Consider the following 72,089-nt stretch of genomic DNA (forward strand, 5'->3'; position numbering starts at 1 on the left):
ACCTGCTGCCTATTTCCAGCACTTTCTGTTTTTATACAGCATGATTAGCATATTAACCCAGTAACACCATGCCACATTATACTACAGGTATGATTTGGCCAATCTGTATCTATAGCTCCATGGTCTCACTCCTGCCCCATCGCCAAAATTGTGGCAAAATAATGACTGCAGTTAGTGGGGTGGGAGGGTGGGACGGTGAGAGATCTGCCATCTTCGGTAGTGATTCTCAAACTGGGATCTGCAGAGACCTTCCATGGGGTCTATAATGCAGAGCCAGCCTTACAGATGGACAACATAAGTGACCGCCCAGGGCACCGTGGGCAAGAGTAAGTGAGCGAGCAGTGGCCGGAGCCATGCTCTGCTTCTCCCTCTGTTCCTGCTCTCTCCATGCTCCTTTTCTCTGTGTGCTCCTTCTCCAAGATCTTCTCTCTCTCTCTCACTGTGGCGGCACAGTGGCGCAGTGGTTAGCACCGCAGCCTCACAGCTCCAGGGACCCGGGTTCGATTCCAGGTACTGCTTGTGTGGAGTTTGCAAGTTCTCCCTGTGTCTGCGTGGGTTTTCTCCGGGTGCTCCGGTTTCCTCCCACAAGCCAAAAAAGACTTGCAGGTTGATAGGTAAATTGGCCATTATAAATTGTCACTCGTGTAGGTAGGTGGTAGGGAAATATAGAGACAGGTGGGGATGTTTGGTAGGAATATGGGATTAGTGTAGGATTAGTATAAATGGGTGGTTGATGTTCGGCACAGACTCGGTGGGCCGAAGGGCCTGTTTCAGTGCTGTATCTCTAATCTAATCTAATCTAATCTAAGTTCCTGCTTCCTCTGGGATCATACACTTTCTGTGCTCCTGCTTTCTCCATGCTTCTGCTCCTTCTGGGCTTCTACTCCATTCAGGCTCCTGCCAAGGTCAACAGACTCTGCAATGAGCAGGCACACCTACATCACTGATATCTGTAATTAAATACCTGTTCCCTTAAATATATTATTAAAACACTCTTAGCACGCAGCACTTTCATATTGTGAGTATTATACAGAAGTATGAATAAGATGATGTGGGCCGGGCGGTGTCTGTGATGACTGATCCATTCGAAAAGGAATCCTACAACCCAAAGGATTGGAGAACCACTGGTCTTTAGCATTGCAGTTCACCTGTATATATGGTCTATGGCCGCACAGGTAAATGGCGCTGTGGCTGGCGGGCAGGCGATGTTGTGACGGGGTTACTCTTTTTCGTCTTTCCTCCTCCAATGGGAAAGCAGGGTTGATCTCGCGGCAAGGAGCAGGCAGCGAATGTTCGGCGCAGGAACGTGACGGTTTTTGCTGAAATCCGTTTTTAAAAGTGGTTGGAGCTGCAGCCATGGTGGAGGTGAGGTTTTGGTTTATGTTCAATAAAAATGAGATAAAATTTGGATTTCTCGCTTTTTCGGTTGCCCTGGACTGTGGGCCTTGCTGTGTAAGTGCAATGTTGGGAGAGTGCCGTTAGTAGAAAGTTTCGGCCTTGTTAATTACTCTATATAGTGAAGCAAGAGGGGCTACTTTCAACATGTTGGACAGGCAAAAGAGGGAGGCAAAGCTTTTACTATTAAAGAAAGTAGGAAGTCTAGGTGTACTTATGCAAACTGTCAATTTAATAATGAAAATAAATGCAGACTGGTTAAATACAATATAAACTTGTTCTACCACCACCCCCCCCCCCCCCTCCTGTCTACTCCAGTTTATTTATTTTATTTCGAGATACAGCCACTGGAACAGGCCCTTGGGCCCACCAAGTCTGTGCTGACCATCGACCACCCATTTATACTGATTCTACACGAATCCCATATTCTTACCACATCCCCACCTTCCCTATATTCCCCTGCCACCTACCTATACTAGGGGCAGTTTATAATGACCAATTTACTTATCAACCTGCAAGTCTTTGGCTGTGGGAGGAAACTGGAGCACCTGGCGAAAACCCACGCGGGAGAGCTTGCAAGCTCTGCACAGGCAGTACCCAGAACTGAGCCCAGGTCGCTGGAGCTGTGAGGCTGCGGTGCTAACCACTGCGCTACTGTTGTGCCCATCCAGTGCCATCATCGGTGGAAGAGGGATGCCCTGGATGCAGTGGGGCTGCTTCAGTGGGCTGATTTCATACTCTACATGCTGCTTAGTTGTGCACCTTTTGGTCCAGAGGCTTTCAGTTGTAAACAAATTTGTAGTTATGGACATTTCCTTGCTACTTTTTCCCCATTCATCTCCTTGTTTTAAGATTCATATGAATGAATATCAGTCATATGACCATGTAAATGTGGTAAGACTTGAAAAGTTGGGGCTTTAAAAAAAAATAGAAGATGTTATGGGGCCATTAATTAGCAGTGTTTAAAATTTATAAAGGGATGGAGCAGGGTAGATGGAAACTTACTGATCATGTTTGAGGGGTGTAGAATGAGGGAGCTGAAAACTTTTTCTTTACAGGAGGATTGTGAAGCGTGTATTGCATTATTGAAGGTAGTGAATGATGCAGAAACCATGAATAAGTTAGTTAAGAATAGGTTAGGTGCTTGCAGGAAAAGTAGATAAAGGGATACGGGATTAGGAATACTCATTGTTTGGAAGATAAACACCAACATGGACCAGTTGGGACAAATGATATGTTCCTATGTAATTTCTCATTTCATAGTTCTATGACTGGGTGAAGTAGGTGAAGATTTACAACACCTCTCCAACACCACTGTCCCCCTGCTCCTGCCAACCTCTGGGATTCATACATTGTTATGACTATCTAATGTCTTAAGATGCTAAAGTGCTGCTACTTGTTCTTGGAGAGAGATCCAGAAGTGTTAATTGGAGGTGGTACTATAACAGTCTCACTCACATTCAGAAATTGGCCTGTTCTAGGTATAAATTGATAAACTTTCCTGTGCTTTGACAGTATATTGTAGAGGTTATAAAATACACTGCCCCATTGTGTTTTCACTAAGGTTAAAAATGCATTTGCATTTTGAATGCTGTCAAGCAGAGCTATGTGCAGCTTGTAATCAGAAGTGTGTAGCACTTTAACTTACCTTCAGCTTCACCTCACTGTGTTATCAGCATTGTAATAATGGCTTTAGAGTTTTAGGAGAAAAGTGCTTTTGAATTTAGCTTGTGGTTTCTAGCAATGAGTTTATTGTTTTACTGTTGAGCTACTGTAGTAAACTTCATGCTATGAACACAGTTTACACTTTCAGTTGAGATGACAACACTTGACATAAATGTGGCCATAAACTGTATACTTAATAGGAAATGAGTAGTCATTAACAAAAAACATGAGGTGACAGCAAATGTGCATTTTACTTTTAGTTTGCTTCGCAAAAGATACTTCTCGCAGTAAGGTCCAACAGCTCCGCTTTTGTTTTTAAAATTATAAGTAACTATTCAAGACAATATGAATACTTTGGATACTGTTGGGGGGAATGGCTTCTCGGGAAAGCAGCAGCAGCCCAATTCGTTGCACCACGGTTCTCTGCGCTGCTCGGGAGGAGTAATAAGTGTGGGAATGCAATAGTTATAGGGGATTCAATTGTAAGGGGAATAGATAGGCATTTCTTTTGCTGCAAATGAGACTCCAGGATGATATGCTGCCTCCCTGGTGCTAGGGTCAAGGATGTCTCGGAGCTGTGACAGGATATTCTGAAGGGGGAGGGTGAACAGCCAGTGGTCGTGGTACACATTGGTGCAAATGACGTAGGTTTAAAAAAATGAGGTCCTAAAAGCAGAATATAGGGAGTTGGGAAGTAAGTTGAAAAGTAGGACCTCAAAGGTAGTGATCTCAGGATTTCTACCAGTGCTACGTGCAAGTCAGAGTAGAAATAGGATATATCGGATGAATACATGGCTGAAGAGATGGTGTGAGGGGGAGGGTTTAAGTTTCGTGGGAAATTGGGACTGGTTCTGGGGGAGGTGGGACCGGTACAAGCTGGACGGTTACACCTGGGCAGGACCAGGACTGATGTCCTAGGGGGAGTATTTGCTAGAGTGGTTGGGGAGGGTTTAAACTAAAATGGCAGGGGGATGGGAAACTTTGCAAGGAGTCAGAGGAGGGGGAATCAAAGACAAGAACAAAAGACAGTAAGGGGAATAAGAAAAGTGATAGGCAGAGAAATCAAGGGTCAGAATCAAACAGGGCCACAGTGAAAAATAGTGGGAAGGGGACAAGTAATGTTCAAAAGACGCGCCTTAAGGCTTTGTGCCTTAACGCGTGGAGCATTCGCAATAAAGTGGATGAATTAATCAGGCAAATAGATGTAAACAGGTATGATGTAGTCGGGATTACAGAGACACGGCTGCAGGGTGACCAGGGATTGGAAATGAACATCCAGGGGTATTCAGTATTTAGAAAGGACAGACGAAAAGTAAAAGGCGGTGGGGTTGCATTGCTGGTTAAAGAGGAAATTAATGCACTAATGAGGCAGGATATTAGCTCTGACAATATGGAATCTGTATGGGAAGAGCTGAAAAATACCAAGGGGCAAAAAACATTAGTGGGGGTTGTATATAGATCCCCAAACTGCAGTGGTGATAATGGGAATGGCATTAAACAGGAAATTAGAGATGCATGTGATGAGGGAACATCTGTAATTATGGGTGACTTTAATCTGTATATAGATTGGGCAAATCAAATTAGTCAGAATACCGTAGAGGAGGAATTCATGGAGTGTATACGGGATGGTTTTCTGGACCAATACGTTGAGGAACCAACTAGAGAACAGGCCATCCTGGACTGGGTATTGTGGAATGAGAGAGGGATAATTGACAATCAAGTTGTCCTTGGGGATGAGCGACCATATGATAGAATTCTTCATCAAGATGGAGAGCGACATAGTTGATTCTGAGACTAGGGTCCTGAATCTTAATAAAGGAAACTACGAAGGTATGAGGCGCATGTTGGCTATGATGGATTGGGAAACATTACTTAAGGGGATGACAGTGGATAGGCAATGGTAAACATTCCAGGAGCACATGGATGAACTGCAATAATTGTTCCTGTCTGACGCAAAAGTAAAATGGGAAAAGTAGCCAAACCATAGCTTACAAGGGAAATTAGAGATAGCATTAGATCCAAGGAAGCGTCATACAAATTTGCCAGAAACAACAATAGACCTGAGGATTGGGAGCAGTTTAGAATTCAGCAAAGGAGGACCAAGGGATTGATTTAAGAAGGGGAAAATAGAGTACGAGAGTAAGCTTGCAGGGAACATAATAACTGACTGTAAAAGTTTCTATAGGTATGTGAAGAGAAAAAGATTGGTGAAGACAAATGTAGGTCCCTTACAGTCAGAAACAGGGGAATTTATTATGGGGAACAAAGAAATGGCTGACCAACTAAATGCATACTTTGGTTCTGTCTTCACAAAGGAGGACACAAATATCATACCAGTAATGTTGGGGAACACAGGGTTTAGTGAGAGGGAGGAACTGAAGGAAATCAGTATTAGTAGAGAAATGGTGTTGGGGAAATTGGTGGGATTGAAGGCTGATAAATCCCCAGGGCCTGATGGTATGCATCCCAGAGTACTTAAGGAAGTGGCCCTAGAAATAGTGGACGCATTGGTGGTCATCTTCCAAGATTCTATAGACTCTGGAACAGTTCCTACAGATTGGAGGGTAGCTAATGTAACCCCACTATTTAAAAAGGGAGGTAGAGAGAAAACAGGGAATTATAGACCAGTCAGCCTGACATCGGTAGTGGGGAAAATTCTAGAGTCCATTATCAAAGATTTTACAGCAGAGCACTTGGAGAACAGTGGTAGAATCGGACAGTCAGCATGGATTTACGAAAGGAAAATCATGCTTGACAAATCTACTAGAATTCTTCAAGGATGTAACTAGTAGAGTTGATGAGGGACAGCCAGTGGATGTGGTTTGTTTGGACTTCCAGAAGGCTTTTGACAAAGTCCCACATAAGAGATTAGCATGTAAAATTAAAGTGCATGGGATCGGGGGTAGTGTATTGTGATGGATAGAAAATTGGTTGGCAGACAGGAAACAAAGAGTAGGAATAAACGGGTCTTTTTCCAAATGGCAGGCAGTGACTAGTGGGGTACTGCAGGGATTGGTGCTCAGACCCCAGCTATTCACAATATAATTAATGATTTAGATGAGGGAACTAAATGTAATATCTCCAGATTTGCAGATGAGAGAAAACTGGGTGGGAGGGTAAGTTGTGAGGAGGATGCAGAGTGGGTTCAGGGTGCTTTGGACAAGTTGGGTGAGTGGGCAAATGCATGGCAGATGCAGTATAATGTGGATAAATGTGAGGTTATATGGGGAATATGCAACGAGACCTGGGTGTTCTCGTACACAAGTCGCTGAAGGTAAGCATGCAGGTCCAACAGGCGGTAAAAAAGGCAAATGGTCTGTTGGCCTTCATACTGAGAGGATTCGAGTACAGGAGCAGGATGTCCTGCTGCAATTATACAGGGCCTTGGCGTGGCCACACCTGGAATATTGTGTGCAGTTTTGGTCTCATCTGAGGAAGGATGTTCTTAATAGAAGGAGTGCAACAAAGGTTTACCAGACTGCTTCCTGGGATGGTGGGACTGATGTATGCGGAGAGATTGAGTCGGTTAGGATTATATTCGCTGGAGTTCAGAGGCGTGAGGGAGGAATCTCAGAAACCTATAAAATTCTAACAGGACTTGACTGGGTAGATGCAGGAAGGATGTTCCTGACGGTGGGGGAGTCCAGAACCAGGGGTCATAGTCTAAGGATATGGGGTAAACCTTTCAGGACTGAGATGAGGAGAAATTTCTTCACCCAGAGAGTGGTGAGCCTGTGGAATTCGCTACCACGGAAAGCAGTTGAGGCCAAAACATTGTATGTTTTCAAGAAGGAGTTACATATAGCTCTTGGGGCGAAAGGGATCAAAGGATATGGGGGGAAAGCGGGAACATGTTACTGAGTTGGATGATCAGTCATGATCATAATGAATGGCGGAGCAGGCTCGAAGGGCCGAATGGCCTCCTATTTTCTATATTTCTATTAATTGGGACATTTTAAGTTTGCTTTTGACTTGCAGAGCATACTGTTACTCATCTACAGTCTACTGCTGCAATAAATGATTGACCTATAGGGGTGTCAAGGGTTATGAGAAACGGGCAGGAAAGTGGAGTTGAGGCCAAGATCAGATCAATCATTGTTATCGAATGGCGGAGCAGGCTCTAAGGGTCGTATAGCCTACACCTCCTTTTTCTTATGTGCAAGAGTGTATTTTGTCGTAGTTCTTTCTTTTGGGCCTCCTTATCTCGAGAGACAATGGATACGCGCCTGGAGGTGGTCAGTGGTTTGTGAAGCAGCGCCTGGAGTGGCTATAAAGGCCAATTCTGGAGTGACAGGCTCTTCCACAGGTGCTGCAGAGAAATTTGTTTGTTGGGGCTGTTGCACAGTTGGCTCTCCCCTTGCGCCTCTGTCTTTTTTCCTGCCAACTACTAAGTCTCTTTGACTCGCCACAATTTAGCCCTGTCTTTATGGCTGCCCGCCAGCTCTGGCGAATGCTGGCAACTGACTCCCACGACTTGTGATCAATGTCACAATTTTGTCGTAGTGCTTCAATCATATATGATGCTTGTTAAAGTTAGGAACGTCCGTGCTGAGGAATGGATTCCCACTCCACTAGAATGACACAGTAATGCTGTTGATCATATCCAGGTTAGCTGGGGCATGATCAGATGCGGAGTAAAACTCTTTGGCTCTACACCAGCAATGTGCCTTAATAACAACTTGGGTTTATATAGCTCATCTCATATAGAATTTTGCCTCCGGACACTTTATAACAAGAAAGAAAGGAGTACAGTGGGCACCAAACATGGGAAAATCGGATGGAAATGCTAAAATTGGGAACTCATGGCATGGCTGAAGCGGAGTGTTTTTTAAATCAAGGGAAGGTGGCAAAGCAGGGACTGTATAGAGAATCTCAGAGTAGGAATGTACTGGTTGGAGGTGTCTCTGCTTTCTAGGAGCACTGCCACACCCACCATTTCTATGACAACCATTTCTAAGGACTCAGCCATCTTGACACTTTTGTGGTGTCGGCCTATTCCCACATATGTCATATGGGAAGCCAGTAACAAGGAGAATTACCGTTTTTTAGTTTGTTTTTGATTATATTTCTAAAGATGAAAGGTCGTTGTACTAATCCATCATTCCACCTAATCTCGATTTATGTGTTGAAGTGTCTGTAAGATATCTTCGATAGTTACATGGCTTCTATAGGTATATTGGAATATCTAATTATATAAAATGAATCAGTACATTTTGTTTAGTGATTTCCCAATTTTTGAATTTGTTTTAAATAAGTGTTTCAAATTTTAATTCTGAAACTGTTAACTGAGTCTTTTTCTCTGTCAGGAGGTGCAGAAACACTCTGTCCACACACTGGTGTTCAGATCTCTGAAACGTACCCATGACATGTTTGTTAGTGATCATGCCAAGCCTATTGCAGTAGATGAGAGAAGGTGAGTGCCTTATTGAAAGCATCTTAATGGACCGTGAATCTGAATGCATTTATACAAGAGGCATCTGACTTCATTACCAATGTCAAAGTCCATTGTGTTTTATGTTTGGTGCATAAGGTATTGTTTCTCTTTACCATGTTTCAGTTTTGTCTGCTGAAACCACTCAGTATGAACAGCCATGTATTAGCCTCCACAGTCTCCTGTCTGTTGTCGAAATCCATGGGACTACCCTTGCATGGTCAGCAACATCAGCTGCAAGCATGGGATCAACTTCCATGTATATACTAACCATACCCAACTGTATCTCTATGCCACTTCTCTGGGCCCCATATCAACTTTGTTACTGTTGCCCAGTGTCAGCCTGATTCAGTTGGTAGCACTCTCGCCTGAGTCAAAAGATCGCAGGAGCAAGTCCCACTCCAGAGAAATGAGCACGGGAATGTTGCACTGTTGGAGATGCAGTCTTTAGGATGAAACGTTAAACCGAGACCTGTCCATTCTCTCAGCTGGACGTAAAAGTTCCTTTGACACTTTCGAACAGGAGCAGGGGAATTATCCTGGTGTCATAGCCAATATTTATGTCTCAGTCAACAGCAGTAATACATTATCTGGTCATTATCCGGGGGCAAGGGGCCAGACCAACAGAGAAACATAGAAAATTTATGGCACAAAAGGAGGTCATTTGGCCCATCGTGTCTCTGCCAGCCAAAAAAGTGTTATCCAGCCTAATCCTGCTTTCCAGTGCTTGGTCTGTAACCTTGTAGGTTATGACACTTCAAGTGCATATCCAAGTATTTTTTAAATGCAGTGAGGGTTTCTGCCTCTGCCACCCTTTGACGCAATGAGTTCCAGACCCTACCATCTTCTGGGTGAAAAAAATTCTCCTTAACACCCCCCTAGTCCTCCTTTCAGTTGCTTTAAATCTATGCTTCCTGGTTATGGACGTATCTGCTAAGGGAAATGGGTCCTTCCTATCCACTTTGATTGGGGCCCCTCATAATTTTGAACACCTCAATTAAATCTCCCCTCAGCCTCCTCTGTTCGAAAAAAAAACAACCCAGCCTATCCAATCTCTCTTCGTAGCTTAATTCTCCAGTTCTGGCAACATCCTTGTAAATCATCTTTTATCCCCTCTAGTGCGATCACATCCTTCATGTAATGCAGTGACTGAATTGGACACAGTACTTTAGTTTTGGCTTAATTACTATTTTATACTGTTCTAGTAAATCTCCCTGCTCTTATTCTATGCGTTGGCTAATAAAGGAAAGTATCCTGTATGCCTTCTCAACCACCTTATCTATCTGTCCTACCTTCAGGGGTTTGTGGACATGCACTCCAAAGAAACAGAAGGACTTTACACTTCTCTGTATCATACCATTTATTGTGTATTATCCCCAAATGCATTACCTCACACTTCTCCATTTTCCAGCCCACCTGACCAGTCCATTGATATTTCATCGCAGCCTATAGCTTTCTCCCTCACTATCAACTGCACAACCAATTTTAAAAAAATATTTGTTTGTGGGATGTGGGTGTTGTTGGCTAGGCCAGCATTTATTGCCCATCCCAAATTGCCGTTGAGAAACAAGCCCCTTGAGTGGCTTGCTAGGCCATTTCAGAGGACATTTAAGAGTTAACAACATTGCTGTGGGTCGGGAGTCACATGTAGGCGAGACCAGGTAAGGATGGCAGATTTCCTTCCCTAGAAGACATTAGTGAACCAGATGGGTTTTTACAACAATCAATGATAGTTTCATGGCACCATTACTGAGATTAATTTTCAATTCCAGATTAAGTAATTGAAGTCAAATTTCACCACCTGCTGGTGTGGGATTTGAATCCATGTTCCCAGAGCATTAGTCTGGGCCTCTAGATTACTGGTAGTGACATTACCACTACGTCATGGCCTCCCCTATTCTACCCGTCCCTCCCGGACCTGTAATCATTCATTCTGTTTCTTCCTCCCTTTTCAAACAACGGTACAATGTTAGCAGTCCTGTAGTCCTCCGGCAGCACATCTGTAGCCAGAGAAGATTGGAAAATAGTTGGATTGTTCACTATTTCCTCCCTTTCTTAATTTCACCCCTGCACTTTTTATAGTCCTCCTGACTTTCTGCAGTATTGAGATCTCAGTATCTGACATAAGCCTTGGGGAGGGGGTGGGGGAGTTAGATTTGGGAGTTACACCCTTTCTGGGAGCATATTTGTTGTGAATTCTCTATCTCCTTGAATGTCTCCCACTGATTTACCTTCAAGTAGCTATTTCCTGTTCACTTTTGCCAAATCACAACTCGGCTTATTAAAATTGGTGTCTCCTCAAATTAAAACTTTCACTCTTAATCTGTCTTTGTCCTTTTCCATAACTATGCTAAATATGACTGAATTATGCTCATGGCCACCAAAATGCTGTTCCACTGATATTCCTTCCACCTGCTCAACTTCGTTTCCTAAAACTAAGCCCAGAACTGCTCCTTGTTGGACTTGTTACGTACTAGCTAAAAAAAAAAGTTCTCCTGAATGAATTAAGAATTTTTGCACGCTCAACACCTTTTATGCTGATTTTATCCTGGTTAATATTAAGGTAGTTGGAATCCCCGACTATTACTGCTCTATTGTTTCAGCACTTCTCAGCAATTTGCCTAGATATTTGCTCTTCTATTTTCCTCTGACTGTTTGGGCTGCATAGTGTAATAGCAGTGTGATTTCCCTTTTTTGATCCACAGTTCAACCCATATAGCTGCATTTGCTGATGTTTCTTGCATATCAACCCTCATAGATGTGATTGTTTCTTTTACTGATATGGTGACCGTCCCTCTTTTAATTCCCTTTTCTATCCTGTCTGAAAAATCCTGTAACCAGGAATGTTGAGCTGCCATTCTTGCCCTTTTCTAAGCCACGTTTCTGTAATAGCTATGCTATCATACATCCAAGTGTCTGTCTGTGCACTCAGCTCATCTGCCTTGTTCGCTAGATTCCTTGCGTAGAAGTAGATAACATAAGAAATAGGAGCAGGAGTAGGCCATTCAACCTTTCGAGCCTGCTCCGTCACTTCATGAGATCATGGCTGATCTACTTCACCATTTTCCTGCATAACCTTCAAGATTTTGATATGTAGAAATCTGTTAATCTGTCTTGAACATACTCAACAACTGAGCCTCCACAGCCCTCCTTTGTTGATTTTCTTGCCTTTGTTTTCTCTGCCTTCCACACTCAATTACTAATTTTCTGCCTTCCATTTCCAGCTTTGCTTCTCTTCCTTCTGAATGTACGCTCAGGTTCCCATTCTCCTGCCAAGCTAGTTTAAGCCTTTCCCAACAACAGCAGCAAACCTCCCCGCGATGATAGGTCCTGGCCCTGTTGAGGTGCAACTCTTATGGCTTGTTGAGATCCTACCTTCCCCAGAAGCAGTCCCAATGCCCCATGAATCTAAAGCCCTCCCTCTTGCACCATTTCTCCAACCATGCATTCATCCGCTCTATATTCCTACTTCTGTACTCACCAGCACATGACACAGGGAGTAATTCAGAGATTACTAATTTCTTTCCTAGCTCCCTAAAATCTGCTGTAGCATCTCATCCTTCTTTCTATCTGTTATTGGTGCCAATGTAGACGATGACCTCTGGCTGTTCACCTTCCCCTCTCAGTATATTCTGCAGCCACTAAGTGACATCCTTGACCTGGCAACCAGGAAGGCAACATGCAATAAAAGCAAAATACTATGGATGCTGGAAATCTGAAATAAAAACAAAGTGCTGGAAATACTCAGCAGGTCTGGCAGCACCAGTGGAGAGAGAAACAGAGTTAATGTTTCAGGTCTGTGACCTTTCATCAGAACTGGCAAAGGTAAGAAATGTAATAGGCTTTGGGCAAGTGAAAGGGAGAAGGGTGAAGCAGAACAAAAGGGAAGTCTTTGATAGAGCAGAAGGAGGAGAGATTAAATGACAAAGATGTCATGGAGCAATGGGAGTGCTAATAGTTGCATGAAAAGACAAAGCATTAGGCCAGAGAGAGTGTTAATGGCAGAATAATGAACAGCTCTGTCCAAAAGCAAAAACACTGAAAAACAAGTTTAAGGCAGGCCCATGGTTTAAAAAATTAAATTAAATTGAACAAAGGCAGTCATCCTGTGAGATTGTTGAACTCAATGTTGAGTCCAGAAGGCTGTAGTGTGCCTAATCGGAAGATGAGGTGCTGTTTCTCGATCTTGCGTTGTGGTTCACTGGAACACTGCAGCAGGCCAAGGACAGAAATGTGGGCATGACAGCAGGGTAGTGAATTAAAATGGCAAGCAACCGGAAGCTCAGGGTCATGCTTTCGGACTGAGCAGAGGTGTTCTGCAAAGCAGTTGCCCAATCTGCATTTAGTCTCCCCATTGTGAGCAGCGAATACAGTATACTAAATTCAAAGAAGTACAAGTAAATTGCTGTGTCACCTGGAAGGAGTGTTTGGGGCCTTGGATGGTGAGGAGAGAGGAGGTAAAAGGGCAGGCATTACAGTTCCTGCAATTGCATGGGAAGGTGCCTTGGGAAGGGGACGAGGTGATGGAGGAATCGACCAGGGTGTTGTGGAGTGAACGATGCCTTCGGATTGCAGACAGGAGGGGAGGGTAAGATGTGTTTAGTGGTGGAAATGGCGGAGGATGATCCTTTGGTTGTGGAGGCTGGTGGGGTGGAAAGTGAGGACGGAACCCTGTCGCAGTTGTGGGAGGGAGGGGAAGGGGTGAGGGCTGAAGTGTGGGAAATGAGGGCCCTGTAAACCACAGTGGGGGGCCAATACTCAGTTGAGGAGAAAGGAAGACATATTAGAAGCGCTGTTGTGGAAGGTAGCATCATCAGAACAGATGCACTGGAGATAGGGAAACTGGCAGAATGGAATGGAGTTCTTATAAGGGGCAGGGTGTGAGGAAATATAGTTGAGGTAGCTGTGTGAGTTGGTTGGCTTATCTTAGTGGACAGCCTATCCCCAGAGATGGGGACAGAGAAGTTAGGGAAGAGTCGGAGATGGACCATGTGAAGGTGAGAGAGGTTGGAAATTGGAAGCAGTGTTGAAGTCATCCAGTTCAGGGTGATAGCAGGAAACAGCACTGATACAGTCATCAACGTACTGGAAAAAGTTGGGGAATGGTGCCTGAGGTAGGACTGGAACAAGGAATGTTCGACATACCCCACAAAAAGATAGGCATAACTGGGGCCCATGCGGGTACCCATATCAACACCTTTTATTTGGAGGAAGTGAGTGGAGTTGAAGGAGAAGTTGTTCAAAGTGAGAACAAGTTCAGCCAGGTGGAGGAGGCTGGTGGTGGATGGGGACTGGTTGGGCTCTGTTCAAGGAAGTAATGGAGAGTCCTCAGACTGCCCTGATGGGGGATGCAGGTATAGAGAGATTGGACATGATAGTGAAGAGGAGGCAGTTTGGGCCAGCGAAGTGGAAATTGTCAAAATGATGTAGGGCGTCAGAAGAGTCACGGATGTAGGTGGGAAGAGACTGGACCAGGGGAGAAAAGATAGTCAAGATAGGAAGAAATAAGTTCAGTAGGGCAGGAACAGGCTGAAACAATGGGTCTACCAGGACAGTCCTGTTTGTGGACTTTGGGAAGGAGGTAAAACAACGGGCTGTCTTGGGTTGCAGGACTATGAGGTGGGAAGCAGTAGAAGGAAGATCTCCAGAGGAGATAAGCTCAGTGACATTCCTAGAGACAGTGGCTTGATGTTTGGTGGTGGGGTCATGGTCCGGGAGAGGTAGGAAGAAGTGTCTGAGAGTTGGCGCTCAGCTTCTGCAAGGTAGAGGTCGGTGTGCCAGATAACAAAGCATCACCCTTGTCAACAAATTTGATCACCATGTGCAATCCTGGAGTCATGTCTGCAGCCACTGAAATGCTGCTCTGCTCATTGAATTCCCTATCACTGTTGCTTTCCTGATCTTCCTCTTTTCCATTGCACAGGTCAGCCACCCATTGCACTGTGACTTTGACTGTACTTTCCGGAGGAACCATCGGCCTCACCAATATTCGGAACTGAATTCCGGTTACAGAGCAAGATGCACTCAGACTCTGCACTGCTTGCTTGGTCCTCCTTGTCTGTCTGACAGTTACCCATTACCCCTCTGCCTGCACACTCTTAGGTTGCAGGGTGACCACCTCCTGGAATGTGCTATCCACATAGCTCTCAGCCTCATGGATGCACTGCAGTCAGGCCAGGTATTGCTCAGGCTCGGAAACCTCCAGGAGGTTTAACCTTAAGCTCCTCCAGCTGATGACACTTCCCGCAAATGTGGTTGTTTAGGACACAAGAAGCATCCTAGAGTTCCCACATGTCACAGGGTGTGTATTTGATAGGACTGAGGTGCCCTGCCAGGCCTCTATTTTAGACTAACTAAATTTTTGTTTAACCCACTGCCCCAACTTTGAGAGAGAGAAAAAAAATGGTAATACTCACCAACCAATCACCTACTTGCTGTCCTGTATCATTGCTTGATTTTATTTTTGGAATATATGCTGTTGGCTCCACTCAAGCCCCCTCTCCTACTCTTTTGTAACTTGCTCATAATTTTTAGTCTTTTAACAAATTACTTGATCTAATTTAAGTTGTGTGTTTACCTGTAACGTGAACCACTACAAGTATTGGAGACAAAAAGCAGCACTCCCTTCCCCATCTGCACTGAATTTCCAACTTCTGTACTCTTTGCAATGCACACTTTGTGATCACTCTGCATCAGCAGGTACTCTATTTTTATGCACCTTTTGAGCCACACCCAAGTTACAACTGCTGACTCAGCTTCCTGCTGATAGTAATTAGCACCTATTCAGGCAATCACTTAGATGATTAACAGGTACCTGCCACCTACAGGCAACTTCTGTTCAGTATTCACTACGTTGCAATTTCTATTAAAGATCTAAATTAAATTCAAGAAGTTAAACTAAATCTAAATTATTTTAAACCAAATTTCAGTTAGACACTGCATACCCATTACTACTTACCAGCGAGTCCCACTGCACAAAATGCCCAACTTCTGTACTCTTGTTTGTGATGCACTCTATTTTGTGCCAACTACTCCAAGATGCAGGTGCTTATCCTGCTGATCCAGTGCACCACCATGTGGTTGTTGGAGCGTGAAGGTGATCTGCTTCCCGATCTCTCTCATTGCGCTGCTGGCCACAAGATGTGTGTGATCAAATCAGGGACACTTGGGCTGAATTTTATCCCGCCCCAGCAGGTCAGATGGTAGCGTGAGAGCAGTGTAAAATTGAGCGGGAAGCCTTCCCGCCCCGCTCCCACCTCCGGCCAACTTTACGGCAATCTTGGGGGCGGCGTGGTTTGGGGGGAGAAACCGCCTGCTTGCCCGAGGCCAATCAAGGCCCTTAAGTGGCCACTTAAGGGCTCTCGCCCGCCTTCACAGGTATTTTACCCATGGCAAGCGGGCGTGCTGAGGACTTGAAAGGCCGCCCAGCGATAGCTGCCGGCCTTTCTGCACGCCATGGGGGTGCCATGGCAGTCAGGCACAGGGTGCCTGATTGAGGGTCGCCCCTGCCTCCTAACCCATCCCCAGGACCCAAACGCCCCCCTTTTTACCCCCCTGCTCCCAAACAACCACCTTTGCCTTGCTGGGGCACGCCCGATTCCCTTGGCGAGGCATCGACAATCTACCTTGGATCCCGGCTCCATGGTATCCTCCTCGGTTGGCTGGGCTACAGTCCCTGCAGTGGCCTGCGCATGGAAGTCCCACTTCAGGACAATTAAAGCCTGTGGACCCATAAAATTCAGGTCGGATTCCCGGGCTAGGTGGAAGCGGGTACGCCGCCAACTCTTACATCGGTGGCGAAGTCCTGTCCGCCTATGGTAAAATCCAGCCTGCTATTTTTCTCTCCATTCTGAGGAAATGCCTGGTCTTCACCTGCCATCTCCTCATTGTCTTGACTGGGATCAGGAACTGTGTGTAGAAATTGTGGATGCATATGTGTCATTTGTTACACCATTGTGCTACCTCATATGGGTAAATTTCATCCAAATATTTCTGTTTTGGGAAGAAAACTCTTCAATTTAACTAGTTTCCATTTGCATATGATGAAAATATGGAAATTCAAGAATAGTTTTAGTGAGGCTTCGAACAAAATTGGTGTAAAATAGAGGTAAATAGAATGAGTTCTGCAGAACAGAAGAAATCTATTCGCCCCATTGTGTCTGCGCTGGCCAACAAAGACTATCTGGCCTAATTCCACGGTGCAGTTCTTGGTCCGTAGCCCCGTAGATTACAGCACATCAAGTGAATATCCAAATATTTTAAGAATACGATGAGGGTTTCTGCCTGTACCACCCTTTCAGGCGCTTAGTTTTAGATTCCCAGCACCCTGGATGAAAATATTTCTCCTCAAACCCCCTCTCATCCTGCTATCAAGTACTTTAAATCTATGCCTCCTGGTTATTGAACTGTCTGCTGAGAGAAGTAGGTCCTTCATATCCAGTCTATCTAGGCCTGTCATAATGCTGGCTTTTCCTTGATTTTATTTGCCAATATTTTTTCATGCCATCTATTTGCATTCCTTATTTCCTTTTTAATTGCGTGACTACACTTTCTATATGCATGTAGGCAAAATAAAAACTGCTAATACAGTAGTAAAAAAGGAGAATTTATTTCTATAATTTATAATTGTCATGAGATTACATTTTGTTCAGTATATCAGCAGTGAATGGCTTGGCCCTGTTATGTGAAAAAGTTTTTTATAATACATAACTGTTTCAGTTAGTTTTCAGGGTTTTCTATTAATTCACTGTTTTTCACTTTGATCAGTTTCAAGCTCAAGATGAATGTGAAGCTTCAGACAGAGTACAGTCCTGTGCTTCATATGCCTATACTTAAAGAAATCAGAGAAAAAAGTTCACAATCTGGTTCCTACAATCATGGACATTATGACTTAAATCATGGTATGCTTTTAATACAATAGACTTTGTTTTATTCTATTATTTATGACCTTCGTACATTAATAAGATATTAAACAATTTTTAAAATTGAGTATGGAGTACTGTTCCATTTCTTAAGTGATGTCTGTGGCTGAGATTCTGGGAGAAAATTCTTGAATTTAAATTGTTTTAATTTGGGAACTGAAGTTATAGATTTTTAAGAACTGTTTTCAATGGGACTTGGAACAAAATTGATATAAATGAAAGCTTGTAAAAGTGTCTAACGCTTTAATAAAATAAACATTTTCACAACTTAAGGGAAGCTGATTGCTCTAGTAACTGTGGTACTCAGGCCCTGAAATCAATAAAATGAACATTTCTGTGGAGGAATATGTAGTGTTCAAAGTTATATTGATTTCTGTTTTGGCTGCTTGTTGTAAATTTCTGCTTTGAAATTATTTTCTCACCCTAGTAGCAACACCAATCATGTGAAACAGCTATTAAGATCAATTGTTTGAAGGATATTCAAGATCCCTTGTGGGAAATAAGCTTGGATGCATATTGCTGTTCCTACATTCAGAATCCTGGAACTCCGTACCATTGTAGGAGTTCTTTCACCGCATGGACTGCAGCGATTAAAAAAAAAAAAGCCCACTATCACCTTTGCGTAATTAAGGATGGGCAATAAATGCCAAACCTTGCCAGCGGTGCCCACGTTCTGTGAATGCTTGCACAAAGCAGGATTTGGGGGCCTATAGAATTTTGAAGAATTCAAATGTGAGCTGTCCTGTCTGCAACATTTCTGCAGAAGTATTTCCATAACAGCGAATGGTCTGATATTTCCCGCCACTTTAGTATAGTGTTCACTCTGAGGCTTTAAAGCAATCTTAGTTTATAGTATCCTTAATTTCTGTTCAACAAAATAATTTTGAAGAAATTACATTCGGCATCATATTCAAGACTGCCTTTTCAGTCCAAGATGGGTAGCTTCAGAGTGCAAAGTGCCACCAGCAGTAGTAGAATTATATAGCAGCTGCAGACTTTCCTGTTGCCTGTCAGATGAGTGATCTGTGCATTTACTCAACTTGCCCTAGGAGTTTTTTTGAATTTAGGGAAGTGGAGATGATACCATATGTTCCTGATATCGTTAGAGAACATCTTAAGTTTATCTAATGCCTAGGAAATTGAGTTTACAGTGAACAGACTCCACCAGTGCCAAGCCCAAGCCTCCCCATTGGAAGTAAAACTGCAACTATTTGCTGTTGCAGTTTTGTGTTGGGACAAAGATGGCAATATAAATGTAGCTGAACTTTGTGTCTAGTGTTTTAGAATAATCTTCTGAAAGATGCTACCAGGTGAGAAATTTAATGATGACTGAAATCGTGACCGTGAAGAGCTAGCACTTGATCAGACATCAGAGCCTCAATATAATATGAATCATGTGGAGCATAATGTGTTCAGCTGAAGTTTGTGGGATGGTTTTTAGTGTGAATCTTGGTGGAATTGAATGTTATGACATCTATAAGGTGCCTCAATTATGATTTAAACTGAAGTGTTATTGTTGCATGCACTTGGAACATCTGTAATCTTGGGTTTAATCAGTGGTTGGCCATAACAAGTACTAACTTTTAAAGTTGTATTTTCATGTAGATAAGCAATTTTGTTTTAAAAAGACATTTTTCCTAAAAAAAAATTATTTCTTTAAGGAAGTGGTTATCTGCCTACATTTTTAATTAAATACTGGTTATAAAATATATTTTCTGTTGCTGTAAAATGACTTCCTGAAGTTCAAGATAAAAATCTGTTTCTGGCTCTACTGTATTTTAGGTGAGGAATCCGAATATATTATAACTGGTACACATCCGTACCCATCAGGTCCAGGTCAGTAGCTTTTCTGAAAAATTGTTTTTCAGATTTATAATCTGTAGTGAGTTCCAGCACTGATTGAGTTAACTTCCTGGGTATCAGACTGGCTGATTCACTGTTACTGAGTTGACAAAATTGGCAAAACAAAGCAACTGTAGAAAAAAAAAACATGCGGACAAAATTGTGCTTTACTTTTTAATTGGGATTAACTTGAATTTTGTAAATGGGTAATCTACTCATGACATGCAACCATTAACTTTTACTAAACCAAGTTCTGCACTTTTAAATACGTTTATTACGGGCAGGGATTTGTTAAAAAATGGGTGCATAATAACTAGAAACACTGCAGCATATTCAAGGTAACGCTCGAAAGTAATGCTCGACAGTAATATCTCAGGTTCTGAAATTAAGGATTTTGCATTAGTACTTATTGGTACAACAGCATAATTTAGAAATTAATTATGTACTTATTATGCCTTAGTATGCAATATTCATTAAGTCTCTTGTGAATTCTAGGAGTTGCTCTGACAGCTGATACACAGGTGCAGAAAATGCCCAGTGAAGCAAGTACTCAGGCCTTGGCTATGGCACTTCCTCTTTCAAAAGCTAGGCAAGTGTTTTTATTTACTTAAGAAGTTCAGGGAGCAAACATCAGTGCATTAACATATAAATGCCTATCTTTTCTGGGAAACAAGGAAGTCCCGACATGCTCTGAATGACCAGTCTTGTATTAAATCATAGTTTTTATATTTTATTTCACATTTCTAGCATCCACAGTTATTTTGCTTTTAATCACGATGCACATGTATTTTCAAAATATTTTAAATGATTTTAAACTGTTTTATTATTGCTAGCTGTTGCTGATTTCTCATTTTGAATGTTTAGATTTTTAAGCTTCATGGTTAGTTTTCATTTCTGTTGCTCCTACATATGTTTTTAACCTATCTTGTTTTTTGGTGCTAAATGGTAACAGATGTGCTAAATTTAATATCTTAATGAATATAATCCTGAATCTGCTTTGGTACTGCTTGTTGTAATTGATGCATTGTTTATAAGGACAGGAACATCTATTGTATATTAAATATGCTATGAATGTGTGTACCCTTATCTGGGCATCACCATTTTGTGATGCATAATCGCACCTTCAGCTATGCACTTAAGTCACTAGATTGAGCTCCAGAAGTTGCAGGTCTTCATCCCAATACCTACAGCATCATTAATGTACTCTGAGGGAAGTTTATTTTGTTCTGATTTGCTGTGGACAAAGCCACAGGAGATTTGTTAATTACATCATGTAAATGCAATGTATTCTGCTGGTTTCCGCCTCCACCTAAGGCTGCCTATTTGCACCTCCGTAACGTTGCCCAACTCTGTCCCTGTCTCAGCTCAACTGCTAAAACCTTCATCCATGCCTTTGTTACCTCTAGGCTTGATTATTCCAATGCACTCTTAGCTGGCCTCCTATCTTTCACCCTCCATAAACTTAGGATCATCCCAAACCACTCTCCAGTCCATATCCTAACTTGCACCAAGTCCTGTTCACCCACGACCCCTGTGCTCATTGATCTACATTGGTTCCCAATTGCACACCACCTCGATTTTGAAATTCTTTGTTTTCAAATCCCTCCATGGCTTTGCTGCTCCCTAGCTTTGTATCCTCTGCCAGCCCTACAGCCTTCTGAGATATCTGCACTCCTCCAATTCTAGATTCTTGCACATCCCTGATTTTAATTGCTGCACCATTGGCGGCCGTATCTTCAGCTGCCGAGACCCTAAAATCTAGAATTGCCTCCCCGTACGTCTGTGCCGCTATACCTTTCTTTCCTCCGTCTAAGACACTCCTTAAAACCTCCTTCTTTGACCAAGCTTTTGATCATCTGCCCTAAAATCTCCAAATGTGGCTTGATGTCAAATTTTGTTTGACAATGCTCCTGTGATGCACCTTAGGACATTTTACTACTTTAAAGGCGCTAGATAAATGCAAATTGTTAGTTTGTACCCCATTTAAAAAGTCCAATTGTGCATTGGGTGTGTTCATTCAACAATTACTACAGCAGAATATCAGGACCCTTTTCTTTGTGGGAACGTCAAGAATCAGAAGAAAATATGGCTGCTAATATTTTGCTGCTGAAAATTTCTCTGTACATTTCATTAACTTTTTAAACTTCTAAAAGACACAAAGTGTGACAGTAATTTGCAAAAGATGCAATGTGACCTGATTAGCGCCTAATGCAAATGTAAACTACTTAAAGTGGCAGATTTCGTGCCTATGCTCAGGTAGATGTTTTATAACAATAGGTTGTTATGTCATGTAGGTGATAACAAAGCCCACTGTATAGTGGGATTGTTTTGCTGGTGCTCTGGGGATCACATTTCACAATTCTGTCTATTCTGTAAAAACTGCAAATTCGTGGCCTTTATATAACTTAAAAATATTAGTCACAACATTCAAATGGTATTGTGCTTGTAGGTGGACACTGAGGTGGTCATCTATGTAATGTAATATGACAGCCCACCATACTGGCCAAGTAGAATGTTGCGACTTTGAATACTGACCACTGAATTGTCCTTGTTTTTGTCTTTTCTTCTTAATTGGGTCTAACAGCTAACTCCAAAAAATGTCAATTCCTATGCTGTGGGGCTATTTACGTTGGTGAAATTTGCAATCCTGAGGATTCTAAGTAAATTTAAACTCTGTAATCACCAAAGCGCTGTTCTGGTGAAGTTGTCTGTTAGACTTTTTCAGCAGATTACCAGAAAGCAATGATAAGATGCCCCATGATAGAGAATTCATCTTCCCTCAATTCTTTGATTTAAAAAAAAATAGTATTGGCTGCTGGACCATTTTGCAAACAGAACTCTGGCTGCAGATTGCATTTCTTGTCGTCTGTTGGCTCTGGTGTATGCTTACTTTTCTCGATGCCTGGTGACATAAGTTCACCCTGCTGCTCTTCGGACCATACTCTCTTGCCCAACCAAAGTTCCTATGACCTATTTCTCCTCCCTGCCCCATCCAGTATGGCACATTATAGCCCAGACCCACCTCTTTAATTAAAATGCTTTCCTAACCCTCGCCACCGGCCCCCAAATCTAATTACATAAGGGTTCCCTATACCTTAAAAAAAAAACTGGAGGTGGTCAGGGGCAGGGAGAGAAGAGATCCTAAGGTGATTTTAGGTGAGTGCATACTGTGTTGACTCCAAACAGTGGCTTGACCGGTAGAGTGGCAGTAAGTGGCATGCCAAATAAATCTAGGAGTCCACAGTTCAAAGTGACCTGTATTGTATAAACCATAAGAGGGTAGGAAGAATTGCAGCTGACCAGCCACATCCAAGAGCTCGGAGAAAAAGAAAGCTCGTTATATTCAGACTGAAATTCAAAAGGCAGCACATCCTGGGAAACTCTATTTAGTTGCACTGGGAGGATGGGGTGTTTGGAAAGTGGGTCTTTACCTTGCACAGGTAAAATAAACTTGTGTAATACCTGCTCAAGGGGGAGATTTAGGGTGATTAGCACTATTGGTGGCACATCTAATGAGGAGCATATGGTCTCTGAACCGTAGGACTCATATGTAGGACAAGATATTTACATTTCGAGATTTCTTTCATCATTTTCCCACAACGGGTTGTATTTTTAAGTAGAATGTATTCATACTAGTTCATTTTTAAAAGTCAGTGAGATGAAAGGTGGTTAAACTGGGCTTGATCCCCCAAAAACTGTAAACAAAAAGCAATTTATTATCCATTGTGTTGGACATTCCCTAGTCCTGAATGTTGAGCAAGGGTTGTCTGACATAGGCTTTAGCCTTGGATTGTGAACACAGAGATGAAAAGAATAGAAAGGCATGCTTTCAGTAAGATTTTTAACATTATGTAGAGGTTAGAATGTAGGAAAATAGTTATTTTACTTTAGGTCCAGCAAGGTGGCCTACTGATTTGGGGAGCATTGTGTGTTAGTTATTTGCATTATTATGCAAAGACAGTATATACTGATTGGACTCACTTAATTCAATCATAACTGTTGCTGTGAAATGCACTTGATGTGAAATGCAGAAGCTTAACTATTTGTCTCAAATGTTTTCCTGCTGTGCCATTTGAAAGATTTTAGAGTTGCACATGGGGGCATACACTAAAGAAAAAATATCCAATTCAGATCACAAGGGTTATACACTGGCTTTCACTAACATGTAGTTGGATATTGGGCAGTACGGGCACACCCCTAAATAAAAGATGCTCAGTGGCTTACGAGGATGAATAGCATTGCTATACAGGAGAGACTGGACCAGAATTTGCTGCAACAAGGCATCTAAAAGTTTCTGTTAGGCTTGCCCTTGCATGTCTACGTTTTTACATTTTTCTTTTGCTGAGCAAGTTGCTGAAGCTGATAACTGAGCACCTGGGACCTCAATGAACAGGGCAAGTAACTCTATCTCCCAATCGCACTGAAGGATTGTGAAATAAACAGGAGCTTTTGAGAAGGAAGTGTAAATGAAAGTAGGTGAATTCAATGTCAAATCGGGTACAGAAAGAGAAATACCGCAGAAAGATTGGTTTGAGAGGGAAAAGTACATTTTTTAATTTTAAAAAATTTAACATTTTTAAAATCACCAACAATTAATACCTGAAGGAATACAGCTCCATACTTCTAATAGTTAATTTCAGTGGCAGAGAGGTTGATAGGTAATAACTAACAATTATCAGATTGTTAATAGGGTATTTTAAAATGGCTTAATTTTTTGTGATGCATTTAGTTCGTTTCTACGCTACAAATACAGCAACTTCACATAATTTAGTGCATATCAATTGTGAGGCAGACAGCAAAATGCTGTTTTCGCGAAGCTAATGGCAGAGTGGAGAAGTACAACTTGGACAGCTTCTGGATATTTTTACTGCGCATCTGACTTTTGCCTGAAGTAGGTGTACTTCTGTACATAAATAACAACTTGTTCCATTAGCCTCACTGTTATTTTAACAACAAGCTCAGGTGCACTAACTTTCACGTAAGACTCTAAACTTGTGAAATGTATACCTCATTGAATTCTGAAGTTGTTGTTCCATCGTGTGGTGTTCTTTTCTCCTATATGCTCCAAGAATAGGAAATCCAAACCAAATATGAATTTTAATTGGGTAATTTTTTAGGCATTCACTAGTGAGCTTGAGTTTGACATGATTTTGTCTGATGGATTGAAAGTTCAATAGCCGTAGGTTTCAGTTGAATCTGCAAATTAATTTCTGGCAATGCAGTAAGAATTCTTAGCCCATTGTTTCCATTAATTCGCCTGCTGTTGATTTGGAACATTTATTAATTGCAGCTGTGTAAAAGTAATGAACTGACAAATTTTAAGCTCAAGGGCCCTTGGCTGATGACTAAATATTTCAGCATTTGCTGTTTAAGTAAAGGTTATTCAGTGACATAAATAGAGGAATATTTGGGTGATTTTTCTAATTTTCTGTTTTTATAGCATATTGATGTTGACTGTTATTCCCTTTAATGAATAAGGTTAGCGAAAATGTTTTATTTCACTTTCAGGCAAGATGCAAATCGTAATGCGGCCAGTGTTGCTGATATCCACAGACATGCAGGCAGTGCGGAACGGTCACAGCCTCCAGTGTCTTCCATGGTAAGATTCCTTTGATGAATACAAGAAATTGTAAATACTGGCACATATTGTTTCAGATGAAGTGACATAATTTAGTGAATTAATTTTAAGGAATAAGAATACACGAATCTAACTTTTCATATTTGTGCTTGTGTTTGATCATATTGCAGGCTCTAATGGAAGTTGGAGGCCCAAAGAATTCCTCGCTAATTTCAAGGAAACTTCCTACAATGCCAAAACCACAATGGCATCCACCTTGGAAGCTGTACAGAGTGAGAAAATTATAGTGTGAATCTTTTGTATCAACAATAATCTATTTCTAGACATTAAACACACCATCACAGCTAAAATTGTTCAGTGTGTAGCAAGCAAATGTTGGTTAAAATGTCTTCCTTTTTGCCTAACTACATATAAGAAAAGTGGCATATAAAAAAGTTTCTCCGAACTTGGGGTGGGTAAGTCACTAAGCCCTGATAGCATGTACTTAATGTTGTTAAAGGAAGAAAATGGCAGAGGCCCTGACCAGTTTTTCAGTCCTCAAATGTGCAAATTGTGCCAGGAGACTAGAGAGTAGTCAGATGAATGCTGCTTTTTGCAGGGAGAGAAGAATAATAAATCAGGAAAATATGGACTAAGTATAATGTCAATTATGAGCAAACTCTGAATCTGTAATTGGAGATAAAATTGGTGAGCTTTTAGAAATGAATAGCTTAATCAAGGACAGGCAACACAGATTGGGTAAAGGGAGTGCAGCAGAAGTTTATATGGGTTTTCAGATGACATTGCATAAATTGTCTCGAGTATTCTTAGAAAAATTCAAATCTATGTATAAGAGAAAATGAACATGAATAGCAAGTTGGTTGACTTCCAGGAAACACTGTTACTATTGTTGCTAGGATTGGCGAAGGCTGGAAATAGTCCTTCCATATTCCAGTAGGTCAGTGCTGGGTTCAGTTGTTCCCTGCAGATCTGGATAATTTGGCATGAAGAACACTAGCGAAATTTGGAGACAACAAAAAAGTGGGAGACTTTTGCAAGCAGATTGTGAAATATTTCAGGAGGGCAGACAGGTTAGCAAAATGGCCAGGCAGATGGAGGATGCAATTTAACGTGCATAAGTGTCAGGTAATGCATCTTGGTGGGGGTGAAACGAAGATTGTGAAAGACACAAGCATGTGACTGAACAGAAAGACCTGAGTTCAATTGCATAATGCCCTGCAAGTTCAAGTACAGGTAGATAAAATCCGTTTTTAAAAAAAACTAACAGTATTTTGGGTTTTATTAATGGTGCCTAACGTACAAGAGTAAACCAGTAATAAATTTATACAAAACATTAAGCCTGTGTGCAGATTTGGGTATCCCATTATGCAAGGAAATAAAAACCATAGATGATATCAGAGATGGTAAACAGTAGTTATAAGGAAAGGCAAAATGTTGGTGTTATTTCCACTTGAGCAAGGAAGGTTAACAGATTTGAGATTTAAAAAATTATCATGTGATTTGATGGGATGAATATGGAAGGACTATTTCCTCTATTTTGGGAGTCATTGATGAGGGGCTGTCAATGTAAAATGCTCAAAATGAGAAAGGTGGTGCAGAGAAATTTACTTGCACAGAGTAAGTAAAGCATTTGCTATTTGCAGCAGACAATAGTTGAGGCAGAGCTTATTGCACCTTTTATGGGAAAATTAGATAAGTCACAATCACAGAATTGTTACAGTGCAGAAGGAGGCCATTCGGCCCATTGTGTCTGCATTGGCTCTTTGAAAGCACAATTCACTCAATTCCATTCCCCTGCCTTCTCCCAGTAACTCTGCACATTCTTCCTTTTCATGTAACAGTCTAATTCCCTTTTGAATGCTTCAATTGAAACTGTGTCTCCACCACCCACTCAGGCAGTGCATTCCAGATCCTAACCACCCTCTGCGCGAAAATGTTTTTCCTCAGGTCACTTTTGCTTCTTTTACCGAATACTTGAAATCTGTGCCCTCTCATTCTCGATCCTTTCTTGAGTGGGAACAGTTTCTCTCTATCTGATCTGTCCAGACCCCTCATAATTTTGAATACCTCTATCAAATCACCTCTCAGCCTTCTCTTCAAGGAAAACAGTCCTAACTTCTCCAATCAATTCTTCATAACTGAGGTTCCTCATCCCTGGAACTATTCTCGTGAATCTTTTCCGTACTCTTTCCAATGCCCTTCGCATCTTTCCTAAAGTACAGTGCCCAGAGCTGGACGCAGTACTCCAGCTGAGCCTGAGTTAGTGTCTTATACAAGTTCAACATAACTTCCCTGCACTTGTACTCTATGCCCCTATTAATAAAGCCCAGGATACTGTATGCTTTATTAACCACTCTCAACCTGTCCTGCCACCTTCAATGACTTATGCAGATATACACCCAGGTCCCTCTGCTCCTGCACCTCCTTTAGAATTGTATCCTTTATTCTATATTGTCTCTCCATGTTCCTCCTACCAAAATGAATCACTTCACATTTCTCTGCATTGAACTTCATCTACCACCTGTCTGCCCATCCCACCAACTTGTCTATACCCTTTTGGAGTTCTGCACTATCCCCCTCAGTTCACAATGCTTCCAAGTTTCATATCATCTGCAAACTTTGAAATTGTGCCCTGTACACCAAGGTCTAGGTCAAAATATATCCGGAAAAGCAAGGATCCCAACACAGACCCCCCGATGAACTCCACTACAAGCCTTCCTCCAGCCCGAAATACATCCATTAACCACTACTTTGTTGCCTGTCACTCGGCCAATTTCATATCCATGTTGTTACTGTCCCTTTTATTCCGTGAGCTATAACCTTGCTCACAAGTCTGTTATGTGGCACTGTATCAAATGCCTTTTTGAAAGTCCATGTGCACCACATCAACAGCATTGCCCTCATCAACCCCCTCTGTTACCTCCTCAAAAAAACCCCAAGTTAGTTAAACATGATTTTCCCCTTCGAAATCCATGCTGGCTTTGCATAATTAACCCACATTTGTCCATGTGACTATTAACTTTGATTTTTTCTAGAAGTTTCTCTACCACCGAAGTTAAACTGGCTTGTAGTTGCTGGGCTTATCTTTACATCCTTTTTTGAATAAGGGTGTAACGTTTGCAAATCTCCATTCCTCTGGCACCATCCCGAGTCTAAGGAAGACTGAAAATCTATGGTCAGGGCCTTTGCGATTTCCACCCACACTTCCCTCAGAATCCTTGGATGCATCTCATCTGGTCCTGGTGCTTTATCCACTTTAAATACAGACAGCCTATCTAATATGTCCTCTTTATCAATTTTAAACCCTTCTAGTATCAGAATTACCTCCTTTCAATATTGCCTGGGACTTGGTAAAGACAGATTCAAAGTATTCATTTAATACCTCAGCTATGCCCTCTGCCTCCATGTGTAAATCTCCTTTTATAGTCCCTAATTGGCCCCACTCATTTTTCTGTTTATATGTCTGTAGAAAACTTTTCGATTCCCTTTAATGTTAGCTGCCAGTCTCCTTTCATGCTCTCTCTTTGCTTCTCTTATTTGCTTTTTCATTTCCCCTCTGGACTTTCTATATTCAGCCTGATTCTCAATAGAATTTTCTACCTGGCATCTGTCATATGCACACTTTTTCTTCTTTGTCTTCATTTCTATCTCTTTTTTGTCATCCAGGGAGCTCTGGATTTGTTTGCCCTACCTTTCCCCTTAGAGGAAACATACCTTGACTGTATCCGAACTGTCGTCTTTTTGATGGTAGCCCATTGTTCAGCTACTGTATTTCTTACCAACCTTTGACTTCAAATTATTTGCCTCGGCTCCATTCTTACCCCATTCAAGTTGGCTTTCCCCCAGTTAATTATTTTTACTCTGGAAAGTATTTTAAATAGGAAGATACAAGGCTAAGGGAAAAGAGCAGGGCATTGGGCTTTGTTTTAGATTGCACTAACGCAGCCAGCGTAGACAAGATTGGCTGAATGGTTACCTCCTGTGCTGTACACTTCCATTGTTATATGGTATGGTGGTATCAAAGTGCTACGATGTAGACTTGCACTTGTAATCCCGATATAGTTGATTCATTGCCAATCACCCTCTGGCACTGCACTAAAAATTAACAGTTACAAGTGTGGAGACTCATTCTTCAAGTATTAATTGTTGGAGATTTTAAAAACGTAAAATGAAATGGACTTTACTTTGTCTCCCTTCCTCTCCCTCAATCCAATCTTTTTCTGTGTTTCTTTCTATGTATTAGATTTTACTTTGAATTCACCCATTCTAACTTGCACTTCCTTCTCAGTCCTTCCTTTGTATTTCTCAATCCTTCAATCTGGTTAAGGAGTTACATAGTTGCTTGGCCAGTTCACTGAGGTCCCAAATAGCCTCTTTCCCTCATCACACCGTTATCAACTCAGACTTCCAGCAACTTGCAATGCAAAAAATTTTTCAACTTAAATGTCAACGCACCAGTCTGAAGACAGACACCATTCGATGCCCTGCTATAGCAAAACCTGGACCATTGTGCATTCCTCTGTTTTTGTTAAGTGCACAGATTTCAATCAAATTTCTTCAACTGGAAATAATGTCCGGAAGAGTGATAGGAGGCTGTTGAAATTCTCTACAACGACATTCAGTCAAAAATGTGCAGAAAAGATTAATAAAGTAGAGGTTTTGTAATGTTATCTTTAATTCATCCTTCACCGTTTCATGGTCGAAAAATTATGATTCAGTGTTGCTCATCTTGAATTTTGCATTAACTTATAGGTAATTAGTGGCCATTTGGGCTGGGTAAGATGTCTTGCAGTTGAACCTGGAAATCAGTGGTTTGTTACTGGCTCAGCTGATAGAACTATTAAGGTAAGATTGGATGTTGGAAGTACAATTTTTAAAAATAAATATTTTATTGGAATATTCAGGTGAATTCTCCTTTATTTTCATTTGCATTTTTCTCCTGGTCTGATGCATGGAGCTGATAGCATCAGGCATGTCTGCGCTGAGCAGTTACTTTTTTTAAAGTCTAAGAATTGACCTGCATTAAATACCATGGATTGGCAAGGTGCGACTCTCCACTTGCTGGGAGTTGCTGCCATCTTCTGGGCACAGTGCCATTTTTATTTGATTATTCTAAATTTTGGGATTCATGGTTGCTGACTTTCTAAAATTTGTTTAGAATAATTTACAGATTTTTTTTTTGTCCATGTTTGACTGGTACTTTGGTTTTGGCTTCTTCTCGGCCAGTTCCCAGCTCCTCTCTCCAGCAGTCTACCACCATTGAACTTTCTATGGGACTTTGTAGACATTACTTCACATCAGAGCTCTTATTGCACAGAAATAATTCCATAGTGCCTATTTAATAGTATTAGCAAAGATATTTGCCGTAATCAGAAGTGCCATTTTCCTGTTTCAGAAGCATTGATAGAGGCTGTGAAGAGAAGGTGGGGAAGGAGGCAAACCATAAGTATTGCAGTATAGGGGAAAAAAAACTATCGATGGAAATAGTCCAATGCCAGAGCACTACTACTGGAAAGACCTAGAAAATTCCCAGCTGAAAGTAAATGCTGCTCTTTATAGTGGACCTGCATTCTGTTAATTTTTTAAGAATGTAGTGCTCCAATTTAAAAATAACCTGACCAGTGAGATTGAAGTAAAGAGCAAATTGGAAATTTGAAACTAAAATGGAAGATGCTGGAAACACAGCAGGACAGTCAGCATCTATGGAGAGAAGAGATAGGTTGATATTTTTGGTGCAGACGTGGATCTGAAGGGTCTTCATCTGAAAAGTTAACCTCTCTGTCCTTTCCACATATGCTGACTAACCTGTGCGTTCCCAGCATTTTGTTGTAGCTGAGACTAAATGTTGTTTTGAAATGTAATATTTTATAATTGCATTTCCCTGATTGTACTTTACAGTAATCAGCATTACAAACTTATAGAAAATAATGTTGTAATTGTAGAACAACTAAGCTGCTGTTTAGGAACCTGAAACGATTCCTTGTAAAATCTGGCAAGTATTGTAATGTGAGACCATGCTGATTGACTTTACGCCTTTAATGCATCACTTTAAAGCTGTTTTATTTCATAGTGAGAAACTTTTTTTTGTTGTTGCATAGATCTGGGATCTGGCCAGTGGTAAGTTGAAGCTGTCTCTGACTGGGCATATCAGCACTGTACGAGGAGTGGCAGTCAGTTCACGCAGCCCGTACCTTTTCTCCTGTGGAGAGGATAAACAAGTGAAATGCTGGGATCTGGAATATAACAAGGTATAGATTTTCACAACATGGATACTACTAAAATTAATGTTCTGCAATTCTCCAGCTTGGCTTTTCACTGTTGATACTGAATATGTATATTAACTTATGAACAATTGTATGCCTACATTTATTCTTGTTTCCTGTTTATCTAGGTTATCCGACATTACCATGGTCATTTAAGTGCAGTGTATGGGCTTGATTTACATCCAACCATCGATGTCTTGATAACATGCGGCAGAGATTCAACTGCGAGGGTAAGTTGTTTTCTAAAATCATTGTGCAGCTCGGAGCAGATGTAATGCATGGACCACAAATCAAGTATTAATCTGATCATCGATTAGTATTTTTTGGGTTTTGCTAATGTGAAGCATAAAACCTGCTTTACTTCTCAGTTTTATTAGGGATACTGAAGCTTGGGTTTTGCATTGCAGTTACAGGAACTGATGAATTTTTCCTTCAGTTTTTTTTGTTTTTGGCCTAGGTATGGGATATTCGAACAAAAGCAAATGTACACACGTTAATAGGGCATACGAATACAGTAGCAACTGTGAAATGCCAAGCTGGAGAGCCACAGATTATTACAGGTAAATATAATTGTACATTTATTTTAAACATTAGCTGGCTGAACAAAGAAAAGATAGATCATCTTATCTAGCATCCCTTGATACTCCACTATGCACATTTAACTAATTCAGACTATTTCTCCTTGATTTACATCATAAAAAAAAATACAGGATAGTTTTATTGATTCACATTGGTATCTGCAGACCTTCCCAAATAGGAAGGCATATCGGAAAGGTTGGTATGGAAGACTGTGTCATCAGAACTGAATGGAGATGGAGAAACTGGGAGAATGGAATGAAGTCCTTACAGGAAGTAGGCTGTAAGGAAGTGTAGTCAAGGTAGGCTGTGGGAGTTAGTGGACTGTAGTGAATATTATTTGATGGCCAATCCCCAGAAATGGAGACAGAAGGGAAGACTCAGAAATGAACTATGTAAAGGTGAGAGAAGGGTGGAAATTGGAAGCAAAGTTGATGAAATTTTCCAGTTCAAGACAAGAGCAGGAAATGGCACAGATATCGTCATCAATGTACTGGGAAAAAAAGGCAAGGGAGAGTGACCGAGTAGGACTGGAACAAGGAATGTTCCACATATTCCACAAAAAGGCAGGCATAACTCGGATCCATGTGGGTACCCATAGCAACAGCTTTTATTTGGAGGAAGTGAGTTGAGTTAAATTGTTCAATGTGAGAACAAGTTCAGCCAGGCGGAGGAGAGTAATGGTGGATGGAGACTGGTTTGGCCTCCGTTCAAGGAAGAAGCTGAGAGCCCTCAGACTGTCCTGGTAGGGGATGGCAATGTAGAGGGATTGAACATCCATGGTGAAGAGGAGACAGTTGGGGCCAGGAAATTGGAAACTCTTAAAGTAACGGAAGGCATTGCAAGAGTCATGGGAGTCCTCAACGTGGACTCCAGACCTCATGAAGTCTCATGGCATCGGGTCAAACCTGGGCAAGGCAATTTCCTGCTGATTGCCACCTACCGCACCCCCTCAGCTGATGAATCAGTACTCCTCCATGTTGAACAGCAGTTGGAGGAAGCACTGAGGGTAGCAAGGGCGCAGAATGTACTCTGGGTGGGGGACTTCAATGTCCATCACCAAGAGTGGCTCGGTTGCACCACTACTGGCCGAGCCCTAAAGGACATAGCTGCTAGACTGGGTCTGCAGCAGATGGTAAGGGAGCCAACAAGAGGGAAAATTATACTTTATCTCGTCCTCACCAATCTGCCTGCCGCAGCTGCATCTCCATGTTGGTAGGAGTGCCCACTGCTCTGTCCTTGTGGAGACAAAGTCCTGTCTTCACATTGAAGATACCCTCCATCGTGTTGTGTCACTACCACCGTGCTAAATGGGATAGATTTCGAACAGATCTAGCAATGCAGAACTGGGCATCCATGAGGCGCTGTGGGCCATCAGCAGCAGAACTATACTGAACCACAATCTGTAACCTCATGGCCCAGCATATCCCCCTCTCTACCACAAGCCAAGAGACCAACCCTGGTTCAATGAAGAGTGCAGGAGGGCATGCCAGGAGCAGCGCCAGGCATACCTCAAAATGAGTTGTCAACCTGGTGAAGCTACAACCCAGGGCTACTTGCGTGCCAAACAGCTTAGGCAGCATGCAATAGACAGAGCTAGGCGATCCCATGACCAATGAACAGATCTAAGCTCTGCAGTCCTGGTGAATGGTGGTGGACAATTAAACAACTAACTGGAGGAGGTGGCTGCACAAATATCCCCATCCTCAATGCTGGGGGATCCCAGCCCATCAGTGCAAAAGATAAGGCTGAAGCATTTGCAACATTCTTCAGGGAGAAGTGCTGAGTGGATGATCCATCTCTGCCTGCTCCTGAAGTCCCCAGCATTACAGATACCAGTCTTCACCCAATTCAATTCACTCCACGTGATATCCAGAAACGACTGAAGGCACTGAATACTGTAAAGGCGATGGGCCCTGACAACATTCCGGCAATAGTACTGAAGACCTGTGCTCCAGAACTTGCCGCACCCCTAGCCAAACTGTTCCAGTACAGCTACAGCACTGGCATCTACCCTGCAATGTGGAAAATTGCCCAGGTATGTCCTGTACACAAAAAGCAGGTCAAGTCCAACCCGGCCAATTACCGCCCCATCAGCCTACTCTCAATCATCAGTAAAGTAATGGAAGTTGTCATCAACAGTACCAGCAAGCAGCACTTGCTTAGCAATAACCTGCTCAGTGACGCTCCGTTTGGGTTACGCAAGGGCCACTCAGCTCCTGACCTCATTACAGCCTTGGTTCAAATATGTACAAAAGAACTGAACTCCAGGTGAGGTGAGAGTGACTGCCCTTGACATCAAGGCAGCATTTGACAGAGTGTGGTATCAAGGAACCTGAGCAAAACTGGCGTTAATGGGAATCAGGGGGAAAACATTCTGGTTGGAGTCATACCTAATGCAAAGGAAGATGGTTGTGGTTGTTGGAGGTCAATCATCTCAGCTCCAGGACATCACTGCAGGGGTTTCTCAGGCTACTGTGCTAGGCCCAACCATCTTCAGCTGTTTCATCAATGGCCTTCCTTCAATAAAGTCAGAAGTGGGGATGTTCGCTGATGATTGCACAATGTTCAGCACCACTTGCGACGACTCTGATACTGAAGCAGTCCGTGTAGCAATGCAGCAAGACCTGGACAATATCGAGGTTTGGGCTGGTAAGTGGCAAGTGACGTTTGTGCCAGGCAATGACCATCTCCAACAAGAGAATCTAACCATCTCCCTTTGACAATCAATGCAATTGCGATCGCTGAATCCCCTGCTGTCAACATCCAGGAGGTTACCATTGACCAGAAACTGAACTGGAGTAGCCATATAAATACCATGGCTGCAAGGTTAGGCTAGAGGCTAGGAATCCTGCGGTGAGTAACTCACCACCTGACTTCCCAAAGCCTGTCCACCATCTACAAGGCACGCGTCAGGAGTGTGAAGGAATACTCTCCACTTGCCTGGATGAGTGCAGCTCCAACAACACTCAAGAAGCTCGACACCATCCAGGTCAAAGCAGCCTGCTTGATTGGCACCCCATTGCACAAACATTCACTCTCTCCACCACCAACGCACAGTGGCAGCATTGTGCACCATTTACAAGATGCACTGCAGCAAAGTACCAAGGCTCCTTAGACAGCACCTTCCAAATCCGTGACCTCTACCACTTAGAAGGACAAGGGCAGCAGATGCATGGGAACACCATCACCTGCAATTTCCCCTCCAAGCCACACACCATCCTGACTTGGAATGATATTGCCGTTCCTTCACTGTCGCTGGGTCAAAATCCTGGAACTACCTTCCCAGCAGCACTGTGGGTGTACCGACCCCACATGGACTGCAGTGGTTCAAGAAGGCAGCTCACCACCAACGTCTTGAGGGCAATTAGGGATGGGCAATAAATGCTGCCCTACCCAGCGATGCCCACATCCCATGAACAAATTTTTTTAGAAGTCCCCGCTTCTAAGCAAAGTGGAAGAGTGGTTAGTATACTGTATTTGCTCTTTACATTGTGGCCTGCTCTGCATTGGGGAGACCAAATGCAGATTGGGTGCTACTTTGCAGAACACCTCCATTCAGTCTGCACGCATGACTCTGAGCTTCCACTGCCTATCGTTTTCTCCACCTTGCTACCACACTCATCTCTGTCATCCGCCTCCTGCAGTGTTCCAATGAAGCTCAACATAAGCCCGAGGAACAGTATCTCATCTTTTGATTATGTACTTAACAGCCTTCTGGACTCTACCTTGAGTTCAACAATTTCAGACCGTAATCTCTGCTCTTTTTCTTTTCTTTTGCAGGTTTCAATCTGAGTATCGTTTTCCCTTATTTTGCTTTCGGACAGTAGCTGTTTCTCAGTCTGCTATTCGCATCTCATCTAGACACATTTGTCCCATTTTACTTGTCCCATTTCCACTCCCTTTGGCCCTTCACCACAAGCTCTTCTATCATTTAATCTCTCCTGCCTTCCACCCTATCACAGACATTCCCTGTTTTCTTTTCTCACCCTCTTCTCTCTCCTCTTTCTCCCCCCACCCCCACACTTCATTTGCTTAAATCCTATTACATTTCTAACTTTTCCTAGTTCTGATGAAAAGTCATTGACCTGAAACTTTAACTCCGTTTCTCTTCAGATGCTGCTAGACCTGCTGAGTAGCTCCAGAATCTGCAGTATTTTGCTTTTGGATGCATATTTGTTACCTTGCTTCAATAAATCATTCTCTTATGACTTTATTCTGGTGTCCAGTAGTCAGTTATCTGTTAAGTATGTACCTTTGGGAGGAAAGAAGCTGGTTCGGTTGACAGACCTGCTGATGAATCCCTGAATGAGGAAGATGTTGAGGGCGACAGCCCAGCTACTTCCTGTGAACATGGAGAACAGGAACAAAGGACACATGAAGTCAGTTCAGTTGAGTCTGGGAAGGGCGCCTGTGTCAGCTGGACTAAATTTGCTCAACCTGAGCTCCAAGATGGTCGGGACCAGAGTGTTGGTTGGGAAAAAATAAATTGCTACTAAACAGCGATAATGTCATATGTATATTTTATTTTCTTCATGAGGGGAGGGTTCAAGCTTAGCAAGTTTTGATTATAATTTTCCCTGTACATTAATTTGTCTATAAAATCAGCTTACTGATTCCTATCTGGCATCCTCTAACTAATGTGTTTTGGCCCACCTATTGAAAAATTGGAGAGCTGCAAGGGAGGGCGCATATGATAGGCACAATATCCAATATAGATCACAAGGGGGTGCTACTGTTACGTTCCCAGATTATGCTGTTGGGCAATACAGGCTGATTTAAGATGTGGGACCTTCTTGACTGCTTATGGGAGTAAATAACACTGCTGAACCCAAGGGAATTTGTGGGGCAAACCAAAACATGTTGACTTCCATATGCAGAGATAGAGGAAATCGACTAACATATGTTGATGTATGTGCCTTGCATGTGATGTGCACTTTCTGTCCACAAACTAACTCACTAACTTAAAAAATCTCAAATTGTCAACTTTTATGATGGAAAATGTCTGGACCATATCAACATGTTGCCGTCATGTTTTATTATACCAGTCAAATCACAATGATTTCTGAAACAAATTGTGGCTAGCATTTTTTAATGCATTTAAATTTCTAATACCCAATCCAAAATTGTGAATAGCAAAAAAATCCAAAGAATTGCATGTTTGACAAGAACATGATTAAATTTACCTATAGAGTTGTCTTTTGTGTCTTTTAATACCTTCATTACAGTTTTTACTTCAAGGCATCAGTCTACTTTAAAAAAAAAAATCTGTTCTGACTAGATTTTTTAAATTTCATATCAGTTGTCCAGACCTTTCAAGCACATCTGTGCATTCTTCAGATGTGCACCTTGCTGAATTTCCCATTATGTATTTTGTGCATCAGAATGATCTGAAGGAGAGAAGATAGTGTCCCCTCATCCTGTGAGGACTGGAGAGTTTCTTTGCTTTTCCCAAAAACTGTTGAAATTGGGAATTGAATTCTCTCAGCTTTATTTTAGGCGAGTGTTAGTCAACAAATGGTGTATGATAAACTGCACAGACAACACTTGTGATTTGCTACATTGTGATCTTGGGTTCTTTGTTTATGGAAATTTATACGTATTAAAGCCTTTGCAAGTTATAAGCTCATTAATAGTGTACTAAAGGGTAAATGTTTATGCTGGTGCATGCCAGTACATGTCAACAAAATGTGCAGTCAGCCCATGTTTTTTAAGACTGTTTATTTTAAGAATATTGACTGCACTGATCTTTAGTAACCGTATCAAGTGAAAGCTACAATAAGTCTGTTTGTTTATTATAGGAAGCCATGACACGACCATACGGCTCTGGGACTTGGTAGCAGGGAAAACTAGAGTCACATTAACGAATCACAAGAAGTCTGTTCGTTCTCTCATTCTACATCCAAGACAGTATGTCGCAAGATAATGTGTTCCTTCAATGTATTATATAAGTCCTGGTTGAACTATGGATGAAAAAACTTACTTTATATAATTGGGTGATGCGCATAGATTGAAGTTTATTTTTTTTAACTCATAACATTTTGATTTATTATGTGCTTAATAACAAAATATTCCTTTTTGTTATAGATACACCTTTGCTTCCGGTTCTCCAGATAATATAAAGCAGTGGAAATGCCCGGATGGTACTTTTATTCAGAATCTACCCGGTCATAATGCTATCATCAATACACTTTCTGTTAACTCCGATGGTGTGCTCGTATCAGGAGGTACGCTGTAGAGAAAGATGTATTGGAGATAAATTGCAGCTGAGCAAAACAAATATTTAATATTTCGATAATGTTTTGATATTAATTCAAGTACAAATGAGACAATATTTGGCCATATGTTTTCTCTTGTGTAATCTGCGTCATTTGCAGTGTAAATTAAACTAAAATTTCAGTTTTACACACAGCTTAATATGTTATAGTATCTTGTGAAATGTGTGGTTAGGATGTCTTGTAGAAAGATTACTGAATTTCATTAGTGCTAAATACGAATAATATGTAATTATATAATATTGTAATATATTAATAATATATAAATATATGAAGCAAGGGAGGAGATAGCAGGAGCTATCCTCTCTGGCCACAGGAGAAGTGCCAGAGGACTGTAGGACAGCGAATGTGGTACCATTATTCATGAAGGGTAGCAGGAATAAATCAAGTAATTAATTACAGGCCAGTGAGTCTAACATCAGTGGTCGGGAAACTATTGGAAAAACTTCTGAGGGACGGGTTAATCTCCACTTGGAGAGGTAGGGATTAATCAAGGATAGTCAGCATAGTTTTGTCGGGGGAGATCATGTAGATGAGGGTAAAGCAGTTGATGTAGTCTACATGGATTTCAGTAAGGCTTTTGATAAGGTCTCGCATGGGAGATTGGTTATGAAGGTAAGAGCCCAGGGGTCCAGGGCAATTTGGATCCAAAATTGGCTTAGTGGCAGGAGGCCAAGTCATTAAATATATTAAAGCAGGAGATAGATATATTAATGCCAACGGGATCAAGGGATATGGGGAGAAACCAGGAACAGGGTACTGAATTAGACGATCAGCCATGATCTTTTTTGAATGGCGGAGCAGGGCCGAATGGCCGTCTCCTCCTATTTTCTATGTTTTTTATGTTTTATGGTTGAGGCTTGTTTTTGCGATTGGAAGCCTGTAATCAGTGGTGTACCACAGGGATCGGTGCTGGAACCCTTGCTGTTTGTAGTGTACATTAATGATTTTGACGTGAATATAGGAGGTATGATCAGTAAGTTCACAAATGAGACAAAAATTGGTGGTGTCGTAAATAGTGAGGGGGAAAGTCTTAGATTACAGGACGATATAGATGGGCTGATAAGATGGACAGAGCAGTGACAAATGGAATTTAATCTGAGAAGTGTGAGGTGATGTATTTTGGAAGGACTAACAAGGCAAGGAAATATACAATGTGTGGTAGGACCCTAGGAAGTACAGAGGGTCAGAGGGACCTTGGTGTACTTGTCCATAGATCACTGAAGGCAGCAGCAGCACAGGTAGATAAGATGGTTAGGAAGGCATATGGGATACTTGCCTTTATTAGCCGAGGCATAGAATATAAGAGCAGGGAGGTTATGATGGAGCTGTATAAAATGCTAGTTAGGCCACAGCTGGAATACTGTGTACCGTTCTGGTCGCCACATTATCGGAAGGATGTGATTGCACTGGAGAGGGTGCAGAGGAGATTCGCTAGGATGTTGCCTGGGCTGGAGCATTTCAGCTATGAAGAGAGAACGGATAGACTTGGGTTTTTTCCTTAGAGCAGAGAAGACTGGGGGTGGGGGGGTGGGAAGGTGGAGACCTGATTGAGGTATACAAAATTGAGGGGCATTGATGGGGTAGATAGGAAGAAACTTTTTCCCTTAGTCGTTGTGTCAATAACCAGGGGACATAGATTTAAGGTAAGGGGCAGAAGGCTTAGAGGGGATTTGAGGAAGTGTTTTCACTCAGTGGTTGGAATCTGGAACACGCGGCCTGAAGGGGTCGTAGAGGCAGAAACCCTCAACATTTAAGAAGTATTTAGATGAGCACTTGAAACACCATAGCATACAAGGCTATGGGCCAAGTGCTGGAAAATGGGATTAGAATAGGTAGGTGCTTGATGGCCGGCACGGACGCGATGGGCCGAAGAGCCTGTTTCTCTGCTGTATGACTCTATAACACAAGCAGATTTGTCTCATTCTATGGTGTCCTGAAGTGACAGGTTTGGCTTAGACAATTATATTAATGTTCAGGTAATAAATGTATTTATGTAGTCTTTAGAAGTCAATGAAAGGGTTGGTTGACATTTGATCTGTTAGAATGTTGTCTTTCCAAAATGTAATGCCAAAGACACATAGCAGTCATACTGCACTTTAAGCAAACTGGTGTAATTTTAGAAATTATTATAGTTTTATTAATTTTTTTTGCATTAAGCTGATGGCTAGTCAATCTTTACATGATCTTTATATTAACAGCTGATAATGGTACCATGCATCTGTGGGACTGGAGAACTGGGTACAACTTCCAGCGAATACATGCAGCTGTGCAACCAGGCTCCTTAGACAGTGAATCTGGGATCTTTGCATGTATCTTTGACCAGTCGGAAAGCAGATTACTTACAGCAGAGGCTGATAAAACAATCAAGGTCTACAAGGAAGATGACACCGCTGTATGTATAGATTTTAATGTGTCATTTAATAGAGGATTGGATATTTTAAAGCTACAGTGGCCTACAGTTCCTTAATTGTTTCTATGATTAGGCATTACTAGGGTCTGCAGGGATTAGACACTACCATTTTGCCTTCAGGACTTCTGTTCAAATTTAGTCCAGTCTACCGGGATCAAAACCACCTTATCTACTAGCTGTGAATGTGCTGGAGTCTTAATCCAGTTTGTTTAGGATATTAATCAACAGCACAAAACTAGCCCTAACTTCATACTAAATCATTGCTGGGGAACAGTAGAAGGAGTTTGACTTTGCATCTAACATCTTGCATCTGGGAGTGTTTTATGCTGACTGGATGACTGAAATGGAAAGTGTTCTTTTCCAAGGCAGTTAATATTGCTTGTGCTGATGTGGACAAAAAGCACACCATATAATTCTAAAAAAGGAATATGGATTATATTTTAACATTTCCAGTTTTCTAACAATTTTTGAATTTGAACTTAAAAACAAAAGATGAATTCTGAGATGGAGTCCATTTTTTCCCAAAATGTTTTTCTCCATTGCCATGATAGTTCTCTTTTGCCATGTTCCTCTTTTCCAAACAAGAGCAGGGCAGTGACTTATTTGTGAGGCATTGCCTATGGCATTCTTGCACTAAACTTGAGAGTTGCCTCAAAGACATTTTTTGACACATCCTGAAAGTCCATGCTTCTCCCAAATAGTCCCACTAATTGGAATTTGTAAGGGAAATTCTTGCAATTCTTAAAGCTGTGATGAAAATAAATGTTCTGAGTATTTATGATTGAATCCATCTGCATAATATGAGCAACCGCGTTCTGTTCTGTCTTATCACGTAATAAACTGTGTAATTATACAATTACTGCGGAACATATCTGTACAACTAAACTTTCAGAAAGTAACTAAGAAATAATTGGTAGTGCAGTATGCTGAAAAAAGGAAAAATGCAGCTCTTTCCCTTGGGTGTGATATGAATAATGGAGTTGAAGTACGAAAAGTTTATTGCCAAGCTACTGCTATATATCTTGTAATCTAGATCAAAAGTAGAACAGCTTGCATTTATATTGCTTTTAATATAGTAAGACGTCCCAAGGTGCTGCACAGAAGTGATATCAGACATCATTTAACACTGAGCCACATGAGATATTAGGATAGGTGATCAAAAGGTCAAGAGGAGGTTGTGGAGAGATTTAGGGAGGAAATTCCAGAACTTGCAGCCTTGATGGTTGAAAGCACAGCACCATTGGTGGGGTGAAGGAAATTGGGGTTGAAGTTGGAGGATGTTAAAGTTGTGGGCGCCACAAAAGGATTTGAACACAAGGGCGAGAATTTTAAACTTGAGGCATTGTTGGGCCAGGAGCCAGTGTAGGTCAGCAAACACAGGGGTGATGGGGAATGCGACTTGGTGCAAATTAGGATTTGAGCAGCAGAGTTTTCGATGAACTGAAGATTACAGAGGGTGCAAGCTGGGGTCCGACCAAAGTAAGGTTTTTGCTTTTGCTTAATCGCTGTCAATGGTGGTTTGAGAAAGCTGTTACTGTTTTGACGTTACATTTTAGAAGGAAATCTTAGAACCTACAGTAATAACTTGCATTTATATAGTGCCTTTAACGTAGAAAAACATCCCAAAGGCCTCACAGGTTGTGAACAGTCTGGTTCAGCCTCAGACAGTTGCCAGGGATGGGGATGGAGTAGGTTGGAGGAAATTTCTGCTTATCCAGCATTGGATGTTGGACAAGCAGTCTGATCATTTCGAGACAGCAGAGGCGTTGAGACAGAAGTTAGCGAGAGCTGGGTGTTAGTGCAAGTTTGGAAATTAATGCTGTGTTTTTGGATAATTCTGCCAAAGAGCAGCATGTAGATGAGAAATAGGGGACCAAAGCTAGATCCTTCAGGGACTCCAGAGGTAATTTACAAAGTTTTAACTGAAGAATATTTCTTTGCTAACTTTATTGTAGTTAAGTAATGTTTTATCTTTTTTTTGGCCTAGACTGAAGAAACTCATCCAGTCAACTGGAAACCAGAAATCATCAAAAGGAAGAGATTTTAAGTGACTTTCACTTACAATTCATAATGGACATTATGCAGCATTTTGATTTTAAATAATCATCTACTTTAGGTTCTTTCCTGTATTCCTGCCCCAATCCAAAACCATTCACTGACTGAGAAGCCGACTTCTCTTGGGCCACTACCCAGTGTCACTTTGTAACTTGTTGCCAGGTCAGTAGATTTCTTTTTTTAATTGTGCCGGTATGACAATGTCATGCAAGGATCACAGGATACTAGTTTGTACCTATCAGTCCATGGCATATTAATGCAATCCCACTAAGTCAATATGTTTTAAAATGTAATTTCTTGTAATTTTGCTTCCGACTAAAAGATGTCTAAGTGGATGAACAATGCTTTAAGCTTGTTGTAACTCAGTTGTACATTATTTTCTTACAATAAATTGTGCAAATCTTCGTCCATGGTGAAAGTTCAAACTATCCTGCTGAAGGCAGGTTGATATTCAAGGAGCTATTTGAATCTGAGAAGTGTTAGAACTTGAGATACTGTTCACATCCAGCACAGTTCCTACAATGGAAATACATGCTGTGTGGAAGATGCTTGCAAAATCTTTTTTTGTTTGAGGAGCCAAATGGGATTTGTTCTGTAAATACATAAGCAAATTTAATAAGGCAGAAATTTTTATAATAGTTTGAAGCTTAAAAAAAAAAGTACTGCTCTATCACTTTCTGAAGACGCAAAAGATCTTATGAAGACTGGATAGTTCCAGTAGACAAAATAATTAACAGTTGGTTTTATTTATTGTTTTAGGCTTATTACTGAAGCTTGCTTTGATCAGAGCTAGTGAAGACACACTTCATCATATGTTAGTGGAGTGGTTATGGTATGGGAGTAGCAACACAGAATTTGTTAAATCTGGTACTTGTCCACCAGAAAATAGCCAAACGCTGGATTAATCTAAAAATCCAACTAATGTCTTCCATTTCTACCTGGCCTGTAACCCAATCCCAAACTATGCGGTTGGCAATGTCCTCAGGGCAACCAGAAGGGGCAATAAATACTGGCCAGAGTTGCCCAAGAACACATGGAAAAATATCCATCAGATTGATCTGTGGTGTGGGAGCTGAAAATTTGAGTTAAAACTGACAAAAACACAAGTTACTGGCAGCATATATAATTTTATATATCTTCCAAAGACAATAAGCAAAATATGTAAGGTCATTAAAAAATTTGTACACAAGATTTTAGAAACATAGACTAAGTTAGTGTTATTTCAACTGCAAGACAAAGCAAGAGTTTCAAAGAGTTGCTAAGATGTGAAGTAGGAAAAGCACACTGTAAATGTGAAGAGGAAGGAAAAAATATGAACTTGAAGCCAACAAGGAATGAATGTCAGTATGAAGCTGAGGAGGGAGAGCTAGCATAATTATGCTCTTCAACCAATAGGAATACACATTGCTGATGAATCTGGTAGGTGCTGGTATAGATCATTTACTCCAATACTGTGCTGGAATCAATTTCTTAAATCTAATCTGACACTGAATTTCAAAGGAGATAATTATAATTGTATTAGCTTTTGAATTAGTCGCAAACCATTATAAATGGAGCAAAAATTTGGGATGAATATCTGCTACCACTTATCAGTAAAGTGCTTGTGACCTTTCTTGTGCTGATCTGACAAGGTAAACTTTTGCTGTTGAGTCCAAGGATAGTTATAAAATATTGAAACATGTGATTCTTAATGTCTGTATGATATCAGAAGCATGCAGTCAAAACTTCAAGAAATTGAGAGCAACTGCACATACTACATACAATGAGTCAAAAGCGTTAGGAGATGTCTTGAAATTGTCTAAATAGTGAAAACGTATAAGATCATCGTCCTTGCCACCTAATGTTAAAGGATCAATTTCTGGGGTGGTTCTGGACGATCTATTAGCTGAACAAGCGAACCATTATTGAACCTCAAGAATATTGGGGTCCTAGAAACTGAATGGGTGATCGGATGTGTCCCTCCAATCGGCCAGAGGAAGACACACCATACCTGGTTTGCGCCCGCAGCCACGAGAATCGGGAAGAGCGTCCGAATCAAAATCTGTTTGGTGACGTTAGATATCTCATGTTCCAACTGTGATATAGGGGAAGTGCCAGCATTTGATGACCCGGTCGTGAAGCAGAGTACCAATTAGGAAGATCAGACTGATCATAATGAGACTCTGGGTATGCAACAATATTGAATACAAAGAAAATGACAACATTTTCTTTCCCACTCTTAACACATTGTTCTTGGATGAGTCATTTATTATTGGATGTACCCTAAAATTGTTACAGCCATTACAAAAAGACTGAAAATGCTCAAGCTGAAATTAAAAATAGAAAATGCCAGAAGTACATGAGTCAGGCAGCTTTTTAAAGAGAAGACAGATTATAACACCTTGAATATGTACTCCTCAGCAGACTTTTAGCCTTCAGTCTGAAAGAAACCCACAAAGTATCATAACCTTTCTTTTCCCTTTATAGCTGTGACTGGCAAACTTGTGTAATACTAGCATTTTCTGTTTGTTATTGATGAGACCAACTTTGGCATAGCCAACTCTTAAAAGATAGAATGGCTGATAGCACTGGCTCCGTCAGTGTGCCACTAACCAAAGTCCAACTAGAATACTCGGGTGGGTGGGGGGAAGAGAGGAGGGATAAATGGGAGTATCTACACTTAAACTATATTTTTGGGGGGAATGATTTGAATAAGGGAAATGTGACTACATTAGCTAATGAGGAGACAGCTTTGGTTAAAAAATGTTAGGGGCCCCGAGCTTTGTGCATGATTTCCCACAAAAAAAAAATCAACCAAGAGATGCTGGATAAATATGGGCTATCGATAGATTTCAGAGGTTCAGCAGACTGATTCCACATTAGAAGATGTGACCTTAAGTTAATTCGTGTCAACGAAACACTAGCTGAACCAATGGGATAGCAGTTATGAGGATGAACCTTTGGTCTAACCTAAATCTATTGAACAGGGCTGGGCGGATTCCAATAGATTTATTAAGAGACTAATATCCTTGCAGAGCTGCTGCATAGCTGGGGGTATTTTTAAACCACCTAGATTATGTCATCTGTCATAATTTAAATTACTCCCCTGGTTAAATCCCAAGTCTTTGCATGTGTCTAACTTGCTTTGAGATCCAGGTAAGCATTTGATAACGAGTAAGTAAACAGCAGACTCTTTTGTAATTTCTTTTGGGTATTAAACTACCATATGTTTCTTTAAAATCCCAATTCAGTCTTCAAAATGATGGAACTTCACACCAGAATGCCATTGAAGTTTAAAATATAAAAAATCTATTATCAATGCTTTAGCAAGACCCTGGAGAGCATCCCACTTTCTAACCAGTACTCAGTTGAGTACTAATATAAAATAAAAATGAGAAATGCTGGAAATACTCAGCAGGTCTGGCAGCATCTGTGGAGAGAGAAGCAGTTAACGTTTTATGTCAGTGACCCTTCAGACCTGCTCAGTTGAGTACTGATGGGAGACAGGTTCCTCCGGAGAGTGCAGCAAGAGTCATGACCAGAACACCAAGGAGGGAGGAGAAAAGACAGGAGAGCAATAGTGGTATGGGATTCTATAGGGGAGCATGAGTGTTTCTGTGGTTGCTGACATGATTCCAGGATGGTATGTTGCCTCCCTAGTGTGAGGGTTCTGAATGTCACCGAGCAGCTACAGAGCATTCTGCAGGGCGAGGGTATGCAGCCAGAGGTTGTGGTCCACATTGATACCAATGATATAGGAAGAAAGAGGGATGAGGTGCTGCAGGCTGAGTTTAGGGAGTTGGAAAAGAGATTAGCAAGCAGGACCTCAAAGGTAGTAATCTCTGGTTTACTTGCAAGGCCACATGCTACTGAGTATAGAAATAGGAGAATACAAGAATACACCAGATGAATGCGTGGCTGGAGTGATTGTGCAGGAAGGAGAGCTTCAGATTTCTGGTACATTGGGACTGGTTCTGGGGAAGGTGGGACCTGTACAAGTCTACACTTCAACAGGACTGGGACGAATATCCTTGCAGGAAGGTTTGCTCGTGCCGTTGGGGATGGTTTAAACTAGTTTGGCAGGGGGGTGGGAATCTGAGGGCAGTTTCACATAGGACAGTTTCAGGGCCGGGAATGGGAGGCAGAAAATTAGCGAGTGAGTGAAAGCCAGAAGAAGCAAAGATTAAAAAGTGCAGCACAGGAATTTGGCATTGTTAAAAGGTATTTATTTAAAGGCTGCATTTGCTAATAATGCCACCACTAGGTGGCGTTGCAATGACACATGCGCCAATGCAGCCTGTGCCGTCAGGCAGCTGCCAGGATTAAAGATGGCGCTGCTCAAATAATCACGATGGCAACGTAAACACGGGAGGGAGCAGGCTGGCCAGGGAATGGGTCGGGGAGGGAGTGGGCCGGGGGATGAGGGAGCAGACGGGCGGAAGGAGGAGAGCGCACCCGCCACCAGCAAGGTCTTCGGCCCTGCTCCCATTCCCCAGAGCCCCTGCTGTCTCTAGCCCAGATCCCCCACCATCTGCCCGCATTGCGCGATGACGTCATCTGCGCATGCGCCAACCCCATCTGCCTGCGTTACGTGATGACATCATCTGCGCATGCGCCAACCAGTGCTGGCACTGCGGAACGCAGTGCATGCGTAGAGGGTGGGAACCAATGTGCGCAGATGACCTGAGGGCACAGACCCATGACAACATGATATCATTGCTGTAACAGAAACTTGGCTTAAAGAGGGGCAAGAATGGCAGCTCAACATCCCTGGATAAAGTGTGTTCAGGCAGGATCGAGAGGGGGATAAAAAGGAGGGGGTGTAGCATTATTGGTTAAGGAATCAACAACAGCTGTGAGGAGCGATGATATGGTAAATGAATCATCAAATGAGGCCATATGAGTTGAGCTCAAATTTTTTTTAAAAAGGGCAGCCATACTGCTAGGAGTGTATTATAGACCCCAACATAGTGGGAGGGAGATAGAGGAACAAATTTGTAGGCAAATTTGAGTGCAAAAGCAATAGGGCAATAATAGTTGAGATTTTAACTACCTGAATATCAACTGGGATACAGTGTGAAGGGCATAAAATTCTTGAACTGCATTCAAAAGAACGTTTTTAGCCAGCAAGTATCCAGTCCAATGAGAGGGGATGCAATTCTAGATTTAGTCTTCGGTAATGAAGCTGGGCAAGTGGATGAAGTAACAGTGGGTGACCATTTTTGTGATACTGACCATAATACAGTTAGTTTTAGCATAATCATGGAAAAGAACAAAGATAAAACAGGAGTAAACGTTCTAAATTGGGGGAAGGCAAATTTTACAAAGCCGAGGGGTGATCTGGCAAAAGTGGACTGGATACAGCTACTCGAAGGAAAATCAGTGGGAGGCATTCAAAAGTGAGATTCTACATGCATGGTGTAGACATGTCCCCACAAAGATAAAGGGTGAAATGGTCAATTCTAGAGTTCCCTGATTATCTAGAAGCATACAGGGTAAGACAAAGCAGAAAAAGAAAGTTTATGACTGTCACAAAAAACTTAATACATTAGAAAGCCTAGAGGAGTACAGAAAGTGCAGGGGTGCAGTAAAAAAGGAAATTAGGAAAGCCAAGAGAGGACATGAAAAATTATTGGCAGGTAAAATCGAGGAAAACCCAAAGATGTTTTATCAGTACTTTAAGAGCAAGAGGATAAAGGGTAGGACCTATCGGAGATGTACAAGGGAACTTGTACGTGGTACAGAAGATGTGGGCGGGGTTCTTAATGAATTTTTTGTCTCTGTCTTCACAAAGGAGAGGGATTATGCAGACATTGTAGTAAAAGAGGGGTGCAAAATATATATGATGAGCATAACGAGAGAGAAAGTATTAGAGGATCTGACATCTTTGGAAATGGATAAATCATCCAGCTGGATGGATTGTATCCCAGGTTGTTAAAGAAAGCCAGAGAGGAAATAGTGGGTGCTCTGAGGATCATCTTCAAATCCTCAGTAGATACAGACTGAGTACCAGAGGATTGGAAGTCTGCAAATGTACCATTGTTTAAATAGGGTGCAAGGGAAAGTCCAAATAATTACAGGCTGGTCAGTCTGACCTTGGCGGTGGGTAAATTATTAGAATCAATTCTGAGACACAGGATAAACTGCCACTTAGAAAGGCATAGTCAGCATGGATTTGTTAAGGGAAGCTCGTGTCTTACTAACTTGATTAAATTTTTTGAGCAAGTAACAAGGAGGATTGATGAGGGTAGTGCAGTGGATGTGGTCTACATAGATGTTAGCAAGGCAGTTGACAAGGTCAGAAAAAATGAAAGCCCATGGGGTAGAGGGAAAAGTGGCAAGTTGGCTCAGTGATGGGAAACAAAGGGTAATGATCAGTTCCTTTCCACAGGTTGCTTCTCTGAGATTAGGAACTGGCTTTCTCATGGGATTTGCTAGCTGCCTTGATTCAAACAGAATTATCTCAGAAATATTCTATCTCATTGTTGCTGATGGACACTTCCAATGAATGAATCACAGCCTGTCCATATTTTAAAATTGTGTTTGACACCTCCTCAAATTTGTTACCAGGGAGTCTGTAACAACAAACCTTGCAATAGTGGGCCTGAATTAGCTGAAAACTTGCTACGACATATGCCATTATGATGCAGAAATGCTGGGACATTACAGCACTATTGATTTATGACATCACGTAAGCCATACCAGTGTGGCTGGAGGAATCTCTTTTCATATTGGTGCATCATTATTAGGAAAGGAAATGTAAACAGTTTTACTAACTACAGTTGATCTTTGTTAGTGCAGTTTATAAATAATTGTATCCCCTGCAGTCAGTCAATAAAGCGTCTGACGCGTTATGACTGCATCAGGTCAATACGACAACTTTGTGGTAAAATAGCAGTAAAATAAATATGAAGGTTCTGGTTTGTGTGTGAGGAGATAACAGTTTCAGTCTTTATCTTCCTCACCCATACCTGTTAAATGCTCTCAGCTGGGGTGAAGGTGGGGATGAGAACACTGGTTAGCAAGTAAATTAATTTGAACACCAGTTTACTGGGGAGGGGTTGGAATCCTTCCATCTATGACAGATGAACATGCAACAAACAACCTATTTCGGTAGGGTGGCTTGGTGTACCTTTGCTGATATCTGTGAAGGCCAATCCTTGAGAAGCAGGTTCTGCGACAAGTGCAGTTCGTGACGCTGCCAAGTGGCGCTGCGGGTTGTTTTTGATGGCGGATGTTGCCAAGTTGTTGAAGCAACTGGTCGTTGTGGTAGTGCACATCAGTCCACAGGATGTGCCACTGTTTCTCTCTTTTTCACCAGCTAGTGCCTCCCAAGTGCAATAGTTGATATTCAGGGCCTTCATGTCATGCTTGCAAGCATCCTTGAAGTGGCCTTCTCGAGCTTCAGTGATGAGGGTTCCTCATCTAATTCATCCATGACAGGAAGTTGCAGGACAGCAGCGTGTGCAGACTGGGAGATGTCTGACTCTTGGGAGTACAGCACACAATAGTGTTCAGCCCAGCGGGACATCTGTTTACTTCTGTTGGTGAGTGCATCACCATCTGCTGACTTCAGGGGAGCAACTTTGGTGATGGCAGGGCCAAGCGCCCTCTTGATCTCTTCGTACATAGCTCGTAGATTTCCTTTGTCACATGCAGTTTGGAATTTTTGACACCAGCTGATCCAGTGTTTGTTTGCGCAGTATCTCCCGCTCTGCATGGCTGTCTTGACTACTTTCAGTTCATGCAGTGTCTTAGCTGTTGGGTTTATGTTGTGCATCATGTAGGCTTTGTTTTTTGCATCAATGACAGATATCATCTCAGCTGAGTAGGTCTCAAACCAGCCCTTGTTCGGGTTCCACCTTTACCAAATTATGCTTCTGCTGCTTCATAGATAATTGAGCTTAGTGACTTCCAAACGTCATCAATGCCGGCATCGGTGCTTCCCATTAAGGCTTTGGTGGATAGCAAGTGTTCTAGCGACACTGCAAAATGCTGGTGCTTGGCATCATTGCTTATACAAGGGATGTTGATGCATGGTGGCTCGTCGTGTTTGGAGCTGTGCAACTTTCGGGGGTGCACCTTCATTCTGCTGCTGAGTGGTCGGTGTCGCAATCTGCGCTATGATAGGTGCGCGTGTGAAGAACACTGGGCAGATCGTGCCTTCTCATGATGACCAGGTCTAGTTGGTGCCAATGACCAGACCTTGGGTGATGCCATAATACCTTGTGGCGATGTCTGCCCTGGAAGGTGTTGGTGATGCAGAGTTCGTTCAGGGCACAAAGCTCAAGAAGGCATTGTCCATTATCTTTGATTTTGCCTATCCCATGATGACCAAGGTACATGGGCCATGAATCACTGTCTGCCCCAACAAGTGCATTGAAGTCACCCAGACTGAATAGCCTCGTGGCATTTGGGATGTTCCTCAGAATAGGGAGTCATAGAAATTCTCTTTTATCTGAGTTGCTGGTGTTCAGATTTGATGTGTAGATGCATATGAGGTTGACTGTGCCTCCATCGGATGATCTCCGCAGGGAGATGAGGTGTTCTGAGTTTGCTACTGGTGGCTCAATTGACTGCGTCAGTCGGTTGCTCACTGCGAAGCCTACATCATCTGGCGATCTTCAGCACTCTTTCTATGCCAATAGAAAGTGTAATTAGCCTCTCGAATAGAGGCTGTGTCAGTTAATCTGGTTTCTTGCAGAGTGGCAATGTCAACGCCAAGCTTGTGTAGCTCAGTCAATCAGGGCTGTCTTGCGTACACTAGCTGTGGAGTGTGGGTCGCTGTTTACTCCAGGACGCACAGTCCTCACATTCCAGCTTCCAAGCCGAAAGGTTACCTTTCTTTGCTGCATAGCTAGGCATGGTATTAGGAGGTGCAGACTTGCCTAGCATCTGCACCCCCCTCTTGACCTTGTAGGCTGGTGTCCAGAGGAAAGATGAAAGTCTGGGCTTATTTGGTTGCAGGAGTTACTGGAAGGTGCTAACTTGGGGGAAACAAAAACCACCTAGTGGGACTCCACTCTGGATTTTTTTGGGTTTACTCCCTTAGCTATTAGCAGTTGAGGTTGTTAATGTTGAAGGCACCAACTGGCAGTCTTTATCTTCCTCAGCCATACCTATTAAATGCACTCAGCAGGGGTGAAGGTGAGGATGAGAACACTGGTTAGCAAGTAAATTAATTTGGACACAAGTTGACTGAGGAATAAAGCTGGGAATTAAATTGGAATCTTTAGGCAAGGTGACTTATTATTGAAAATAGGACAGTGGAAGTAAGATGCATATGTAGTTGCAGGCCATAGGCGTTAACCTGTCATTTGACTTCAGAGCCCATCTGTAAATTCATGACCTTCAATTTCTCACTGCAAGCCATTGACCAAGTTATAAATTCTGCTGCCAAAACATACCACATGTCTGTAGGTGCAGTTCCTGTTCCTATTGTCTTCAGAGGTCCAAATGGTTCTTCAGATGGAGTAGCAGCTCAGCATTCCCAGTACTTTGCAGCAAACTATTGCCATTGTCCTGGGCTAAAGGCGATTAGTCCATGGAGTGCTGAAGATGCCAAAGGTTTGTTGAAATCTGCTATCTGAGATGATAACCCTGTTTTTTCTTTTTGGAAAATGAACTGATGAATGGTGTGCCTTTTGAAGTCCCTGAGGAAATCCAGGCAAAGGACTTTGTTATCCCAAAAGGAAAAGCCAAAGTTGGGTGCAATTCCAACAGAATGTTATGACCCACTGCACTTTTAATATATACCTGGTTGATTTATAAGAAGGGGACTAAATGCAGTATTCAGGTCAAAAAGGAAGGAGGATGGGGATTTAAAAAAAATGTTTTTTTATGGGATGGGAGCATCACTGGTAAGACCAACATTTGTTGCCTTTAAGAAGGTGGTGCTGAGTTGCCTTCTTGAGCTGCTGCAGTTCATGTGGTGTAGTATACCCTCAGTGCTGTTGGAGAGGGAGTTCCAGGATTTTAACAGTGAAAGAATGGCAATATAGTTCCAAGTCAGGATGGTGAGTGACTTGGAGGGGAACTTGTAGGTACTGGTGTTCCCATGCATCTGCTGCCCTTCCCTTGCTCTTCTAGGTGATAGAGATCGCAGGTTTGGAAGGTGCTGTTGAAGAAGCCTTGGTGAGATGCTACAGTGCATCTTGTAGATCGTGTACAGTGCGACTGCTGTGCGCCGGTGGTGGAGGGAGTGAATGTTTAAGGTAGTGAATGGGGTTCCAATCAAGTGAGCTGCTTTGTCCTGGATGGCATTGAGCTTCTTGAGTACTGTTGGAGCTACACTCATCCAGACAAGTGGAGAGTTTTGCCTCACACTCCTGACTTGTGCTTTGTAGATGGTAGACTGGCTTTAGGAGTAAGGAGGTGAGTTACTCACTGCAGAATTCCCAGCCTCTGACCTGCTCTGGTTGCCACAGTATTTATATGGGTGCTCCAGTTAAGTTTCTGGTCAATGGATAGTGGAGGATTCAGTGATGGTAATGCCATTGAATGTCAAGGGGAGATGATTAGCATTTTTCTTGTTGGAGATGGTCATTGCCTGGCACTTTTGTGGTGCGAATGTAACTTGCCACTTATCAGCCTAAGCCTGAATGTTGTCCAAGTCTTGTTGCTTGCAGATATAGATTGCTTCAATATCTGAGGATTTGCCAATGGTACTGAATGCTTTGCAATCAACGGCAAACATCTCTACTTCTGACCTTATGTTGGAGGGAAGGTCATTGGTGAAGCTGCTGAAGATCCTAGGAGATTACCCTGAGGAACTGCTGTAGCGATGTTCTGGCGCTGAGATGATTGGCCTCCAGCAACCACGACCATCTTCCTTTGTGCTGGGTATAACTCCAACCAGTGGAGTTTTGCCCATGATTCAATTTAGCTAGGGCATCTTGATGCCACATTCGGTCAAATGCTGCCTTGATGTCCAGGGCAGTAACTTGCCTCACCTCTGAAATTCAGCTGTTTTGTCCAGGTTTGGACAAAGGCCGTAACAAGGTCTGGAGCTGGATACCTATGTTCGACCAAAAAGGGAAGATGATGCAGATGGGAGGAAGGAATCTGGCAAAGAGATGGAGGGAGGGGACTAGAAAGAAAAGAGGGATAGATGAGGGAGGATAAGGGAGAAGGGGAGGGAGAGGAGGGAGGTTGGCTCCAATCAGCTAAGTGATATTCAGCGTGTATGTGGGTGGGCAATTTGCTCAGAGGAGAAGGCTGCATTCCTGTTACAACTGACCGCTCCAGTCAAATCCCCCAATCAAAATATATGATTCTGATTGTGGTGGGAGAAATGCACTGTTAGGCAATCTGTGGAGGGACGGGATTGAATTAACATATTATAAATTTTCCATATTAAAGAAAGAACCAGCCAAATTGTACCATCTATTAACCCCCGAATGAAGCTAACCATACCAGGTGTCTTTAAATCAACAAATTAACTGCTTAATTAGAAAAACTAAATTCTTAAACACTATGAAGATATAAACAACATTTAAAATAGAAAAATTAGAGTCCTTGCAAATTTATGCTCCTGCCGGAGGTGAAAAAATCCAAGGTTGCTTGAAGTCCTCACAGCCATCCGATGGGGAAGAAAAAAGGTTCTTCAACAGTTAATAGTCCGTAGTAAGTGATGCTTTCCTTCTCCAGTGATGCATTTTCACAATTAACGACTTACAAACACTTTTTAAATGAATCAATTTAGCTTTAGAATTTTTGAGGGATAAAAGATTGTCACAGTCTAACTTCCCTTCCTTCAGTCAAAATCATCAGAGATCTCTGTTTTGGCTTGACTTTTTTAGCATTTTGAGAGATAATAGTCTAACTTCCTTCAGTTTAAATGGTCTGTTTTTCCTTTCAGGTGCTAACACACAGCTGTCTCTCTGTTTCTCCAGCTAGAACAGTCTATTTTCAACTAAAAAGCCAGTTCAAAAGATAATTGCACCATTGTGTATTCGGTCCTTGGTCCCTGAATGGCTGTTGCAGGTAACCAGAATGCATTCTTTGAAGCTGGTTGGTTCCTTCTCCATATGCTTGTATCTAATGGCAACGAAAATGGACTTTGTCTCACTCTTGAGGCTTGCTGGTTCTTAAAGCAGTACAGCTCCTTTGCTGTCTTAAAGACACACCACATATTTCCCAGAGGGCAAAAAAAAACAGGATCATGACACTGTTACCATAAAGATGCTTAGTAGGTGGGGGAGGGGATTTCGGCTAAGCAGTGTGGTTTGTACCACTGAAGTAGTGATGGTTAGGGAGATGATGAAAACAGTCAATAAAGGAAGTATATGTGACACAGGAAGTGCATGTACTATAAGTTGAGGGTTCATTAGAAATACTTGACTGCAACAGTGCGTCAGAACTGTAAGTGGTTTTAATATCTTATATTTAGGACTGTTCTAATTATATGATGCAACCCAGGCATGTGATGATAGAATCCAGTTATGATACAAATGAGAAATTGTGTCTTTCACATGTGCCATCACATGCACTTCCTTAATCTTTTCAAAAATGGCCTGAGAAACACATGATAAGACAAGGTCAGATATGAGTGAAAAAGCTACTTTACTTACAAGGCAATAAGGAAACATACAGGGTAAGAGTTAAAGCAAATTTCACTTCAATGTCACTTCTATCTTGTCCCTTTGTGGATTGGCTTACTTGTTCTTGCCACTACCTTTCTTTCAGCCTACTTCTAACAGCAAATATGAACACCTTATATGTTCAGCTCCAATCTTTGGGTCAAGGGCTGTGTCTCAGTCCTCTGTTCAAAAATCTATACAATCACAGCGTCGGGGGTGGGGTGTGAGCTTCAAGGCAGGACTGGGAGGAATTTGAGAAATATGTGTCATGTCAGCGGCCTGGCGCATTCCCGCCTCTGGGTGATCTTCCCAGAGGCAAGTCAGTACTGGCAGTGGCTTCCTACCTGGCACCATCAGGTAGCCAATCTGCATAATTAAATGCCCATTTGAGGGCTAATTGTGCCCGGTGTGGATGGACTCCCCACCACCTTCCCCGAGGGCCAGGCCTGGCAGATGGCTGGAGGCGGCTTGCTGGTGGCCAGCCTGGAGGGCCTGGGAGATCTCCTGTTTTCGCCCCCAGACACCCTAGTGCTTCAGCCTCAACTAGCCACAGCTGCTGCCACTGGCTATCCCGTAGAGGGGCTAATCCCATTAAAGTTCTCTACAGTTCCCTCCTTTACTATGATGCTGGCAACAGTATCTTCTTTAGTGAAGACAGATGCAAAATACTACCTTAACAATGCCCTCTGCCTCCACAAGATTATGTTTTTAATCCTTAATTGGCCCTACCCTTCCTTTGGTTACCATTTTCCCATTTATATGTTTATAAAAGACTTTGGATTCCATTTTATGTTGCCTGCTAATCTATTCTCATACACTATTTTTTCCCCTTTTATTTCCCTTTTCAGTTCTCCTCTGTATTCAGTTTCGTTCACTGTGATGAGTCTAACATTTATCAAGAGCTTCCTTTTCATGTTTCATTTTAATCTGTATATCTTCAGTCATCTAGTGGCTCTAGTTTTGGATGCCCCTCCTTTCCCCTTTTGGGAATGTGTCTAGTCTGCACCCAAATTATCTCCTCTTTGAATGCCTCCTGTCACGAACATGTGCTATGCAGAATGATTTTTTATTCCATTGGCTGGAAAGCTGAATTAATTTTTTTTTAAAAAGGTGACATAAAATGGAATCCAAAAGTCTTTTATAAACGTATAAATGGGGAAAGCAGCTAAAATGGCCACTGAAATTTGCATCAAAATTCCAATGCATCAAGAGGAAGTCAAATTGTCTGGCCAGCCCCATCCAGCACAATGACTTGGGCAGTTTATAGTACATCACCTGACCAGTCCCTCATAAATGAGACATTAAACTGGTGGAGATGAATAACTCAAAGGCAATCACTTGAACAATGGAACCCTGATTGAGAAGAGGGAATTTTTAGACATGAACTAATTAAGTTGTAAGAGGAAATACACAGTAAGCCATCATGTGACAGGCCCACCAACTGTGTGTTTTAAGCTGTTTTTTCTCTCCCTACAGCAGACAAGCAACTGGATACTGATGAGAAGAGACCCAAGTGTGGTCCCTTTCTCTCTCCCTCCCCAGTCCACCTGGCAAGTTTTGAACCCTGCCTGCTGGCCGTAACCACCTAAGCCTATCACTATGGCAGACGGAGACCCTGTGAAAGAACTCATCCACATCACTGTTTCCAGCGGGACCACCGAACCTACTGGCCACATCTACAAGTTGGAAGCCTCAGGACCACAGAGTTCAACCAGAAGCCAACCAACTCCACAGAATGTATACCCCTTTTTATTGTTCTGGACTTTAATCTGACAAATCTATCCTTCCGCACTCTGTAACCTATTTCTGTCTGTGTCTGTGTGAAAGTTGGAGTGTTGTTTATTATTTTACTTAGATTGGTTTATGTACAATAAAACTAACCTCCTTTGTTAAACTCAAGAAAACCTGTCCAATTGGTTCTTTTATGATCATAGCATGTAAATAGTGAAACGCTCACTGATTTGGCAAGCACACTCACTTTTAAAAAAAGAAAAAACCTTGTTGCGGTCAAACAAAGAGAAGGACAAGAGGGGAGCCTTTCGACCACTTCTCACCTGCTCATAACACAAATTTGGGTACTCTTGTCCAGCATGAAAACACAAAGACAAATGAGAAATTGGAAGCAGGAAACCAAAGTGATCCCTAGCAAAAATGTAAACATTTGAATAGAGGTTTTCTTGTGGTTTTCAGTGCCAGAGTACTAAAATATCCACATTCGAGGCCAATACCTTCCTACAACAGAGTGAAGTAAATTGGGACAGTTTAAAAACCCAATCTGTGGAAGAGATAAGGACTATAGCTATATTTAGAGATTACTATCAGTCCAAAAGCTAGGAAACCCAAAATCCTAAAACTTATGGCCAACCATTTTGAAATTGAAACTGAAGACTGAGTGAGACTGGCGGTGTTTAAAAAGAGCAACGGCAGCGGGAGAGAAGGAGACCGAGTGAGATCAGCGGTGTTTAAAAAGAGCAGCGAAAGCGCGCCTGAGTTTTGAAAGGGGAAGCCAGCAGTGACATCACAGGGGAGCTGCAAAGTGATTGGTTGGTGAGTAGCAGCTGTTAGAATATTCTTAAAAAAAATAAGGGGTAAGTTTTTTTTTGTTGAAAATAAAACCTCTGGAGATAAGGTGAGTACTACGAAAGTGTGTTTTTAAAAGAAATTTAGATTGAAGTGGGTAGAACAAGGCCCCTAGTATAATTAGTATTTTTAAATTAAGGGAGTAACTAATTAACCTAAGGGTAAGTCATGACAGGAGAGCTCACCTCCGTGATATGCTCCTCCTGCGCTATGTGGGAAATCAGGGACGCTTCCAGTGTCCCTGACGACCATGTATGCAGGAAGTGTATCCATCTGCAGCTACTGGCTACCCGCATTACCGAGCTGGAGCTATGGGTGGATTCACTGTGGAGCATCCGCAATGCTGAGGACGTCGTAGATAGCACGTTTAGTGAGGTGGTCACACCGCAGGTAATGGCTGCACAGGCAGAAGAGAGATGGGTGACCACCAGATGGAGCAGTAGGCACAGGCAGGTAGTGCAGGAGTCGCCTATGGCCATCCCCCTCACAGATTTACTGCTTTGGATACTGTTGGGGGGGATGACCTCCCAGGGGGAAGGGGAAGCAGCAACAGCCAAGTTCATGGTACCACTGAGGGCTCTGCTGCACAGCAGGGGAGGAAAAGGGTTGGAAGAGCTATAGTGATAGGGGATTCTATCGTAAGAGGTGCAGATAGGTGTTTCTGTGGCTGCAAACGAGACTCCAAGATGGTATGTTGCCTCCCTGGCGCTAGGGTCAAGGATGTCTCGGAGCGGCTGCAGGACATTCCGAAAGGGGAGGGTGAGCAGCCAGAGGTCGTGGTCCATATTGGTACTAACAACATAGGCAGGAAAGGAGATGAGGTCCTGCAAACTGAATTTAGGGAGTTAGGCAGAAGGTTAAAAAGCAGGATCTCTAGGGTTGTAATCTCAGGATTACTCCCTGTGCCACGTGCCAGTGAAGGTAGGAATAGGAGTACAAGGCAAATGAATGCGTGGCTGAAGAGCTGGTGTAGGCGGGAGGGCTTCAGCTACTAGGATCATTGGGATCTCTCCTGTTGCAGAGGTGACCTGTACAAGAAGGATGGGTTGCATCTAATCTGGAAGGGGACCAATATCCTTGCGGGGAGGTTTGTTAACACTACTCGGGAGGGTTTAAACTAGTCTGGCAGGGGGGTGGGACCCAAAGTAGTTGTCTCGCAGATGAGATAGTTGAGGCAAATGTAGAGGTTAAAGCAGGCAAGTCCAGTAGGCAGGCCAGGCAGGGGCAGGACAGAGAGCGTGGAAGGTCTGGTAGGCTAAACTGCATTTACTTTAATGCAAGAAGCCTTACAGGTAAGGCAGATGAACTCAGAGCATGGATTGGTGCATGGGATTGTGATATTATAGCTATTACGGAAACGTGGTTGAGGGATGGGCAGGACTGGCAGCTCAATATTCCGGGGTACCGATCTTTCCGGCGTGACAGAGGTGGAGGTAAGAGAGGAAGGGGAGTTGCTCTATTGATTAGGGAGGATATCACGGCAGTACTTAGAGAGGGTATCCTGGGGGGAACGTCCAGCAAGGCCATATGGGTAGAACTTAGAAATAAGAAAGGGGTGATTATTTTGATGGGATTATACTGTAGGCCCACCCAATAGTCAGAGGGAATTGGAGGAGCATATATGTAGGGAAATTGCAGACAGGTGTAGGAATTATAGGGTTGTAATGGTAGGTGATTTTAACTTCCCTAATATCGACTGGGACTGCCTTAGTGCTAAGGGATCAGATGGGGAAGAATTTATTCAGTGTATCCAGGATAGTTTTCTGAAGCAGTATGTGGATAGCCCTACTAGAGATGGGGCTACACTCGACCTCCTCTTAGGAAATGAGGATGGGCAGGTGGTTGATGTGTCAGTGGGGGAGCACTTTGAGACCAGTGACCATAACTCTATTAGCTTCAAGATAATTATGAAAAAGGATAGGACTGGTCCTCAGATTGAAGTCCTAAATTGGGGGAAGGCTAATTTCGATGGCATCAGACAGGAACTCTCAAAAGTTGAATGGGAGAGGCTGTTTACAGGTAAAGGGACGTCTGGCAAGTGGGAGGCTTTTAAAAGTGAGATCGGAAGAGTTCAGGGCCGGAATGTTCCTGTTAGATAGAATGGCAAGGCTGGCAAGTTTAGGGAACCTTGGTTAACGAGGGATATTGAGGATCTGGTCAGGACAAAGAAGGAGGCATATGTCAGGTATAGGCAGCTGGGATCGAGCAAGTCCCTTGAGGACTATAGGGGATGTAGGACTACACTTAAGAAGGAAATTAGGAGGGCAAAAAGTGGCCATGAGATTTCGAGCAGATAAGATAAAGGAGAATCCTAAAAGATTCTATAAGTATATTAAGAGTAAAAGAGTAGCTAGGGAGAGAGTAGGTCCCCTTAAGGATCAGTGTGGAAATCTATGTGTGGAGCCACAGGAAATGGGCGAGGTCTGAAATGAATATTTCTCGTCCGTATTTACCGTGGAGAAGGTCATGGAAGCTAGTGAGTTCAAGGGAGTGAACAGCGATATCCTGGAGCATATCAACATTACAAAGGAGGAGGTGTTGGAGGTTTTGAAGCGCATTAAGGTGGATAAATCGTCAGGGCCTGACCAGGTGTATCCTCTGATGCTATGGAAAGCAAGGGAGGAGATTGCTGGGGCCCTGGCAGAGATTTTTGTATCATCGTTAGCCACGGGTGAGGTACCGGAAGACTGGAGGATAGCTAATGTTGTGCCTTTATTTAAGAAGGGAAGCAGGGATAAGCCAGGGAACTACAGGCTGGTGAGCTTTACATCAGTAGTGGGAAAGTTATTAGAAGGGATTCTGAGAGACAGGATTTATATTCATCTGGAAAGGCATGATCTGATTAGGGATAGTCAGCATAGCTTTGTGCGTGAGAAATCATGTCTCATGAATTTGATTGAGTTTTTCGAGGAGGTGACCAAGAGGATTGACGAAGGCAGGGCGATGGACATTGTCTACATGGACTTTAGCAAGGCCTTTGACAAGGTCCCGTGTGGTACGCTGGTCCAGAAGGTTCAAACACATGGGATCCAGGGTGAGCTAGCAAATTGGATACAAAATTGGCTTGGTGATAGGAGGCAGAGGGTGGTAGTGGAGGGTTGTTTTTCAGATTGGAGGCCGGTGACCAGTGCTGGGCCACAGGGATCAGTGCTGGGCCCTCTGTTTGTCATATATATTAATGACTTGGATGTGAATGTAAGGGGCATGATTAGTAAGTTTGCAGATGACACCAAAATTGGTGGTATAGTGAACAGTGAAGAAGGTTGTCTAAGGTTACAACAGGATATAGATCAACTGGGAAAGTGGGCAAGGGATTTGCAAATGGAATTTAACACAGACAAGTGCGAAGTGATGCATTTTGGGAAGTTAAACCAGGACAGGACATATACAGTGAATGGCAGGGCCCTGGGGAGTGTTGTTGAGCAGAGAGACCTTGGGGTGCAAGTACATAGTTCCCTGAAAGTGGCAACACAAGTAGACAGGGTGGTGAAGAAGGCGTATGGCATGCTTGCCTTCATCGGCCGAGGTATTGAGTACAAGAGTTGGGACGTCATGTTACAGTTGTACATGACGTTGGTTAGGCCGCATTTGGAGTACTGCGTGCAGTTCTGGTCGCCGCACTACAGGAAAAATGTGATTAAGCTAGAGAGGGTGCAGAAAAGATTCGCAAGGTTGTTGCCTGGTTTGGAGGGCTTGAGTTATAAAGAGAGATTGGATAGGCTGGGTCTGTTTTCCCTGGAGCCAAGGTGGCTGAGAGGGGACATGATAGAGGTATATAAAATTATGAGGGGAATAGATAGGGTAGATAGCCAGAGTCTGTTTCCCATGGTAGGGGTGAGTAAAACTAGAGGGCATAGATTTAAGGTGAGAGGGAGGAGGATCAAAGGGGTAGATTTTTCACACAAAGAATAGTGGGTATCTGGAATGAGCTGCCTGAGGAGGTGATGGAGGCAGGAACAGTAGCAACATTTAAGAGGCATCTGGACAGGTACTTGAATGAGCAAGGCATAGAGGGATATGGAATTAATGCAGGCAGATGGGATTAGTATAGATGGGCATTATGGTCGGCATGGACGCAGTGGGCCGAAGGGCCTGTTTCTATGCTGTACGACTCTGTGACTCTATGACCAATAGACAATCTTAGAATCTGAAACAGATAGAGTAAAATTAGCCAAGATACAGTGGAATCTAGAGCAAGAATTCCAATAAAAAGAAAGGGAGAGTGTGTTTCAGGAAAGGGAAAAAGACCTTTCCAGAGAGAGTTAAGACAGCTTGAACTAACTGTGTAGACCCAATGTACCCAGTGAAGGCACCGCTAGTGACGCGACTACCTGTAGCTCAGGACCGAGTGTTGAGTCTTAAAGTTCTCCCAATTGTTACCAAAGTTCAATGAGGGGATGTGGAAGCATTTTTCATCTCTTTTGAAAAGCTTGCAAAACAGTTGAAGTGGTCAGCAGAGGGCTAGATCCTGCTACTGCAAAGCAAATTAACAGACAAAGCCCATGAGGTTTATTCAGTGTTGTCTGATGGGAGCTCATCAAACTATGAGATAACCAAAAATGCTATCCTGAACTCATATGAGCTTGTACTCTAGGCACATCGCCAAAAAGTCCAAACCCTCCGAAAGCAACCTGAACAAACTTGCATCGTGTTTCAATGGGTTAAGCAACTCACTTTCGACCAACGGATATGGGCACTTAAGATAGAGCCCACCTGTGAAAACCTCAGAGAGGTGATCCTTCTTGAGGATTTCAAAAACTCACTTCCCCTTTCCATTAAAACCCACGCGGAGGAACAAAATGGTCCAAGAGTCAGGCGGGCAGCAATCCTGGCTGATGACTATAATCTTGTCCATAAATCCTTTTCCCAGGGGAAACCCTTCCCTAGTCACCTCCACAAACTCGAAAAGGATAGAAGGTGGGAGGGTGATAGGAGCCTGAATAGCTATGGGCAAGAAGGGAAAACTGGAAACATAGGGGACCCTGCTCAGGCCAAAAAGGAAGGTGCTGAGAACAGGAGTGGTGCCCGAAAGTCTGTCTGTTTCCATTGTAAAAAGGCAGGTCACCGATGAGCTGATTTCTGGAAGTTATGGGGAAAACCTGTAAGATTAATCAGTATACACCAGACTAGTGAAGGAAAAGGGGCCCTGATGGAAAGCACAGCAGACCAAGCTGTGGCCTTAACTGCGGCAGTTAGACCCATACCGCTGTGTGTGCGGGAGAACTTAACAAAACCGCTGAGAGTTACTAGGATTTTGTATCTAAAGGAAAAGTGACCGCATACCCCATCGAGTGAGGCAAGTGCCACACAAGTGCCAGGCAATGACCATCTCCAACAAGAGAGAATCTAACCATCTCCCCTTAACCTTCAATTACGATTGCTGAATCTCCCACTGTCAACATCCTAGGGATTACCATTGACCAGAAACTGAACTGGAGTAGCCATATAAATACCGTGGCTACAAGAGCAGGTCAGAGGCTAGGAATCTTGCAGTGAGTAACTCACCTCCTGATTCCCCAAAGTTTGTCCACCATCTACAAGGCACAAGTCAGGAGTGTGATGGAATACTCTTCACTTGCCTGGATGGGTGCAGCTCCAACACATTCAAGAAGCTCGACACCATCCAGGACAAAGCAGCCCGCTTGATTGGCACCCAATCCACAAACATTCACTCCCTTTACCACCGTGCACAGTGGCAGCAGTGTGTACCATCTACAAGATGCACTGCAGCAATGCACCAAGGCTCCTTAGATAGCACCTTCCAAACCCACGACCTCTACCAACTAGAAGGACAAGGGCAGCAAATGCATGGGAACACCACCACTTGCACGTTCTCCTCCAAGCCACACACCATCCTGACTTGGAACGATATCGTCGTTCCTTCACTGTTGCTGGGTCAAAATACTGGAACTCCCTTCCTAACAGCACTGTGGACATACCTACCTCATATGGACTGCAGCAGTTCAAGAAGGCAACTCACCACCACCTTCTGAAGGGCAATTAGGGATGGGCAATAAATGCTGGCCTAGCCAGTGACACTCACATTCCATGAATGAATTTTTAAAAAGTAAACCCATAGTCATACTTAGTAATACAGGGGCTCCCCAATCCCTTCTGCTCGGAAAAGGCATGACCTTTCCCTAGAGAGTGCATTGAATGCAAGGGTATTATTTAATGGTATCGGGGGAAGATAACTTTATAACTGGTGCACCTGGAGCATAGCTTTGTTACAGGACCGGTAACTATGGGGATTGTCCCTAGTTTACTTGTGGACAGGGTCGACCTGCTCCTGAGTAATGATCTTGGGTGGGGTGGGGTGGTGGGGTTGGGGGGGGGGGCAGGCAAAGGTGGTAGCTTCCCCAGTGGTTTTAGAGAGACCACCAAAGGTCAGGGAGACAGAGCAGCTACGGGAGAAGGTCCCCGGCATTTTCCTGACTGTGTGGTCGCCCAGTCCATGGCCAAACAAGCTCTGTCAGAGGAGGTTGAATAGGCACTGCAGATGGATGACCCTGCTGTCTAGTTGTCTGAAACCTACTTTAGGAAGTTACAGGACTCAAAGGATGTGTTAAGTAGGTCTTTCTTGGCCGAGCTCAGCAAACCGACCCAGTGTTAGAAAAGTTAGCACAAACTGAAGCTGAAGGAGAGGAAGTCCCAGAGTGCTACTACTTAAAGAATGAGGTGCTGACGAGGAAGTGTAGACCTCCTCACAGACCTGCGGATGAAGAGTGGACAGCGGTTCACGAGATAGTGGTGCTGCTGAGGTACCGTAAGGAAATATTGAGAATAGCTCACGAGCCTCCAATGACTGGACATGTCGGTATCCAAAAAACCCAAGCCCCCATAAGACGGCATTTTCACTGGTCACAACTCCACAAGGATGTGGTGGAGTTCTGTCAAACTTTCCACATGTACCAGGTTGTGTGGAAGCCCCAACCTGCAATAAAACCTGCACCCGTAATTCCCATACCGGCTTTTGGGGAACCATTCAGCTGAGTGCTGGTGGATTATGTGGGACCCCTGCCGAAAACAAAAGGGAGCTACCAGTATCTTCTCACCATTATGGATGTGGCTACTCGATTGCCAGAGGCCATCCCCCTAAGAACTATCTCTCCCAGGGTAGTGGTGGAGGGGCTAACCCAAATCTTCACCTGATATGGGATACCTGCCAGATCTCGACAAATCAGGGCATGAATTTCATGTCTGGTATCTTTCAAAAGATCATGGGTAATCTGGGCATTACTCAACTAAAGTCCTCAGCCTACCACCTACAGTCACAAGGGGCTTTGGAACAGTACCACCAGACCCTAAAGACAATGATCAGGGCATACTGCTATGACTACCCCCATGACTGGGACAAAGGGCTGGGATTCCTCCTGTTTGCAACCAAGGACTCGCTGAGTCCACTGGCTTTATTTAGTCCCTTTGAATTAGTTTATGGACATGAGGTGAGAGGTTCTCTTAAACTAATCAAAGAGAGGTTTTTGGGACACAGGGATGAGTCTTCCATGTTAGACTACATCTCCATGTTCCAGGCTCATTAGAGCATATGCAGTGACTCCGGAATGCCTAGAAATCTCCCAGACAGCTATGAAAAGGCAGGCAGATAAACATGCCAAGGCCAGAACATTTCAGCTGGAGATCTTGGGCTGGATTTTATAAGGTTATTGTAATGGTGGTCCGCCAGTGTGGACTGCACGTTGCAGAGCCTCCGCGATATTGAATGTGGCGGTTCATTTAAATGGCCGGGGCAGATCGCACCCCCCCCCCCCCACTGCCCCGATGACGTGGAGCAGCTGGGCAGTCCATCCCTGGCAATGACATCAGATGCCATTGCGCAGGTGCCAACACCATTTTTAAAGGGCTTCGAACCCTACATTGTAATTTACATATTAAAAGGAATAGTGATTGTAAAAAATTAAATAAAGTGATCCTGACCCCCTCTCACCCCCCGCCAATAAGCATAGAAGTAATTATCTGTGCTCCCCACCCCTCCCCCCCCCCCAAAAAAAACACTTACCTTGTGCTGCTGACCATCCCCCCAGCAAAGTTCTTCAACTTTAAACTTTACACCTTCCCACCACTCCCTAGACCAATCAAATCAGTCTGACGCTGCTCCCCCCCCCTCCCCACCCCCAACACTGAAACATTTACCTGCTCCCCCCTCCCCACCAGTGTCACGCCTCAGATTCCCGGACCGGTATCCGAAGGCGCAAGTGCCAGCCACCAGCATCAATATCGGAGTTGGACGGGTGGCAGGATCGAGTAAGTAATTAATTCATTTATTTGCATTTTTAAAAATATGCATATTTTTCTCCCGTCGCTGAGCAATGGAGGGGCCACCACAAAGGCCTCACCGCTGCTGGCAATATTGGGCCAGGCCTTCCCGGCATTGAGGCCCATGGCAGGCCTCTGTCGGAGGCATATTCTGGGCCCCTCCCTGCCACAACCCCCGATGTTGGGGGGCTGCTGTAAAATATAGCCCCATGTGTTAGTACTACTACCAATACAGGGTGAACCACTGAAATCCCTGTTCAGTGGCCCATACAGAACAGTAAAGAGGATTGGCAGGGTAATTATTTAATTGACAGCCAGACCATAGGAAAAACAATGGCTGTGCTACATCAATATTTTCAAGTGGTATCACAGCCAGGAAGGGGACGAGGTTTGTCAGGCAGTCAGGAGGGAGGAGGACAAAAGGGACGGTGAGGACAAGTTAGATGTAGGCCTGAAGGATTCCCAAATTGAACTCCCTCCCGTTAGCTAACACCGAAATGTTAGGGAAATTAGACACTGTACTCTCCTATTTAAATACAGAACAGAGAGGAGCCCTAACAAGGCTGTTCACAGCATTTAAAGAGATCTGCAGGGACAAATGGCATGCACAGCCCTAACCCTACATGATGTGGATGTAGGAGAGACCCCTCTCATAAAAGAAAATCCCTATTGCCTAGATCCCAGGAAACTGACCCAAGTTTGGGAGGAAAGCTTGAAGCACAAGCTGATCGAACCCAGCCACAGCAGCTGGAGTTCCCCAGTTGTGCCCGTGCCCAAACCCGATGGCTCAATAAGGCTGTGCATTGATTACAGGAAGTTTAATGCAGTGATCACAGCTGACTCCTGTCCAATTCCCTGCCTGGAAGACTGTATTGATAAAGTAGGAAACACCACCTAAATAATCAATATAGACTTGTTAAAAGGATACTGGCAGGTTCCCTTATCACCCCAAGCTAAAGAGATCTCAGCTTTTGTCAACCCACATGGCTTATTCCAGTGCCGAATGATGCCCTTTGGATTAAGAAATGCCTCGGCCATCTTTCAAAGGCTGATAAACCAGGTAGTGGCTGGCCTACCCAACTGTGTAGTGTACCTAGATGATCTGTTAGTGTACAGTGACACCTAGGGGAACCACCTAGACCAGTTAGAAACCCTCTTCTGAAGGTTAGGGTCGGCTGATCTTGTAGTATATCTTGCAAAGAGTGAGATTGCTAAAGCTCATGTAATCTACCTGGGGCATGTTATGGGTCAGGGGTGAGTGCTGCCCAGAGCAGCAAAGGTACAGGTACTGATCGTTTTTACTGTCCTCACGACCAAACAGGAAATAATGTGATTTTTGCGGATGTATGAGTTTTACCACAAGTTTGTCCCAAACTTCAGCGCTATAGCTGCCCCACTGACAGACTTACTACAGAAAAAAGCAAAGGTAGTGTGGTCGAGGGAGGCGGCGGTGGGGGTGACAAATAGCTTTCATGAAGCTGCAAGCCATCTTAACCAACGAAGCTGTGCTGACAGCTCCAAACTTTAATAAACCATTTAAAGTGGCAGTTGATGCTAGTGACCTAGCGGTAGGTGCTATCCTGCTCCAAGATGATGAGTCAGGCATTGAGAGACCAGTTGGGTAGTTCTCCAAAAAATTAAAACGACACCAAAAGAGATATTCCGCTATGGAAAAGGAAACTCTGGGACTGTGGCTGGCTCTCAAGCACTTTGAGATCTATGTCCAAAATGGATGTAGGAAGACCATAGTCTATACTGATCACAATCATTTAACATTTGTGGAGAAATTCAAAATCCAGAATGCAAGGCTATTTCGATGGAGCCAGCTTTTGCAACCCTACCACTTAATGATTACCTGCATTGCAGGAAAACAAATGGGATAGGCGATACTTTATCCAGACTCTAACTCAACACAGAATCATCCCAGATGAAAACTAAACAAAGCATAGCTATGGCAGTGTGAGATTGAGAAGTGAGTGTTTGAGGATGAATGTGTGTGTAGAGTTTTTTTTAATTTACAACTTTATAATGAAATGCTCCTATTGTCACATTTCATTCCGTGTGTGTGGAGGTGTCATGAAGATGTGCTATGCCGAATGATTTTTTTTTAATCCATCGGCTGAACATACAAACATATGAATTAGGAGCAGGAATAGGCCACTTGGCCCTTCGAGCGTGCTCTGCCATTTAACAAGATCATGGCTGATCTGACTGTAACCTCAACTCCACATTCCCGCCTATGCCCAATCACCTTTCACCCACTTGCTTATCCAGAATCTATTATCTCTGCCTTTAAAGTATTCAAAGACTCTGCTTCCACTGTCTTTTGAGGAAGAGAGTTCCAAAGACTCATGGCCCTCAGAGAAAAAATTTCTCCTCATCTCTGTCTTAAATGAGTGACCCCCTTATTTTTAAGCAGCGACCTCTAGTACTAGATTCTCCCACAAGGGGAAAGATCCCTTCCACATCCACCCTGTCAAGACCCCTCAGGATCTTCTATGTTTCAATCAAGTCACCTCTTACTCTTCTAAACTTCAGCGGATACAAGCCTAGCCTGTCCAACTATTCCTCATAAGACAACCCGCCCATTTCAGGTATTTGTCTAGTAAACCTTCTCTGAACTCCTTCCAAAGCATTTATCTCCTTCCTCAAGTAAGGGGACAAATACTGTACACAGTACTCCAGACGTGGTCTCACAAATGCCCTGCATAACTGAAGCATAACTTCCCCACTTTTGCATTCAATTCCCCTCACAATAAATGATAACATTCTATTAGCATTCCTAATTATGTGCTGAACCTGCATACTAATCTTTTGCGATTCATGTACTAGGACACCCAAATCCCTCTGCATCTCAGTACTCTGCAATCTCTCATCATCTGGATAATATGCTTCATTTTTATTGTTCCTGCCAAAATGGACATTTCACATTTTCCCACATAATACTCCACTTGCCAGATCTTTGCCCACTCACTTAACCTATCTATATCCCTTTTTAGCCTCTTTATGTCCTCTTCACAACTTATTTTCCTACCTATCTTTGTGTCATCAGCAAATTTAGCAACCATACCTTCAGCCCCTTCATCCAAGTCATTTATATAAATTGTAAAAAGCCCCAGCACTAATCTCTGTGGCACTCGTTACATCTTGCCAACAAAAAAATGACCCATTTATGCCTACTCTGTTACCTGTCAGCTAGCCAATCTTCTATCCATGCCAAAATGTTGCCCCCTACACCATGAGCTTTTAGTTTCTGCAATAATCTTTGATGTGGCAGCTTATCAAATGCCTTCTGGAAATCTAAGTATAGTACATCCACCAGTTACCCTTTATCCACTACACATGTTACTTCTTCAAACAACCCCAATAAATTGGTTAAACATGATTTGCCTTTCACAAAAACATGTTGACTCTGATGACCTTGAATTTTTCTAAGTGCCCTGCTATAATGTATTTAATAATAGATTCCAACATTTTCCCTATGACAGATGTTAAGCTAACTGGCCTGTAGTTTCCTGCTTTCTGTCTCCCTCCCTTTTTGAATAGAGGAATTACACTTGAGATTTTCCTATCCAATGGAACCTTCCCCGAATCTAGGGAATTTTGAAAAATTAAAACCAATGCTTGAACTACCTCATTAGCCATTTCTTTTAACACCCTAGGATGAAGTCCAACAGGACCTGGGGACTTGTCAGCCACAGGCTCCAACAATTTGTTCAGTGCCACTTCCCTGGTGAGTGTCATTTTCTTGACACCGTGTTTAGCTTTCCTATCAGTGAGTCCTTGCTCACTGCTTTCTAATTGTAATGGCAAAGAAATCAACCAGACAGGTTTTCTCAATTTAAACAAGAAAGTTGTAAGTTTATTAACCTTAAAACTCTAATTCAGTTAATACTACTAGAAATATGCCAAGCAACCACGCTAGCATGCATACGCGATAAACACACATGCATATAGAGACACAGGAGGAGAAAGAAGGGGAAAGTTTGAAGTAATAGCTGGAGTTCAGTTACTGGCTTTGGGTTTGATGTAAAGTCTTTGATTGAAGTTAAGTCTTGCAGTTCTCGTTGGGGCCCAGTGCACACTTTCAAACTTGTTTTGCTGGTCTTTTGTCTTGAGGCTTAAGTTACGTCCGTGGGTCCCTGGAACTTTGCTTGAGAGAGAGAGAGAGACAGGAAGAGACCTTCCTTCTCTTTTGTCTTCACATTGCAGTCTCTTCCTTTCTGCGTGGCACAATTCAGAAAATACCCAGGTTACAAGCAGATTAGTCATGTGATCCGCTTCTTATTTGGAACAACCTCTCCAGCGAGGTTTGTGGATTTCCCCCAAGCTTACTAGACACACTTAGTGGGGGTGGGGTTGCAGAATACTAGCTTTTACACATTCAATGTCACTTGATCAAAATCCATCTGGCTAATTGAATCAGGGTCTACTCCCATTATTTTCCTCAGGCAACTGTCTTTTAGAATACAAATGTGCATCCATTTTTTTCAGCCACTGTCCTTTAGAATGCAAATGTGCAGCCATGTTTTCAGCCACTGTTGTGGCCTTTTTAAACAAGTTATTTCAAGTCCTGTAACAGTTGAAAAATAATGTTCCATATGACGAAATTAATATGTCTCATTTTTGGCAGGTGTGGTTTCCGTCACACAAGGGCCATCCTCCAGCCCAAAAGGAAGGTGCTGTAAGTAGGAGGGAGACCCGGAGACCTATGTGCTTCCATTGTAATCTAAGAATGGACTTCTGGAAACTACGGGGAAAGCCTGTAGGGTTAATCAGGGCACACTTGCTCAGCGAAAGGGAAAGGACCCTGATGGAAAGCACAGCTGAACAAGCTGTGGCCTTAACTGCAGCAGTAGTAAAGCCCAGAAAACCTACTGCTGTGGGTGCAGGAAAATGTAATAGAATTCCTGAAGGTTATCAGGATTTTGTGTCCAAAGGGAGAGTAACACCATACCCCTCGAGTGGGGTCAGCAAGCCCATTGAAATCCTCAGCGACACAAGGGCCAAGAGATCTCTTTTATTGGGGAAAGACCTAACTTTTCCCCCAGAGAGTGCAGTAAATACCAGAATGGGATAAAATTACATTGGAGGGCAGTGTACATTTGTACCTTTACACCAGGTGCTCTTGGAGTTTCGGGATTGTCTCTAGTTTACCTGTGGACAGGGTTGACCTGCTCCTGGGTAATGATCTGGCGGGGACGAAAGTGGTAGCTTCCCCAGCAGTGAAAGAGGGACTGCAGGAGGTCAGAGAGACAACGCAGATGCAGGGGACGGTCCCTTTGCAGTTCCCCTGAATGTGTAGTGAATCAGGCCATGACCAACCAGCTCCCCAAGAGGTGAATGAATTGGCACTGCAGGCAAATGACCATGAAGTTTGTCTGTCTGAGACTTTCTTTGGAAAGTTAGAGGGTCCAGGAAATGAATTAAATGGATCTTCCCTAGTTGAGGCTCAGTGAGCCGACCTAGTACTAAGAGAGTTAGCACAGGCTGCCCAGACTGAAATTGAAGCAGAGGGAGTCCTTGACTGGTACTATTTAAAGAATGAGGTACTGATGAGGAAGTGGAGTTCTCCTCACAGACCTGAGAGCAAGGAGTGGACAGTGGTTCACCAGTTAGTGGTGCTACAGAGGTACAAGAGAGAAATATTAAGAATGACCCATGAGATTACAATGGCTGTACATGTCGGTATATGAAAAACCAAAGCCCACATAAGGCAACAGTTTGACAGGCCAAAACTCCACAAAGGTGTGGTGGAGTAGTGTAGGAGTTGTCACATGTGCCAGTTTGAGGGAAAACCCCAACCTACTGTGAAATCTTCACCCCTAAATCCTGTACCAGCATTTGGAGGACGCTCCAGCAGAGGGCTGGTGAATTGTGAGGGACCCTTGCCGAGAACAAAAGTGGACAGACAGGCACAGGGTTGGCAAAACATGAGAGAGGAATGCGGAAAAAGGGACAAAGAGGACAGGTTGCAGGAGGTCTGAGAGGAATCCCAAATGAAAACCCCTACTGTCTGGTCAGCCAACCCCAAAATGTTTGAAAAAGTAGACCCCACATCCTCCTATGTAACTGCAGACACCAGAAGTACCCTACCAGATTTGCTAACTGCATTTACAGAAACCTGCAGTGACAAAGAAAGTCCTCAAGAGGGCAGAGAAACTGTGAGGGTGATGCCTCACCTAGTCAATGTGCCACAGGGGTGTGCAGTAGAATCCGGACAAATACCTGCAAGCTGGAATGTCCCAGAGGACAAAAAGA

General features: G+C 42.9%; 1 protein-coding gene across 1 annotated transcript; it reads left to right on the plus strand.

Moving 5' to 3' along the window:
* Nucleotides 1-1,246: 1,246 nt before the first annotated feature.
* plrg1 (pleiotropic regulator 1) lies at nucleotides 1,247-42,818 on the plus strand. Its single transcript, XM_068040601.1, has 15 exons — nucleotides 1,247-1,365; nucleotides 8,367-8,473; nucleotides 17,258-17,391; nucleotides 19,195-19,248; nucleotides 19,750-19,843; nucleotides 24,763-24,853; nucleotides 25,003-25,104; nucleotides 29,585-29,677; nucleotides 30,931-31,080; nucleotides 31,224-31,325; nucleotides 31,553-31,655; nucleotides 37,473-37,581; nucleotides 37,759-37,898; nucleotides 40,148-40,341; nucleotides 42,347-42,818. Exons 1-15 carry the CDS (start codon nucleotides 1,357-1,359, stop codon nucleotides 42,404-42,406), a joined length of 1,542 nt encoding a protein of 513 aa, XP_067896702.1. The 5' UTR covers nucleotides 1,247-1,356; the 3' UTR covers nucleotides 42,407-42,818.
* The last annotated feature ends 29,271 nt before the right edge of the window (nucleotides 42,819-72,089 follow it).

Source organism: Heterodontus francisci, chromosome 1 (assembly GCF_036365525.1).
Source record: "Heterodontus francisci isolate sHetFra1 chromosome 1, sHetFra1.hap1, whole genome shotgun sequence".
Taxonomy (NCBI): domain Eukaryota; kingdom Metazoa; phylum Chordata; class Chondrichthyes; order Heterodontiformes; family Heterodontidae; genus Heterodontus; species Heterodontus francisci.

Coding starts and splice junctions, on each gene's coding strand:
- plrg1 (XM_068040601.1), top strand. Junction 31,656..37,472: donor AGAGCCACAGATTATTACAG/GTAAATATAATT, acceptor TGTTTATTATAG/GAAGCCATGACACGACCATA. Junction 37,582..37,758: donor CTCATTCTACATCCAAGACA/GTATGTCGCAAG, acceptor TTTTTGTTATAG/ATACACCTTTGCTTCCGGTT.